Raw genomic sequence first — 72089 nt, 5'->3', positions numbered from 1 at the left:
TCACAAGGTTCCCTACTGATTGAATCAAAGAGTCTCAGTGCCTTGTACCTTTATGCCCATTCAGTATCAGTCTCAGCTAAATAGCCTCTGGTCACTTATGTGAATGTGCTGGATTCAATGAAATGGCTCGCTGTTAAGGACCAAGGTTCAAATTTCAGCCTTTAGACCTTCAATCTCAATATGTAGAAGCCATTATCTTGAAAATGGTCTTAGGATATGGTGTTTCATTGAGCTGGTAATGTATGTATAAAGCTTTAGAGAATTATAATTAAAAATAGTTCTAGACGTCTGCTTAAGACAGAAAAAATAGGTAAAAAAATGTGTTATAAAAGTTCTATAAAAGAGTATAGCCCTTTTTGAAGAGTAGGAGATTGTTCTAGGAGTAAACCGTATATGCGTTTATAAGTACAACAACAACAACAAAATCTCCAAAAAATACATAGATTTATAAAAACTATCAGCAAGGTCATGCAGGGGGTAGAATTGCTTCCTCACAGTTTCATTAGAGTCCCCGGTTCTATCCTGAAGTCGGGTTCCAGAGTCTGCGGTTCCATTCTGTAGTCGGGATCCAGAGTCCCCGGTTCTATCATGAAGTCGGGTTCCAGAGTCCCCGGTTCTATCATGAAGTCGGGTTCCAGAGTCCCCGGTTCTATCATGAAGTCGGGTTCCAGAGTCCCCGGTTCCATTCTGTAGTTGGGTTCCAGAGTCTGCGGTTCCATTCTGTAGTCGGGTTCCAGAGTCCCCGGTTCCATTCTGTAGTCGGGTTCCCATGTCCCCGGTTCTATCATGAAGTCGGGTTCCAGAGTCCCCGGTTCCATTCTGTAGTCGGGTTCCCGCGTCCCCGGTTCTATCCTGAAGTCAAGTTCTTACTTCTTGAATCCCTTTGAGTCTAAAATTAATAAAAGTTCAAACAGCTCATGACTGATGCCAATGACCTGGGACCTGGCTGCAAATCTGAACATTAAAATTTCAATTTTATTTCCCATTAATTTAATCAAATTTCATATGCTGATTTAAATTGGCCACACTCTTTCTTTATGAGTTGACTTTAATCCCAGCCTAATTACTAATTATACGGTCGGAGGATGATTGAACCAATCCTTTCAGCTCAGGGCCAATTTGCCATCTCTGATGTCGAGGACATTTTTATGCTTGATGTCTTCCATGCTTTGTGGACGACTGGATTTTTATCAAAGAAGCTATGCATGCTGGCTTCTGTTTTCACTAATAACAAACCCTATCCTGCATCTTATATCATGCTGAAATAAACCCAAAGTTTTAGGTTCAGAAATAGGGAGTAAAATGGAAAAGGTACACATGTAGAAAAAAAATCATTTCAATACTATTCCTTTCAAGGTTGGAATAAAAGAACTTTTGGATGTTTACATTTTATACAATAATAACTCTCCCAGTTATCAAAAGATTTAATTAATGCAGCGGTTGTGTATGTGTCCTTCCTTCTATTTCTCCACATTAATTAATGATAGTATGTGCGCACTTGTAAATGTCAACTTAATTATTTCCTGTGCCTGGATCGTGCTATGTCTGCTGCTGCTGAATAGAAAACTAAACTATTCAAAGATGAGCAAACCTTGATCAGAGCAAAACAACTTTTATTATTTGTTATCTTGAATTTCAAAGTTGAAAAATAAAATATCTTAATTATTTAATGTAAAGCCACGACATTCACGGTTTGATCCGGCATATTTTTTTAGCTAGGACTTTCTGCTTAACCTGTAACCTGATGTATATCATGTGTAGCTGTGCTTGTAAAGGATGAGCATTAACGTAATTCAATGTAATTTATTGTTAGTTTAGTCGCCATGTTTAAGGCAGCAGCTTTGTTCCGGAAGTGTGCAGGTTTTTCTCTGTCTGATCGTGCCCGGGTGGCATTTGACCAGAATGTTATTTTACTTAAATTTACATTAACTGATATGTTTTTCATATATTCATTCATTTACCTTCTATACTACTTATTCTATACAAGGTTGCAGGAAGCCTACGGGTGATTTGTTAACACCAATTAGCCTCATCTGCATGCCTGTGGACTGTGGGAAGTAACTGGTATACCCAGAGCAAATCCACCTATGTGCAAACTTTATTTGGCAATAAAATGAAGCTGATGACCTGAATGTACTGAATGACCAGGTTAAATAGAGTTTTCTTCCCTGATGGCCATATTCCAGGAGTTGGAACTTGTTCTGTAGTTGGGTTCCAGAGTCCCTGGTTCTATCCTAAAGTTGGGTTCCAGGGTCCCCTGTTCTATTCTAAAGTCGGGTTCCAGAGTCCTCGGTTCTATCCCAAAGTCAAGTTCCAGAGTCCCTGGTCTTATTGTTAAGTCGGGTTCCAGAGTTCCCGGTTCTATCCTAAAGTCGGGTTCCAGAGTTCCTGGTTCTATCCTAAAGTCAGGTTCCAGAGTCCCCTGTTCTATTCTAAAGCCGGGTTTCAGAGTCCCCTGTTCTATTCTAAAGTCGGGTTCCAGAGTCCTCGGTTCTATCCCAAAGTCAAGTTCCAGAGTCCCTGGTCTTATTGTTAAGTCGGGTTCCAGAGTTCCCGGTTCTATCCTAAAGTCGGGTTTCAGAGTCCCTGGTTCTATTCTAAAGTCGGGTTCCAGAGTCCCTGGTTCTATCCTAAAGTCAGGTTCCAGAGTCCCTGGTTCTATCCTAAAGTCGGGTTCCAGAGTCCCTAGTTCTATTCTAAAGTCGGGTTCCAGAGTCCCTGGTTCTATTCCAAATTTGGGTTTAAGAGTTCCTGGTTCTATTCCAAATTTGGGTTCCAGAATCCCCGGTTCTATTCTAAAGTTGGGTTCCAGAGTTCCTGGTTCTATCCTAAAGTCAGGTTCCAGAGTCCCCTGTTCTATACTAAAGCCGGGTTTCAGAGTCCCTTGTCCTATTCTAAAGTCAGGTTCCAGAGTTCCCGGTTCCATCCTAAAGTCGGGTTCCAGAGTTCCCGGTTCTATCCTAAAGTCGGGTTTCAGAGTCCCTGGTTCTATTCTAAAGTCGGGTTCCAGAGTTCCTGGTTCTATCCTAAAGTCAGGTTCCAGAGTCCCTGGTTCTATTCTAAAGTCGGGTTCCAGAGTCCCTAGTTCTATTCTAAAGTCGGGTTCCAGAGTCCCTGGTTCTATTCCAAATTTGGGTTTCAGAGTTCCCGGTTCTATCCTAAGGTCGGGTTCCAGAGTCCCTGGCTCTATTCTAAAGTTGGGTTCCAGAGTTTCTGGTTCTATTCTGAAGTCATGTTCAAGAGTTCCCGGTTCTATTCTGTAGTCGAGTTCCAGAGTCCTCGGTTCTATCATAAAGTCAAGTTCCAGAGTCCCTGGTCCTATTGTTAAGTTGTATTCCAGAGTTCCCGGTTCTGTTGTAAAATCGGGTTCCAAAGACCCCGGTTCTATTTTCAAGTCGGGTTTCAGAGTTCTCAGTTCTATCCTGAGGTCGGGTTGCAGAGTCCTTGGTTTTATTCTGAAGTCGCGTTCCAAAGTCCCCAGTTCTATCCTGAAGTTGGTTACTGTCTGTGTAGAGTTGCCCATATTCTCCCTGTGCCTGTTTGGGTTGCCTCTGGGTTCTCTGGTTTGTTCCCACTGGCCAAAAAACATGTGAATTGGACCTTTGTGTGAATGAGCATAATTCCCTGCAATCCTCACACTCAGTCGTTAATGTTTACATGCACATTTAAACTAAGTTATATTCGATTTCTGTCAGACTAACATGTTTACATATTTAATTTTAGTCGGACTAACACAATGTCATGTAAACGTGTTTCTATGATGGGTTTTATATATTATATATACAATACACTGTATATAGTTTTAGAGCAATTCAGTAGTCATGCATCAGGTGTAAGATTGTTTTATGCATTACATTTATACCAGTGAATTAAAAATCATTAAAAATTAGATCCTGGCATTTTGGCCAGAGTAAGAGAGAAATACAGGCAGAAAGAGACAGACAGCAAAAGAGAGAAAGAGAGAGGGAGAATCAAATGAAATGTCAGGGGATCAATGCGCCTTTCCTCTTGAATTCCTTTGAGTCTATAATTAATAAAAGTTCAAACAGCTCATGACTGATGCCAATGACCTGGGACCTGGCTGCAAATCTGAACATTAATATTTCAATTTTTTTTCCATTAATTTAATCAAATTTCATATGCTGATTTAAATTGGCCACAATCTTCCTTCATGAGTTGACTTTAATCCCAGCCTAATTACTAATTATACGGTCGGAGGATGATTGAACCAATCCTTTCAGCTCAGGGCCAATTTGCCATCTCTGATGTCGAGGACATTTTTATGCTTGATGTCTCCCATGTTTTGTGGACGACTGGATTTTTATCAAAGAGGCTGTGCATGCTGGCTTCTGTTTTCACTAATAACAAACCCTATCCTGCATCTTATATCATGCTGAAATAAACCCAAAGTTTTAGGTTCAGAAATAGGGAGTAAAATGGAAAAGGTACACATGTAGAAAAAAATCATTTCAATACTATTCCTTTCAAGGTTGGAATAAAAGAACTTTTGGATGTTTACATTTTATACAATAATAACTCTCCCAGTTATCAAAAGATTTAATTAATGCAGCGGTTGTGTATGTGTCCTTCCTTCTATTTCTCCACATTAATTAATGATAGTATGTGCGCACTTGTAAATGTCAGCTTAATTATTTCCTGTGCCTGGATCGTGCTATGTCTGCTGCTGGAATAATAACAAAACTATTTAAAGATGAGAGAACCTTGATAACAGCAAAACAACTTTTATCATTCGGTATCTTGAAGTTAAAAAATAAAATATCTTAATTATTTCATGTAAAGCCACAACATTCACGGTTTGATCCGGCATATTTTTCAGCTATGCTCAGCCTGTATATATCATGTGTAGCTGTGCTTGTAAAGGATGAGCATTAACGTAATTCAATGTAATTTATTGTTAGTTTAGTCGCCATGTTTAAGGCTTTATTCCGGAAGTGTGCAGGTTTTGTCGTGCCCGGATGGCATTTGACCAGAACGTTATTTTATTTCAATTTACATTAATTTTTATGTTTTTTCATATATTTATTCATTTATCTTCTATACTATGTATTATATACAAGGTTGCAGGAAGCCTACGGGTGATTTGGGAACATCAGTTAGCCTCATCTGCATGCCTGTGGACTGTGGGAAGTCACCGGTATACCCAGAGCAAATCCACCTATGTGCAAACTCCACCCACACAGACCCAAGGCAGGTACAGAACCCTTGACTCTGGAACGCCACAGCATTAACCATCACGCCCCCATGCCGCCTAATTCATAACTTTTTCCATAAAGATTCCTCACGATGTTAAATGCCGCCTCTTCCAACATCATTTATCTGGAAAAATTAAACGCTTTAAACAGTAATCTTTTTTTTTTTTTTTTTTTTTTTTTTAAGATGAGGGAAAAAACAGGCAATGTTTGCCCAACCCTTAAGAGAAAAAAAATATGGCAATATATTGTAAAATATAATTCAATAGATTGAATTATATGTATATTATACATTTCCATTTATAGAAAACTAGAGCTTATATTTATTAATATATTGCAATATATAAATAGAGCATGTATGGATGTGTACAGTACAATATATTCTGTATATTGCAATTCTAATAAAAATAATACACACACTTTTACGTTTACTTGTTGGTGTGCTCTGATTAATGCTTATAAAATCCATTTTGTTTGAACTACATCAACATATAAGCATATTGTAAAACAAAATATAAATAAAGAAGATTTCTCAATATATGAAAATAATATTTATATTATATAGTATTATAGTAATATAGTATTATACTATAATATTTATAATATATATATATATATATATATATATATATATATACTGTATATATATATTAATACAATAGATTATTCTGTATATTGTGACTATATTGTTGAATATGAATATCTTTTTTCTGTTAATTATTAGTTAGTATCAAGTAATGTAGCAATAATGTAGTAATGGGAATATTAACATTATAAAATCTTTTCAATTTAACCGTAGATCAGAATACTAAATCATTTATTACATTGACAGTTAATACTGTATATAGAGAAATATATTTATCATAAGGATATAATGTAGTTCTCTGCTGCTTTTCTGTTCATCAGTCTTGATCTACGTTCCTGGGGGCTTCCTGCCAGCTCGAAACCAGTCTGACCATTCCCTTCTGACCTCCTTCCCATCAACTACTCATTTCATGCTCACAGAACTGCTGCTCCCTGCATGGCTTTGCACCATCCTCTATTGACTGTCGTGTGTGAAAATCCCAGCAACCATGAGAACCACATTCGTATGTTTGATGTGAACACTAACTGACCTTCATCTGCATGATTTTATGCATTGCTCTGCTTCTGCCACAAATTGGATAATTGCATGAAAAAGCAGGTGTTCTTTTAAAGTGAGTGTAAAATGCTAGCTGATGAAAAACAACACAGTAATTTAGCTCCCGTAAAAGAGTTCCGTGAACAAGGCACCACCTTGGATGGATTTGAATGTGTTTTGCTGTCTGAGACAGCCTTGTGAGAAATGGGTAAAATATCCGAATGTTCTGTTCCAAAGCCGTTTTCATTTTTTTCAGTGTGTTATGACATGGTTTATTCTTAACACACATACAGTGGAGCATGCAGTAGCTATTAAATTAGAACAATTATTTCTCAACTTAATTGTAAAGCAGGCACTGTTATGAAATCCCTTCCACACTAATGCACTTATCCCAGTGTTTCACTAGAGCTTGAATACCATCAAGGAAAAAACTTTTCTTAGTACACCAGAGCCATGATCAAACTGCCTGCTTTACGTTTGAAACCCTGGCCTCCCAGGAACTCCTTTATTGGCCTAAACATGTGGAAATGGCTTAGCGTGACATCAGGACTGTATATGGGAATGTGGCAGCTCACAGTTCCTGTAATGTGCAAGTGGTGCAGTGGGAAGTGTGAGGTCATGCCTTAAAATGGTAAAGTTTTTTTTATAGTTTTTTTTATTATTTTTTTTAGAGTGATTCACTTATGTCAGTTCTTTTAAGTTGATGTTGTTTCTCGTTCTCGGCTTCTGGCCTTCCTCATTGGAGCTTTTATTAATGTCCATGCTGAGTTACTCTTTGACGCACATCTGTCTTGTTTTGTTTATCATTGTTGTTTAACTACTGTATAGTTTACTATTAATCTTTTCTGGACGCCTTCTGTTTTTTTTTACCCTGACCCTGTTCTGGTTAATGTTTAAGTTTTGGATCTGGTTTTTGTTATGGAGCAGGGGAAGCTATAAGTGGTTAAGTTATTGGACTACTGATGGGAAGGCCCCAGGTTCAAACCCCAATGCCACCAAGTTGCTGCTGTTGGGCCCTTAAGGAAGGCCCTTAAATCTCAGAGGTATAATAAGATTAAAAAAAAGGTACGTTGCACTGGATAGGCATGTCTACCAAATTTCATAAATATAAATAATTGAAATAAATGTATTCAAATCTGCATTTATTTAGCCACCTTGGCCATGATCGTCAGTCTCGGGCATACTCTTACTGTACATGGCTACTTACTGCGGATAAAAAGCCTCATCACCGTACGGTACTTGAATGCAATCAAAAAGCAACATAATGCAAAAACAGGTCAATTGAAACCTATTGCTTTCTACACAGGTTGTTTTTCCGGAGCATCTAATTGGACTTTGGCCAGTCTTTCCACTAGGGGAAGCGATCATGGCTTTCTTCAGCATGGCATCAAAGCTGAAGGCAGATAAACTGCCATTTAATTAAAATGTCTTAATATGTATATTATGCCCATTATGGATGCTGCCTTCCAGGCCGACTATGTGCATTTAAGTCCCATTAAACTTTAATTGAATGCTTTTGTTAGACCATGATTGGTGAATAGAGTAAACAAATAAATTATGGTTCTAGGCATTTTTTTTTCCAGGAGAGAAATTAAGACCACGATGGGTCCATTTTAAGTGGTAAGTGATGTGATTATGCCGATTCGTGCGAATAGTAATTTGCAAAGCAATAATATTGTTTATTTAACATAAAAATGTTTACAATAAGACCAGCATTAACTAGAGGCTGACAAATTAATGTTTAATGTGAGCAAATATAATGCGCAATATTTCACATGTAGCATTAGAAAGAAATAAATCCAGTAAATTGGAATAAGAATCTTGTCCAAAAACTAAACTTCGACATCTCACATCTAAAATCTCAATGTGAAGAAAATGTGTGATTACTCTCATGTGAATATTTGTGAGCCATGAATGGAAAAGAGAGAATAAGAATGACTGACTAAAGAGAGTTTTCTGCAAATAGTTAGTGCTACTCTGATTGCTTCGTTCTAAGTGCATGTGTGTGTGTGTTTGAGATTTACAATATCTTCAAGACTGCAGGTGATGACAGACTTCATAACTATGTAGAGGCATTGCATCCGGAGATGCGTCCAAAGATTATAAGGGTTCTGATGAAACTATCTACCGCTCAGGATTTTATGATACAACTGACAGCTCGTGTGTGTGTGTGTGTGTGTGAGAGAGAGAGAGAATGTGTGTGTGTGCATGCAATGGTTCTATTCATTCGGATGGACTTCCACATTTCAAATGTGCTTTTTTGTAATTTTTTGCAAGACACAACATGTGTTGCATAACCCAGAGCTTAAAGTCAACTTCATCTGCTCGCCTGCTGGAACAGAGTCTCAGCTCGCAGTGTGTCTCAGGCTTCCTACAGTCAGTTCAAACAGTAACAGTACAAAAAAAAAAATGCACTTAACATTTAATTTCACATGCAAAACATGCGTTCTAAATATTTAGTCTTACCCTGATTCAGTGGAATATTCAGTCACTTTAACAGATGATATTTACTGAAGGGAATGTTATACAGTAAACTGGATGCATGCAGTACTCTGCAAAAGTCATGTAAGGAAGGGAAAGCACGCACTGTGCGAAGCCAAGATGGAAAGAATGAAAAGCTGTTTTTCCTCCAACTTACTTTACAGTACATTCAACACCATCTAACACCTTCAATAACATAAGCATTGTGAAACCAACATCTGCCTTTTAAACTCTCATAGATTAGCTTAGTAATTGAATTTGTATATGCATAAAAATAAAATTTTCTATAATATTTCTGCAAATGCTGCTTATCTCACATGATTTTGATTCTGAAGATGTTTTTAGCATCACTGTGTATGTTCACTTTTTTTTTAAATGATGTACAGTACAAACATTTATTTGTCAAATTTTCACATTTTTCTAAGGTGTCATACTTTTGAAATTTCACATTTTTCTATTGACCTGCAAAAGATGTATAACAAATTTAAACAAATATGTATAAAAATTACGAAAAAAAATAAATAAATTGGAAGGAAAAGGGAAAAATGGCAGTTTCAGTGGTGGCAGATCATCCAATTAATTGAAAAATGTTGGTGATGGTGTTTATAATAATAATAATAATAATAATAATAATAATATAGATAGTGAAACTGTAAATATTGGTATTGTGATATAGTTACTGCACATATTTATTGCATATACATTGTATATAATATTTATTGCATTATATATATATATATATATATATATATATATATATGTGTGTGTTACACAATGCCAATATTTATGTTTATATTTTATAAATATAAATTTATATTTATATTTATATTTATATATATAATGCAATAAATATTATATACAATGTATATGCAATAAATATGTGCAGTAACTACAATAGGTATAAGCAGAAATATAAATATCAATGTTTATTGAATATACAGAACAATATACACAAGTTCATATTATAATATTATTATCCATATATACCTGTAGGTTTGTATATTTTGTGTACAAATTGTATGTGTATAATGGTATAATGAAAAATAATGTGTTGTAAAATATGTATTTAATCATTCATTATTTCAAGGCGGGTTTGATGCTGTGTTATTGGACATATTTGACATATCTTTAGGACAAAACCCTTCAACAGAAAGCACTGTGATCTGATGCACTTACTTAAACTCCCTCCACACTCTCATCACCTGGTATTTACTTTAGTGTATGTTAGTTTTTATGAGCTATATAAAGTTTCAGGCGATGTGATGACGGCGTGTCAGTGTTTAAAACCGTATCGAGACAAATGATATGCTTTTAGCAAATGACTAGTAGAAAGTACAAATTAGCTGAAGGACAGACAGAGAGCGAAACAAAATGGAACGCCGCGCTCAGCAGCGGTGATGGCTGCAGTGTATAATCTGTAACAGAACTGTCACCCAGTCATCTCTGGGAAGCTGTGCAAATGAAGCGTGCTTCTCTTTCTGAACCGTCTGCAGGATTGCAGTGGGTCGACCCTGGCAAAGTCGTTTTGACATCTCAAATTGAACAGCGATGAAACAATCTCACAGTTGCGGATTTCAATTTGAGGCCCCGAGGGAATATTGTTTTAAGCCATTACTCCTCATCATGGCTGAAATGGCTCTCCTCATTGCGCTGTCTGCAGAAATGAGGCGCCACTGTCCTTGGATTTAAGAAATGAACTGCTATTTAGGCATTCACAATGCTCTTGACACTAGACTAATCCTCCCCACTGACTCTGTTGAATATTCTCGACGGTAAACCCGGAGCACTGATGAGCCTGGTGCGTCGATTCATCTCAGGCCGAGCCAGACAGCGCAGAACTTTTTTTGAATTAAAGGAGTGACGGGATCATGCGGCTTTAATCTCCTCCCGCCGCGTTGGCATGTGTGGGGAGTCACGCATGCTGCTGTGGGAGGCCAATGATCTCGGCTCTATCCCCTGCTAGCCTTCGTGCGTTGCTCCTCAATAGGAAATGATCTATCTGTGCTTATTATTCTCGTGCCCTCCGGTAGCGCGAGATGAATCATACCTGTCAATCGCGGCTCGTGCGGGGGCGACCGTGTTTGTTTCTATAGATCGAGCATATGTGACGCAGCTGCTGATGCTCACCCACTTGCCTTTGCCAACCCAACAGTTGGCACAACGTGCAGTTGATATAAAAGTGATTTAAAAAAAAAATGGCACAAAAAAACAGATTGGGAGTGATGCGCGTGTCAGAACAATTAAGCTAAGTAGAAACCTCTTTGTTAAGCCTCATGCAAAATCCCACTGTAACAGGACACAGAGTTGTATTTTATTGCGTCTATATTTAGGAAAACCTGCGGTTTGCAAAAGGTTGTTTGTCGTAGTGGAAAACTCACACCACAGCATCTGGCTATGATTACAGCCCTGGGGTTGGTGCTAATTTGTGTTACTACTGTTTATAGACTTGAAGAAGAAGAAAAAAAAAGTCAGGCGTCCCAAATTAGTGCGTCAAGGACATTCTTTAGTCTGACTTACACACTGCTGCATTGTCACAGTCTCCTTACTATTGGGGACTGAGCGTGTCAGTGGACACACAGTAAGTCATGTGTCAACTCATAGAATGTGCAACTCAGGCTCTTTGGCTAAGGCTATCGCTATCCTGGTGCACATCACAAGTGTCCGTGTTGGCTCGTTGCAGGATAACTGGGTTTGCCAGCATAAACAGTGGTCTTGATCGAAGGCCAGCAGCTGCACCTGGATAAATACACTCGGAGAAACAGTCTTACACAGATGTTAGCACATACCCTTCGCTTGCTTTACAAAAAAAATAATAAAGCAAAATATTCAACAAGTCCAACATACGAGCATAGTTTATATAAAAAAAAGTACTGCTACTACACTCAGATCACTTATTTTAAAGCTAATAATTCAGTGATAAATTATATCATAATCAACATAATAAAGCATAGTAATACTGTAACATTAGACATTCCCATGGTAGGCACCTAGTGCTTTTCACAGTATCAGGGTAGGTAATGTGGTGCTTTAGTGGGTACTGTACCATGATACTGTACTTTGGTAAATAGCATATACAGTATGTCCCCTACATACGAACAAGTTCTGTTCCGAGAGCTCATTCGTACATCCAATTTGTTCATAAGTCCAACACAATTGACTATACACAGTATATTACAGTACAGTGTTGTTTAGAATCGTGCCAACGGTTGAACGATCCATGTTAAAAGAACAAGCAATCTTTTCCTCTTGCTCCATTGTCTCAATTATTTTCACTTTTGTCTCCATCGTTATTGCTTGGCGCTTCTTGGCAGTACCAGCTTCATCACCACTGCTTTTATGCTTGATTCCGGACATCCTGGGCAATACATGTGACAATATACAGTACACTGGACATGTGATCTAACTTCTGAGACTGAACATGCGAATGCATGTTTGTATCGTTAAAAGTTCATAATTGAATGTTCTTATGTAGGGGACTTAGCAAGAAGTTTAGCAGGTATATTTTATAGCTTAACTGACTCACTTATCCTCTATACCGCTTTATCCTGTATTCAGGGCCGTGAGGGGCCTATCACCAGACGGGGTATATATGTGTATGTGTGCCAATTCATCACAGGGCACACATACACATAGACACATTCACACACTCATTTACACACTATGGGGAATTTGGGAACGCCAATTAGCCTAACCTACATGTCTTTGGACTGTGGGAGAAAACCGGAGTACCTGGAGGAAACCCACCAAGCACGGGGAGAATCTTATATAGTACTGTATGTTGGTATATAGTATACTGGTATGGTGTAGTACAGGCACTACCATACTAGATACCTGCTTAACTTCGGTGATACCTAATAAATACCATGGTATTCATTAAGTATTGTGTTTCAACCTTTGGAAGGTATCAAAACAGATAAATTATTGTAACACGGCAGAGATCCCTATATACATATTACTATCATGGTACATAATTATATATAACATATTTTTGACAGTATTATGGTACATGTTCCATAGTACCCTATTACACTTCATATACTATTGTACCAAAGTATGTACCATGGTAGACCCATGAACAATATCAGCAAATACGTGTCAAACCTACCATGGTACTGGTACCATCAGATGACCATTGTACCTATACCATGGGACAATTTCTTGTGTGGAGTGTGTCGAATTATCACTTAACGTAAAGGGCAGCAGATAATAAAAGCTTAAAGGTTTTTAGCCAATCCATCTTCCACACAAGGTAACAGGGAGCTGTTATGGATCCTCCACTGATAAAGTGCCACGGAACTGATTTAAGTTTTACACTGACAGCTGGAGTAAGTGCTAGTGTGCACAACACTTATCACAAAAAGAAGTCAGGCAAGTAATAGACAATAATAACAATAATTGAGTAATGGCCATAACCTCGGGGAAGATGGGCCATCTATTACATTACCTCAGCAGTTAACAGCAGAGCCAAACACACACTCACACACACACTATCATCACCAATGTTGATGTGCCTTCAGAAGAGCTGAGACGTTTCTTAAAAGCTACGGTGGAAACTGCTAACTGTTAATTCTACTATTGCTCCACCACAAGTGGAAATAATTGTTTGGTTTGAACGCAGGGCTCTTAAAATGCCAGAATGATAACGGACTGAATGTAGGCTTCATATGCAATGAATTAGCTACGCGACTGGTTTATGCTACAGGAGCACTCAAAGCCATGCATTTCAACCACCGTGAGCTGACAATAAGTGAAATGGACAAATTTTATGCTCAGATAAGCGTTTATCAGCGGAAAGGCAGTTTATAAATCCAGGCATCTCACAGGCCCAAATTCATTTTTACAGCTATCGCTGCTTACACGGTTTTGTCAGCGTGGGACCTCTGTGGCGCAACGATAGAGCAGAGAAATTCACTACAGGCTTAAGGCATGCCGTGGAGGGAAGATAAGAATATTAAACAGTTGAATGTGTTAGTACATCGCTCCCTAAACCAATAACTTTGGGCTGGGAATAAGAGTGAAACACGCATTAGTGTGATGGAGTGTTGAATTCCCCAGACAGATGAGAGGCATACAGTATAAAATCACTCAAGTAATAAATATGGTGGGAATATCAGGATTGTAATGTTCGCATGTAATGCATGTTTGATATACTGACTGAATTAAACAGAAAAAAATACATTTACTTCTGGCTTTTTTTTACATATACATTTTAAAAGGACTAGTAAAGCTGGAACACTTGTACAGCTGTTTGTTCATGTAATTATGCAATCAACCATTCAAAATGCGCAGGATCAGTCAGATACAAGTCAAGTTACTGCTTAAATCAAACATTAGAATGGAGAAAAAAAAACATGATTTATGTGATTTTGACCATAGCATGGTTGTTGGTTTCTTCACACACAACAATAACAAACTAAATTAAAAAATCAGTGAGCAGCAGTTCTATGGGTGGAAACATCCTGTTGGTGAGAAAGTGCAGAATGATCATACTGGTTTAAGCTCTAATAACAACTCTTTACAACCATGGCTGGATCGATCTACACTGCACAATTTTGTTCATCCATCCATCCATCCATCCATCCACCCATCCATCCGTCCACCCATCCATCCTCTCATCCACCCATCCATCCTCTCATTCATCCATCCGTCCACCCATCCATCCACCCACCCACCCATCCATCCGTCCACCCATTCATACTTCCATCCATCCATCCATCCGTCCACCCATCCATCCTCTCATCCATCCATCCGCCACCCATCCATCCATCCATCCGTCCACCCATTCATCCTTCCATCCATCCATCCGTCCACCCACCCATCCACTCACCCATCCATCCATCCATCCATCAATCCATCAATCCGTCCACCCATCCATCCTCCCATCCATTCATTCATCCACCCTCCCATCCAGCCATCCATCTACCCATCCATCCACCCACTCATCCATCCATCCATCCATCCATCCATCCATTCATCTATGAACTAGGGACCGTAGAGGCCAATAATGACCATTGTATTTATTTCCATTTTTATGACTGTTGTAGGACCTCCGGTCAACATTCACACACTCATTCACACACCACAGGCAATTTGGAAACCCCAATTTGGATGTCTTTGGATTGTCTGAGGTAACCGGAGTACCCTTTGGAAACCCACTGAGCACTGAGAAAACATTCAAACTCCATGCAAACAGACCCCAAGACCCTAGAGGTGCAAGGCGACAGTTCTAACCACTAAGCCACTGTGCCGCCTATATTGGATATAGGATACATATGAACATAATAAATGAAATGTACTTTGTAAAGCCAAAAGACGGTTGTTGCTCTTTTAATTATTATTTAAGGAGGATGGGAAATAACCAAGTATTTATGTTCCTAAGACACAGGCTTACCCAAAAACTGGAAGATAAAATAGACTAAAATACAATTACCTACAAAAATATTGGAAAAATTGTATTATGTACAATGAGATCAAAAACTGGGCATTGGTGGCTCAGCGCTATAGTAGGTTTCTGGACTGCCATGCAGAAGGCCCAGGTTCGATTCCTACCCAATGCCCAAATTTCAGCCACTGGATTCAGTGCCGGTCCCATGTCTGAATAAAGTGGAAGGGTTGAATTAGGAAGGACATCCGGTGACCCCCAATCGGGAGCAGCTGAACAACAACGGTGAGGTCAAGACCCAAAATCTCAGCATTTTATTCGTACTGAATAAAAGTCACTTTATTTCTCCTCCTCCGTATAAATTCTCCTTAATAATTCATATCCATTTTTACCAATAAAAAAATGTGTGTGAAACACACACTCTTTGTAAAAGATGTTTACATTTTCTCATATACTAATGTGACACGATGGCACATCATCATAAATGTTGATGAGAATTCATTTTTCACTTGCCATTCAGTTTTTTCATTTACTAATTATGGTCTAGTGGGAGGTATTTTGTTTTGAATTACCTGCCTCTGCCTTGGTATAGTGTATTCAAATACTGCATTACTGATTTCAAAGCACCGGCGAATGATTTTTCTCCCCATCAAATGAACGTATTGAGCCTTAAGCGCTCTGCATTTATCAGTTTGACAGTGCATTTGGATGCGGCATGTAAATGAGAGAAAATTAATTATGCAAAGCAAATGATAAGATTGCGTTGCAAGTCGTAATTTTATACACACGCCATGATTTATCTGAACTTGTAAAATAGGTTGCCCAGAGACCTTGTACATGTACAGAAATTTAACACTCATTTGTGTCTTTATGAAAAAAAAAAAAAAAAAAAAACTTATGTTACAAATAAACCCTTTGGCTACATTTATTGTTGTGTACTGTATAATAAAACACAGTTGTTGCTGTGTCTTTGCCTGCAAAGCATATAGGGATCATTATCCATTGTCCATAGGTGCATTAGCTATTCTATTTTCTAATAAATAAAAAAATAATTTTGTAATACATGTTTTTTTTTTCATTTGCAAAATTTAAACAGCACACGTCCTCCTTGAAAGACTCATTTTTTAAAAGCTTTTTATTTAATTATTCATTTTAAGGTATTGCTTAACTTGCTTAACTATATATATATAATATTTTTATATTTATAAGTGACAACTAATTATTGTTAGATATTTGGGTTAGTTGCGAATATTTATATATATAATAAAAATATTTAAATATTTTTTAAATAGAAATAAATAGAAAGACATAGGGCAGCATGCTGTTTGTTTGCATGTTTTAGCCATGCTTGGTGGGTTTCCTCAGGGTCCTCTGGTTTCCTTCCACAGTCCATAGACATTAGTGATGCGCGGTTTAGTGATATTTTTCCAACCCGCACCCGCGACCATAAAATAGACATACTAGGCATTGTAATTTAAATAAAAACAGCCTTTATTTCAGCCTGAAAGTGCTTGGAAACATCGCCCTGTAAACTGGCAACAACATATGATTATGAATATGAACGATAAATCAGGTCATATTAATAACAAGATAATGATATACATTTTAAACATTTACAAAGCAGCGTTTGTAATCTAGGCTAAACTATTTTTTATTTTAGATTTGTATAGGGCAGGCCTACAGTTTACAGCCTACGCTAAATAACTACTGACATTTTTTTTTTATTTATCACACGGAAATGTTCATTTAGCATTTTTACGTTTGCTGTGCAAAAAAAGAATGCTAAAACATTAGATTTAGCAGCCTGACCTTTGTTTCTTTTAATTATGAAAATTCCCGCACCTCGTCTTTCATCGTCACTTTTATTTCTTTGTTTTTGTTGTGACTGGCAGCGGTAGCTGCTTGGCGCTTTCGTGACTTGTCATGTGACGTAACTTTATCTAAGAACTTAATAAAATATGAAAATAGATATTCCCAAATATTTAATATAGGCTATAGGGAATTGCCCGCAATATATATGGATTTTTTATTAAATTTTGCTTTTAATGACCCGCCCCGCAAATAAAGTGACAATTTTGTGACTCGCCCCAACCCGACACGCGGGTTTCCAGACGACCCGCGCATCACTAATAGACATGCAGATTAGGTTACTTGGTGTTCCCAAATTGTCCATAACATGTATGTGTATTTGTGTGTGCCCAAGAGATTGGCACCCTTTCCAGGGTGTATGTACCCTGCCTCGTCCCCTAAGTCTCCTGGGATACCCTGCGACTGGATATGTGGTATAGAAAATGAATAAAAGAATAGAATAGAAAGACATATAAAGACTATTAGCCCATATAGACAAAATAAAGGTAATCCTGAATCTCACACTGATATGACATCACTCGTGTATAGAACATCAACATTCAAGATTTGATGTCCATCTTTTTATTAGACCCGCCGACAAGGAAGTGGTAGCAGCGCTAACGGAGGTCCGGGATAGAAGACATGGAGACTAATACTGTAGCCCATATACACCTTAGTCTGTCTTATCAGGTCAGTCTTTTTGTCCCTTGGTCAGTGTGCGTGTAAGTGTGAGTCTTTTTGTAAGTCAAAGGTGGCAACCGTAGGCACTGCTACAGGCATTGTATAAATAGATTAATAGTTGCTGCTGCACTGTTTGCAAATTAGCTGCCCATTGAAAGGTTAAAAACGATATTTTTTTTATGTAAACAGCACAAAACAGTGGCAGTCACTTTGCCCGCCATGTCGCCTCGGGCATAATAAGGCAATACGCTTGCATGTACGTATGCAGCCAGAAAGTTAAAATTTAAATGGCTGTTAAATGACAAGGGCAAAGAGACAGGAATAAAGTATTGGTCTCTTTGTCTTGGTGGCACAGATGGGTTGTGACTGAAGGCCTCTTATGTAGTTGCTGGTATCTGGTCGCTTTCGCTGTATGTCCTTCCTCAGACACTTTAAAACCTGGCAATAGGATTCACTGTGATGTTCTTCCATCTTTGTCCTACTCAACACTTAACTACTCACTGCAGCATTGCCACACACACGAGGCAGATTTGGCCAGCATTTTACTGTAGTGTACTGTCAAAATAAATTTTATTTAGAGTCCTGTCGCTTTAAGAACGAACTGGGTGGAGAGACGGCGCTGATTGGCTGCAGTAGCATTCCCGCTGAGGTTGCGTAGACTGAAACAGGAACTGGATGTAGAAAAGATTTCTCTTATATCTGGTAAGGACAAAATCCTAATCCTTAATCTCGCACTGATATGGCATGACTCGTGTATACAACATCACATTCAATTTATCAATTATTTTATTTTGTTTGGGCTGTGCACATGCAGCGCTCAGTAGAGCGCTTTCCAACTGTTTTCGCTGCTGAACGTCTCTTTTGCCTCATTTCATTGGTCGATTTTGTAACAGCGATGCTGTGATTGGTCAGATTTTATGCCTATCTTTTTTTATTAGATCCGCCTACAGGGACTTGGTAGCAGCGCGGACGAAGGTCCGGGATAGAACAGGCTGAATCCCAATCGAGCTTATTATTGGTCGAATTCTACACTACACAGGCCACAGCAGCCAGTACGTTCTACACTCTGTAGTGCACAGGGCTAGGGAGGAGGGGTCAGTTTGGGATTTAACCTCAGTCGGTTGTAGACGTAGTGTTGTGTACGTGGCGCTGTGTGTTTGTGTGGTAGAAAAAAGTAGTGAACCCCTTTTAAATAAAGCAGTATTTACATCCTTAATATATAATAATGTTAATTAACATTTTGCTGTTAAACAAAGAAGATGTAAAATGGAATACATTTGGTACCTATTTGTCTTTCTCTACTCTATCTATCTATCTATCTATCTATCTATCTATCTATCTATCTATCTATCTCTGTCTGTCTGTCTATTAAGTTTGTCAATCTCTATCTATCTATCTATCTATCTATCTATCTATCTATCTATCTATCTATCTACTTCCTCAATCTTTGACATGCAGCGTGCCTATGTACACCAGGTCCTATATATTCATTCATTCATTTATTCATTCATTCATTTATGCAGCCCCTTTGTTGTTCATCCATATATTCAATTGCAATATCCTTAAATCAAAATGGAGGTTTGCTCTACGCTATGCTTACATACTCATTAATCATCCATCCATTTATTTAGTCGGTTAAAGGATAAAGTGCATCAAATATCTAGAAAAATACCATAAAACAAGTCCTTTCTTCCCTCATTTGTTTATTTATTCCTTTATTCGTTTCTACACTGGTTCATTCATTTATAGTAACCTTTAAATTCAGGAGGCCAGTTGAGGACAAACTGTATTTTTTTTCCACTTTCTCTTTTTCTCTCTTTCTTTCAGATTTTTTTTTCCAGCTATTCAGTTATTCACTGCCTTCCCTTCTCTATTCACTGTTATTTGCTTATATTTGCTTAATTTGTTTGCTTATTTATTTAAACAAATTATACAAAAAAAAATGGAAATAATACAATTTTGTTTGCACTGACGTAATTTTTTTCTGTATACTCACAAGGTCTCAGTATAAAAAGATACGCTCACCTCATCTCACCTTCCCAGCATTCCGTAGAACGCTTACTTTCTATCTGTTACTGCGGGTAGAATATCTGCTCATCATGTTTGTTTGAGAAACTGCCTGAGGCGATCCTGTTAACCTCTGGTCTCGTTCACTTCAAAATCTCTGTAGTGAGAACGGTTGAAAGAGATCCTGCGCTTAATTAAAGTCTCCTGAGCAGGAGTGCACACAGCCAGGGGCTACCTTCAGCCTTATTTACGCATAGCTCACAGCTTCTCACAACGTGCAAACCAAAAATATTATTAGCAGTGTTAGCAAATGGGTCATGCTTATGGCTAAACTCTATTAGACTATTTAGTTTTGTGCAGCCACGCATGGTGATTTGGGAAGCTATTATGTAGCGTTCATGACCTGTGACCCGCATCACCTCCTGACCTCTTGCTGAGTGCCTGAAAGTGTAGGGAAACCCCTCACAACCCCCTTGTTTACTTCCTGCTGTGGTCGCGCTCACTTGTTCAGAAGATTTGAGAGCCCTAGGGGGTTGGCACGTTTGTTGTGTAAACTTTATAATTCCCGTCTTCCTCTATTGTCATCAGGAAAACCATTCATGTCATTTCCACGTATGTGTCTACGTAGCTGGGATTACACCTCTCCTGCTTCAGCTGACTTCCTCTTAAAGACTTCATCATTATATCCCAGTTATCTGTCTGTCTTTAGGTTGGATCTCAACAGTTACTGTTTGTAAACTGCAAAAAAAAAGGCTAAAGTTGTTGTTATGTAACAAAGTAGAATATATGGTGCAGCTTTTTGTAATTTAGCTTAAAACATATGGCAGGCGCATGGGGTGTAGAAGAAACAAAGAGACATAACTGAGACACAAAGCGAGACATACTTTTGAGAAACATTTGAGAAATCTGAGATGTACATGAGAAACAGAACTGCATTTGAAGGAGAAGCAAATGAGCCATATATAAGATCATAATGAGATTAAAGTCAGATATAAATGAGATGCATGAAACAAATTAGAAATATTATAGTTTTACATATCAAAGAACATATCAAAAATCCTCAGCTGACAGCATACAGTGTAATAAATTTACAATTCACACAATAAAACAGACACCAGCAAAATCTGGCAAATCAAGACACTAAATGATACAAAATGTCATAAAACCTAACCAAGTGTCACACTGTTCAACTCAAAGCATGAATTATAAGGTAGTTACACAAAGTCCACAGCATTGTGACAATCTTCCAGTAAAAAGAATCAGTTAAAAAGAAGATGAACATTTTTAAAGCAGAATTGGTTGCTTGCTGTATGGAAAAGTTCTCTCTCACCGGCTACATCAGACTTCTCTTGTGGTGGATGTCCAACAAGTTTGTCCAAAGTCTGCAACTCCTGGAGTTGCTTAGTATCTAATAAAACAAAAAATATATATTAAAACACTTGAGGTTTACCTAAACACCATTCAGCTACTCTATTCCCAACCTTCTGAAGGTTAAGAGAGGGGCTTGAGCTTGTTCATGAGCTGGTGCTCACCTTACTGATGATGTGGTGCTGATGGAGACTCTGGACCATTCCGGAGCCAAGTTAAAGTGTATATGTAATCATAATTGTATACAGAAATCACTGAACACAAACATTATCTCGTTGCTTCACTTCTCGATAAAAAATATTCTGTATCTTGTATTTTAGTTCTTTATTGGTAATGACATTTGTACAGAATGTAAAGTAAGTTTGCCATTTGCCAGTTTAATTTCAACAAATTAATGAGGGTGTACACATTTGTAAAAGGTTAGCCATGTTGATCAACTAGGGACACCTTAGTGTACTGTATAATAATATAACAGTATTATCTAGTATTGTGTAATAATAATATAACACAAAAATATATAATGTATAATGGTTGGATTTTTAAAAAAATAAACAAGCTAGATTTTGAAATAAAACATTTATCTATTACAAAGCAATTTTGTAATTGACTTTAGTTGTTACCAAGCTACATATCTACTTCTTCATTTCAGAGATCCAACCTACTATCCCTCCCCTCTATCCACTCGTATGTGAAGAGTAAGTTGAAGTATATAAAAAAGTACTTTAGTGTAAATGGCACCGTTTGTCAGAGAACCCTAGCTCTTAAACCCCAAAGCATTTTTTAGCCATTCTCTGCATTATGTTTTAATAAATATACTGTATATGAGTCAGGATTGTGCAATATAGAGTGACATTTTTTTAGCAGAATATAATTCATAATTCATAATAGCAGAATTTATATTCTTCAATATAAAGAACCTAAAAAGGATCATATCAGAACATATCAGAAAACCCAAATGCACAATTTACAATTACTGTATACTGTATGTGCGGGAAACACTGCTTTGAGGAAACAATAAATATGTGAGCCGCAGACAAGACAAATATGAACGGATCTCTGAGGTTAAGAGGTAATGAATCATATTTGAGACATTTGAGAAGATGCAGAAAATGGCTAAATCTCATTCAAGTCTCAAAGATGGCTCATTTCTGTCTAGGAGACAAAGAAGAGAGTAACATGAGATCTCATCTTGGAGATTCTTTGCTATGGGAGAGCTGCATCTTTTATTTTATATTTTTTTCATTTTTAACTTAAAGGGGAAAAAAACAGAGGGGCTGGCAAGCGAGCTGCTAAAACGATATAGCACAATAACTGTAATATAACCGGAGTGCGGATAATTTTTGACCCACCCTTGTATGTGTGTATATACATATGTACAATGTAAATACAGAGTCAGACAAAAAAAGTGTATACAGTACATGCTTCAGGAGCGGAAAAATAGTATGATGTAGATTATATCAATACAGTATAATATTTATGATATGATCATATACTGTATATCAATACATAACTTACAGCAATAAATTTACAAAAAAAATATTTATAGAAGTGCATTTACACTTCTGGTGACTCCATTTCAACTGCATTTTATCACTTCAAATGCAAACATAAGTCAGTGTAACAAGTTTTCTCTCATGTCTATTTCATACAATTTACATCATTAATATCGTCAGTAAATATAAATGGATGCATGCAGTATTAAGATTTGTTGTTCATTAGGAATTAGCACTTTTCATTGAAAAAGCATAAACATTAACTCCAGTTTGGGTCATGTCACATCACACTGATTAGTTTTCTAACAGCAGTAGTTATAGTTCCCTGTGTAGGGCTCGCCGGTTAAGGGAACTTCCCCGGCCAAAATTCCTCCTTTTGAAACACTGTCGCCTCGCACCTCCAGGGTTGAGGGTTCGATTCCTGCCTCAGGGCTGTTGAATGTTCTTGGTGCGTTTCCTCTGGGTACTCTGGTTTCCTCCCACAGTCCAAAAACATACAGATTAGGCTATTTGTCCATAGTGTTTGTGTGTTTGTGTGAACCCTTTCCAGGGTGTACCCCGCCTTGAATCCCCTGGGATTGGCTCTAGACCCTCAATGACCCTGGATAAAGCGGTAAAGATGTGAGTGAGATTCGTAGCCTGGTATGCAGATTAAAAGTCACAAATTGCTAAAAAAAATGTTGATTACTTGCAAATTATTATTATTATTATTAGGGTATAGTAGTAATATGTCATTGTTAATAATAATAAATGTGGCATGAAATTAATCCCAGGTCTCATGCAAGATCCTTGTTTTTGTCCTAAAACAAAGATCAATGACTGATGGGTGAAAAATTGACGGACCCTTGTTCACATATTCTCTACACCGCTCACAGTTCTCTTTGATCCGAAACAGTTTCGGCTTGGAATCTTACTTAAGATGGCAGTCCACATTCACAGGGAGCTACTTGCTGATCAGGGCCCAGCATAGGTCATGTTTTATTCCCTACAGACAGTATTGCATCTCAGCGAAGGTTGTTGGTAGGAAAGAAAACCGTGAGCCTGCTTAGTAGTTTGGTAGTTAAAGTATTCCTTTGTGCTTTAAAGCGTTTCTGTTCTGGGTATGTGGAGGGAAATTCGTGGTTATCGAGTCGATGCTCTAAATAAGTCAACACGCTCAGCTAAAGACTGACAAAGAGGCACAGATCTGACCTCTAACATGTTATTATGTTACACAATGATTTAAATGTCACATCTCACAGCCATTTCTCAGTAATATACAGCAGCTGAGACATGCTTGCAATGCATTATGGGTAGTACAAAGGGTCCCTGGGTTTTCAAGCATACGCACGGTGGAACAATAGGAAAGGTTTGGCGGTCAATTGTAGGTTGGGTTTTAACGCAAAATGAATGATCACAAAGAAATATTAGGAAGCACAGCTCAACTATTACTCATAAAATGTCAACTGACTCATCGTAATGGATTTTTTAAATTAGAATTATTTTACACAGTATTGCATACTGTAATCCCCCCCCCCCCATGTGACTCTTATGACGTCAATCACAACAGACGTCATAAGAGAGACGTCTCGCTAACCTACATCGGGCTGCTCCTGTACTACTGCGTTTCGATGATAATTATGTTTGACCCATAAAAAAAAACATAAGTATTACCTGATGATCACCTGATCTAGTAAAAAAAGAGTGAAGAACTCGGATATCAGCTAACTATTTAACTGCTTTAGGGTTGAATCCAAAATAGCGTTAAATGGAAAGTTAGTGCGGTACAGTACGTAAGGTGTACAATTCCTTGTTCCACATACCAAGTAGTGCCCTTGATCAGGGGTTATAGAGGGATTTGGGATTCAGCCTTGTGTTCAAAGCTAGTTTAGATCTTTAGAGTGTTAAAGCTTCGTAGAGACAATGTATTTTCTCACTGAAAGTGCTTCCAAGACTGGTTTTAAATGTGGGTTTTGGCACAGGTATCTGGCAAGTAATGGAGCAAAGGGTCTATACATACTGTACACAGACAGTATATTCATTATAATAAACCTGATCTTAATTATTAGCCAAACCATGGTGGTTAGAATCGTGGTATTATATCTGTCTATCTATAGACAACCTCTTGTCGCTATTGCCAGAGCCGTGCCGTTTAAGAAAACTCATCAAGCCTTTCAGTCCAATCAGATTTGAGCGCTTTTGCCATAAAAAATTCTCCCAAATGTTTTTAGTATGTACTTAACCCATCGAAAAATCCAACCGCAGCAAGGTAAATAAATATGGTAGGCTATTTTGTTCTCTCCTCAGTTGCCATGGGAATAAATCAAAGGGCTATGTGGTGTAAACTGAATGCTAAAAATACCCGTGAGTCTTTCAGGATAGCACTCAAGCAGGCTGTCTAAAGCAGAGTACCTGGAATTAAAGCTTCAGTACCGACCATTAGGGCTAATGCCAGTTCGCCGGATGCGATTCTGCAGTAATAAGCAGAACTTGGCGAGTTCAGGTCCCAGGATCGCAGGCACACTGTCACAACAAGGTTCTTGATGAATTGATGTTCTTGATTTAATTTCAGCTGCTAAAATAATAATAATAATAATAATAATAATAATAATAATAATACAAATATAGTATGCTTATTGTTATAGAGTGTGATTGCAAATTTAAGATAAAAGACAAAGAAGTTTGACGATAATGCGCATGTGTGAAACTGACCGCTAAGTTCAATGCTTTCCGCTCTTAACGTACACATTAATGCGCTCGTGGAACTCAAGGTTTTTTACTTACAGTTTATACCAAAAAGGTTTTTTTTTTGTCTCCACATTATTGATTTTCTTTTCCTCTGTCAACTGAGATGTTTTAATGTTCGCTTGTACGTTTTAATGTTCGCTCAAGTAAATGTGCTCGCTTCCTCAATATTGATTGGATGTCTGAAAGACTTTGAAATGTGGAGAGACGGTCTACAGTCTTCCAATAGATTCTGTTCTTTTTTTTTTTTGTTGCAGGGACACAAAATGGCAAAGAAGGATGCAAACACTGCAAAGTTACCAGTCGATCAGTACCGCAAACAGATCGGTGAGTTTTTACCGTTATCAGATACAGTACTGTACAAAAGTCTTGAACCACCTGTCATTTCATCATATTTTGCTTTCAGACTTTTTTGTATTATCATTATTATTTTTTTCTGTAGTTTTGAAGAAAATTTCTCCAGTTGTAAAATTAGTGGACGGACATACAAATTGAAAGATAATAATTGAAATTATGTACTAAAATAGTACCAAGTAACACCAACAGTGAATAGTGCTGGTATAAATGGTTGTTATGTTACAGTAAGTCATGTCTCTTTGTAATGCAACAGTATACTGTACACTACATGATGTACTACATTTGTGTTAATATGGTATACAGTGGTGTGAAAAACTATTTGCCCCCTTCCTGATTTCTTATTCTTTTGCATGTTTGTCACACTTAAATGTTTCTGATCATCAAACACATTTAAATATTAGTCAAAGATAACACAATTAAACACAAAATTAAGTTTTTAAATGAAGGTTTTAAGTTATTAAGGGAGAAAAAAAAACTCCAAATCTACTGGGCCTGTGTGAAAAAGTGATTGCCCCTCTTGTTAAAAAATAACTTAACTGTGGTTTATCACACCTGAGTTCAATTTCTGTAGTCACCCCCAGGCCTGATTACTGCCACACCTGAAATCACTTAAATAGGAGCTACCTGCCACAGAGAAGTAGACCAAAAGCACCTCAAAAGCTAGACATCATGCCAAGATCCAAAGAAATTCAGGAACAAATGAGAACAAAAGTAATTGAGATCTATCAGTCTGGTAAAGGTTATAAAGCCATTTCTAAAGCTTTGGGACTCCAGCGAACCACAGTGAGAGCCATTATCCACAAATGGCAAAAACATGGAACAGTGGTGAACCTTCCCAGGAGTGGCCGGCCGACCAAAATTACCCCAAGAGCGCAGAGACAACTCATCCGAGACCACAAAAGACCCCAGGACAACATCTAAAGAACTGCAGGCCTCACTTGCCTCAATTAAGGTCAGTGATCACGACTCCACCATAAGAAAGAGACTGGGCAAAAACGGCCTGGATGGCAGATTTCCAAGGCGCTAACCACTTTTAAGCAAAAAGAACATCAAGGCTCGTCTCAATTTTGCTAAAAAACATCTCAATGATTGCCAAGACTTTTGGGAAAATACCTTGTGGACCGACAAGACAAAAGTTGAACTTTTTGGAAGGTGCGTGTCCCGTTACATCTGGCCTAAAAGTAACACAGCATTTCAGAAAAAGAACATCATACCAACAGTAAAATATGGTGGTGGTAGTGTGATGGTCTGGGGTTGTTTTGCTACTTCAGGACCTGGAAGGCTTGCTGTGATAGATGGAACCATGAATTCTACTGTCTACCAAAAAATCCTGAAGGAGAATGTCCGGCCATCTGTTCGTCAACTCAAGCTGAAGCGATCTTGGGTGCTGCAGCAGGACAATGACCCAAAACACACCAGCAAATCCACCTCTGAATGGCTGAAGAAAAACAAAATGAAGACTTTGGAGTGGCCTAGTCAAAGTCCTGACCTGAATCCTATTGAGATGTTGTGGCATGACCTTAAAAAGGCGGTTTATGCTAGAAAACCCTCAAATAAAGCTGAATTACAACAATTCTGCAAAGATGAGTGGGCCAAAATTCCTCCAGAGCGCTGTAAAAGACTGGTTGCAAGTTATCGCAAACGCTTGATCGCAGTTATTGCTGCTAAGGGTGGCCCAACCAGTTATTAGGTTCAGGGGGCAATTACTTTTTCACACAGGGCCATGTAGGTTTGGATTTCTTTTCTCCCTAAATAATAAAAACCATCATTTAAAAACTGCATTTTGTGTTTACTTGTGTTATCTTTGACTAATAGTTAAATGTGTTTGATGATCAGAAACATTTTGTGTGACAAACATGCAAAAGAATAAGAAATCAGGAAGGGGGCAAATAGTTTTTTACACCACTGTATGTATTTAAAACTTTGCATGAACTTTAATTGCATACTCATAAGCGGGTTTTTAAAAATGTACAAAAACTGTTGAATGATGAACTAATGGTTGAAAAAAGGTTGATTTCTTTCTTCTTTTTTTAATGATACAAGTTTTCCATTTATATTTCAAAGTAGCATATCTTCTAATCCAGTGGGCCGATTGCGATGAAACAAAGCCTATATGTTACCTCAAGCTCAGCCAAATACGCCTGTGAAAAACCCATTAAAATTCGTTTAGCAGTTTTTCCGTGATGCGTGCACAAACAAACAGACAGACACAAATTCCAAAAACCTTCTTGATGTGTTTTATTACTCATCCACATTTTTTTCACAAATATCCTCAATGTACAGACAAGACAACTTTACAGGTTTTTTTTATATGTATAGGTAGTATTGTGTAATTATAAGAGGCCATAAAATATTCCTTTATAATAATGTTAATAATTTTTTTTTTTGAAAAGTCAACTTGGTTATACTGTAAGTAATAGATTATTAGTTGTTAGTGCTGTAAAAGTATATAAATTAGGCCAAAAAGAATAGAATAGGAAAATTGTGGTGTTCAAATCAAACTGGGACTTTTGATGATGACGTTTCCCATGAATGAAGACATAATAAAACTGATTGACATTTTCAAGCACAGTTCAATGATGAGACTCTTAGCTGTGGGAACTGTACACACAACTATTCACCATACACACACACCACTTGCACATTACAGAAACTCGGCATATCCCCCATACAGTCCTGACCTTGCTCTAGAGTTCCTGGGAGGCCAGCGTTTCAGTCTGGTGTACCAAGAAAACTTTTCACCTTGATGTGTATCCAAGCACCAATGAAACGCTGGGATCAGTGCATTAGTGTATTAGGGTATATATAGAGAAAAACAGTGGTTCGGCTCTGTTGCTCGTATGCCAAAATGCTTCACATGCTAAGGCAATTTTCTTGCAAAATTTCAGTTCTTAAGGCAAAAATGCATAAGGTTGGGCATTCTGTGCCGAGGTACCACACTGTAAAGGCTGTTTTCACTCTCATAACTGTGTTCTGTTATTCTTCACAATGAGAAGTCCCGGTTTGACTTGAACACCCCATGTCGATTTTAGGGATTAGGGATTGTCGACCGTATACGTCACTGCAATTAAACCGTTACTATAGAAACAGTAATGTACATGAATATATACGTAAACCAGCGGTTCCAATTACAGCTGGCACCGGTGCGAGAGCTGCCGTCATGGACAATTAATCAGATTTGCACGTGTCACGAATGGTGATATAATATCGCTTACATAACGCGAGTTCTGAATTATAAACCCAAGCTTTGTTCTAACTGTGAAAATGTAACTGGGTGATGTTTCTTTCACCAGGCGCAGCCAGTTTGCTTTGTGTTGACACAGCCTCGAGATTGTGTACACAGTAACACGGTCTGTCATCTCCACCATTACCCGTGTTTTTATTTTATGTGAGCTCATTTCAAACCCCTTAGTGGGGTTATTTAGCTTGTTGTGCGCCATCACCCCGTCGCATCGCACCTCTGTTTCATGTCTAGGAAGAAACATAACAAGCTGAACCCCTGCTGAAACCTCTGCATTTCAGCCAGATTCGATTTTGTTTCATTTTTTTTTTTTCATCTCGTCTGTTCAGGGACATAACAGCAGGTAATGGACAATAAGAATCCCTCCTTCCGTCTCGGTTTTCTTTGAAATGAGCCTCCATCGGCCAATTTCAACTAATCTCTGTTTAACGGAAAGAAAAAACGTGTCACCTGAAACGGCACAATGGAACACAAAAGAAAGAATACACAACGCAATTTGAAATCATAATGAGAAGGTAATTTATATCCTGTCAGGTTTAGTTTTTTTTTTTTTTTTTTTTTTTCGGCCAGTGAGCTTTTGTGATGTTGAGTGTTTCAGGATTGATACATCATCCTTAAATGCTGCTATTACTTCTCATAATGTAGTGCGAGTTTTCATGATAATGTGTGTGTGTGTGTGTGTGTGTATGGGGTGTTTTTCTTAAATCTTGGATTCTGTCTTTGTCTTTGCTAAGTCAGTGCTGGCACGCCAGGCTTGCGTTGAAAGCTACAGCCGCGGCATCACATGTACACGTTTCCTATTTTTTTTTTTCACATGACCATGATTAATCTTCATCATGCTAGTGTACACACTCGTGACAACTTCCCGTTTTTTTATGTCCCCTGTCACAATCATTCCCACAACTTTATTAAGCCTGAATACAACCATAATCGTAAGCAGAATGCATTGCGAAATGCCACAGTAAAACACAACATATTTCGGCAGTTTCAGAGTTTTAGGGTTGTTTTTCGGTGAGGTATTCTTCTACAGTTCAAAGACATGAAGATTACTCCAATTGAAATTCCCGGAATTACCCATAATGTTGATTTGTGTGTGCCCTGCGATGGATTGGCACCCTGCCCAGGGTGTACCCCGCCTTTTGCCCAAAGTCTCCTGGGATAGACTCCAGTCCCCCGCAACCCTGTATGGAATAGGTGGTATAAGAAGATGAACGAATGAACCATATTGATGGGACAATCATCGATTTTAGTCAAAGATCGAATGATGATAAAAGATTTTCATAAAAAAATTCCTAAAGCATGCCGAGTAGTTTTTTCTGCATATCCTGGCAACTATGCATAACTGCACAAAATGCGCATAACTGCACATGCACTGAGAACTATCAAAAAAGCATTGTACCAACTATATCATATTCAGAAACTTACCCTGATTAAACCATCTCTACCACTTGGTTGAGGCATGCTATGCTAAAAAAGCTTCTCTAGATGATGCTCTTTTTAAATATTGTGCTGTTTTTTCACATAAAAAGAGAATCTAATATCTAAAAACAAATCAAACAATAATTTTATTTGTCACATACAGTTATACACATCCATAACAAACTATATGCAGTGATAAACAATGAAATGCTTATACGACTGCCTGTGACCTTAAAAAATATGATTAATATTTAATTAAATAAATATGGAATAATATAAGGAAAAATATAGAAAAAACTTTAGCTAAGGAAAATATATCTGTAGAAGATAAAACAAAATATAAAATATAAGAAAAACTTAGATATACAAAAATTCTGTACAAAAATAGAAAACTTTATTGTGGATATAATATAAAATTAAATGGTAATGCCAAAACTTTTGTGCTCTTACATCATCACACAAAGATTTTGCATTTTATGTGACTTTTAAATTTTTTTTTTTTTACATTTTTAAAATTTTTTCATTATTTGTATGTCTAGCCTTACTTTTACCATAGAGTGACAACTCAACCGTTTGAAAGAGGTCAAACATGAACGATTCTTCTTCTCCATACAGGGCAGTCTCTGTGCTTAGTGTAATCATTATTTCTATTTCATTCATAAATTGCCATTTTTTCCCCTCTGCATATGCAACCACTTGCTTTCACTCTTTCTCGAGTGCTGTTCTCAGTGCTTCTCTCTGCTTTGTCCACCTTTTGTCATATCTGACCGGTTCTTTATTTGTGTGCGTATGTGTTTTACTTGAGACAGCTTGGTTTGTGTGTGTGTAGTATTTTATTTTTTTATCTTCTCTGCCTTTGTGATGTGATGTGAGAGACAAGGGCCAAATGGCTCTCATGTGGTGGGAGTCAGCCTGTAGCGCTGCTTCCTGCTGATGAACGATGGCAGTGCTTTGCCTCTCCCCCTCTCTCTCTTTCTCTCGCTGGAAAACAGAGACCTGTCACCAGGCTGTCACTGTTCCTTGCCCTCTAGCTAGGATTCGAGACTGTCTTCTCCAATCAGGCATCACACTGCCTTTAACTTTAATTCCGGACAACATTGCCGATAGCCTTGTCACAAAAGCTCTCACTGCTTTCTTTTCTTTCCTTTTCAGAGCAGTGTGCGCCACAGCAGCTTCCTGATTTATGCACCTGCCCTTTCTCCCCCCTTCAAAGCCTGTCACTTTTTTGATTGTGTGATCGCTTGTTTTTTTGTTCCAGTCCTTCGCTCTTGTCGGGTCCATAATTGTCCAGACAGACACTATACCCGAAGTGTTATGTATAAACACGTGAAAGTGACTCTGTCTCCAAGAATTGAGTAATAATTGATGAATTCCAGTAATCATCTTCTGCTTTTAGAAGTGTTAGACGTGGAATCGATTCATTCGTTACATACTGTATACATTTACAGTTATTATTCTGGTTGATGTGTTTATCCAAGTGAGCAATAAGCACCTGGGTGGTAAAGGAACTGGAATTGATTACACTTAAAAAAAAAAAAAAAAAAAAGACAACGCTTTCACTGCCAAATTAATCAACAATATTTTAAATCAGCATAATAACAGATGGGAGGTTTATTGTACAGTAATTAGGAACGAGCATAGTTAGCACTAGGGCCTAGTGAATGATGAGAAGTTTGAATTGTTTTAGTGACTCGGTTTTTTAAATCTCATTCATCAAAATGAACAAATCTTTATTTAAGCCATTTATTTCATTTTGTTCTTTTGATACATTTTCAATAAACAGACCCCCAGCATGTCTACATACACATATTTTGTCTAGAGTTCCTGTAATGAAAATATTACAATGCAGTTAAGGACATATTATAATACACAAAATGAGCAGTTCACCTCTCATATCTTCTGGTCCGAATTGTTCGTTTTTTTAAATCTATTGCACTGCATAGCGTCTATGGAAGTCACATGACAAAAGAACGAACCATTTGGACCAAAGACTCAAAAGGTAAATACTCAATTCTGTTTTCTGTACATGACTGATTTGCCATGCTTTGCGCATGCGCGCCCGGTAGAAAACGAACAAATCACTCTCTGAGACTACTCATTCTTCTGAATCACGTTAAAGACTCGTTCAAAAAGAGCAAATCGTTTATGACCGACCCATTACTACTAGGGCCTTGCACCTCCAGAGTCAAGGGTTTGATTCCTGTATCTCCTAGTTCTATCTCCCTGTGCTTTTTGGGTTTCCCTCGCATACTCTGGTTTCCTCCCACAAACCAAAGACATGCAGATTAGTATAATTGGCGTTCCAAATTTCCTCGTAGTGTGTATGTCTGCCTTTTAATGGATTGGCACCTTTTCCAGGGTGTACCACCCTTCGTGCCCATTGTTTCCCAGCATAGGCTCCAGGCCAATGCGACCCTGTACGGGGTAACTGGAATAAAAGATGAAGACACAGACGTTGGTTATAAAGTATCTTAATCAGCTGTAGCATCCTTTAACATAATTGCTTATGACGCCTCGAATTTTCAGTAACACCCTGAAATACTGCATGTTATAGAGTTACGCTCTATAATTACCAAACGTTAGACTTCATGCTGCAGCATTTTTTTCAATTTCTCGAATATTTTGAGAAATCAAAGCCAGCTGCACCAAACGTTCTTAAACATCCCAATCTGCTCTTTACCAGGTGAGACGAATGATAAATCCCACTCGATCCCACATTGGAGGAACGTAAGATTAGCGCAGGATTTGTGTGCCGTGTACAGCACAAATTGGACACAAGAAAAAAGATGAAGTACAGCAATGGTACTTATAAACTTAAACAAAGTAAGCATGTGATCATCCAGAGAGTGAGCAATGGTAAATCAGAAACACAATAATGAGTCTACAGTAGCCCTTTAAAAGCTTGCATGTGGTGTTGATTGGCCCCCATTAAATTGCCGGTTGTAAGTGTAACACAGTGCAGCCTGCGGCACTGAACGCAGCGAAATTCATCACGCCACCATGCAAGGAATTTCTGGATGGCTTTTAAATTGGTGGCATAGCAACGCCCAGGCTATTCTGACAGACCACGTTCAGGTCAGGCCACAGGCACCATGCCTGCTTTCGTTTTCGCCATTGCATCACTAAGTGGGTTTCCGCGAATCCTAATGTTCAGCTAATAATGGGAATAATGGTCCACTTGAAATAAAAATGCATTATGTAAACAACTCAATTCTGACCTGATCAGAATGAATTTCCAATCTGAAAGTGAGGGGACGTGTAAAGCTCCCACCTGTCTTCTGTCTATTTTTATTGACTTAGGAGAAGGCACTTATTGGCTCACATTTCACTTGTAGTAAAGCATCCAACCAATCATAGATTTCTTCTATCCAGTCATAACGCATAAGTTAGGATTTATTAAGATTGGACGCCTAACAAACATTAAAAAAATGAGAGAAAAATACTTCTTCCGTTACATTTCCAGCAAATTAAATACTTCACAGCAGGCTGAACTGCTTTGCACATGTCAAAAAGTTATATTTTGATTAAACGCTCCGAGCACGTAAACGCCCATCTTATCGGATCAGCGTCCATGTAAACAGTCATGCTGGAATCTGCGGACGGAATGATTTCACAAGATTGAAGAAATATTGTCCATGTAAACGTAGCTAGGATTAAAGGGAAAAAGCTGTACGCCCAACTGTGCACTCCCAGAGCGCTGAATGCTTATGATGTTTTATTATGTATGGCATGCACCGGCAATACGTTAGCCGTTCTCTTGTTAGTGTTGGATTTATCTTAACTCGGAAACCAGTTGCTTGACCTCGCAGTGTTAGTTCGCGTATTGTGCACTCTCTTGTGCTACTTAGATTAAAGGACAGCGGTCTGATCCTTGTCATTGATGCAGGACATCATGGCCTCCTTTTTTAAATAGAGACCGCCTTACTGGCATATAGGTGGGCAGGATGCCCAGGTGTTACTGATGCCCCTTCTCATGGCATTTGACTAGAGGCTTGCTGTTTCAAGAAGCGTGCCTAGACATCACTGTGTCTCGTTTCTATGTTCTACAAGGTTAACATCACTGTTCTTTTACAGTACGTAACATACTGTGCGAATGTTTTGAGTTCTGTTCTTTTTTAATTCAACTTAATAATTTAGATTAAATGAAGGAAATGGGACCAAATGTTTTACTACAACAGGCTGCAAAATGCACAAAGATCCATATAGCAAATTAGTTATGTAACAACCTGAGCAGCAACCTCATTTCCCCTTTCATCTGTTCCAACCACTCAGCATTCAGCATCACTAGTATAGCAATCACCTGTTTCTCACTGGTTCATATCTTAAATTAGATGCTTGTTTTATGATTGAATAATCATAGGTCACTGTGTGGCTTAACAAAGAAAAAGCATTCCTCAGAAACTGCTCATCTGGAGGAAAATTTTTGAGAGACAAAAACTTGCCCCAAAAAATAAGAGCCAAATAGCTTTTCAAAACGGTTGGGAGGGGTTTAAAACGTTTGCCCAGTTCTGTATATTACCCAGATTATTCCAGTCTATAAAGTGCTTTGGTTATTTATGTAAATGTGGTTCTGTGGATCTCAGATACAATAAGCATAGATGTCATTTGGATAGACATAGCCCAAACAGTGGCCGGAAAGGTTTTCCTTTGAAAATCCTATATATCACTTGATGACTTTGTTGGAAGGTTTTGGCCTATAGTACTGTACATCAAAAGCAGTTTCCTGGTAGTTTTCACTGCCTTTGGTGGTTGTTAAGGGTTCAAAAAGCCAACGTTGCAAAATAATCAAGATTATTCTATTGTAATTTTTCAACTAGTTTTTGCAATACTATTATTTTAGTATTTAAGGCCAGTCAACATCTGGATTTGGATTTAAATATAGGTAGTCCTCGACTTACAAACATTCGAGTTACGAATTTCTGCATTTACAAATGCGAACAAATCACAGAAGTAGCTCACATGTATTGTACAAAAAGAAACTGCAGTGCACCAGATATCAATATTTAGAATTATATACACTATATTTTCAGTGTATAAATGTATAAAATGTCTAATGTCCAGTGTAAGCGTATGAGGGTGCGGCGAAATCATTCAGTCTCACGGGTTTCAAAGAATCAGTCTGTGAGCATGATGATGGAAATGAAAATGTCTGTCCTTTAAAGCTGTCCTGATGGTGATGTAGGGTTTCAGCTCTGGTTTAAAGGTGAATTGAATCATAATAAGGATTTGGGTTAATTTTATCAAATTGAATAAAAATTTATAATGTACACTTTATCGACTACCCGTCCAGCGTTTAGTACAATTTAGTCTTACCTGTTCTGCTTATCACGTGGCCACCGATAATAACAAAATCTAGTATTTAGCAATTAAGGTAATTTAAGATCTGGGCAAATAAATTTAGACTTTAAAATACACAACCAAAACAACAGTTCTTTATAAAGAAACAAGAATTTATTCGACTAATCGACGAACTGCGGACTTCCTCGGTAATTCACCTTCAGTGGTAGGGAATCCCGGCGTTGCTGATTGGCTGGCCCTCTGATGCTGCGTTGGTTGCTTGGTTACTGACGGCGGAGCTCTGGCACTTCTTCTATGAATTTTTCGTTGCGGGACTTTAAAAGTTTTGGCACGAAGTTTCTTGAAGGTCTCGGAGAGCAGATGAGCAGTTCGCTGGCTGGTCAGATGCAGGGCGAAATTTGACAGTGGAAGAGCGATGAAGGAGCTTGCTTTAACCTGTAAGCAACTTTCAGTCATTGGATGACTTTCAACCTTAGATGACGGTCAGCCCTTAGATGTTTTGATGATGTGCTCGGACCCTGGGGTTTTAACCCTTTTACGGGTGATTGATCCAATCGGATCTGGTTGCGGGCTTAGCCATGCCTCACGTGGGTTCCCCTTTTGTGCATACATTAGCCTGCCATTTCGGCTGTCACATGGGGCTCATCCGGTTGGAGGTTTTTAATACCTTTTATAAAGTAATTTTGCATGAGCTCTGTTCATCCTACTAATTATTCACGTACATGTACAAAATGTTCTTTGAATAAAACAAGCTTTTGATCGATATCACTCATCCCATATCTTGCACACTCATTCATACCTTTATCTAATAAAAAGTGTAAATAAATGCTAATTACACCTTTTAGGTTATGCAGAATAACCAAACATAAACACAGGAATAAAACATGCTAAGTTTTGCCCCACTGGCATGCTTTTAAGATGGTCCGAAATAGTGTCTTTTGCCATATGAGTCTTTGATCGTTCAGCCATCCCCTTTGTTCGGGGTTTTGGAAGGTAATACATTGATTGCCTGCTCTGGAGGCCCTGTTCATCCCTACAGTAAATAATACTAATTTTAGAAGATTTTAAACAAAGCAAAGTTCGCAGTCCAATACAGTGGAAAACAGCTCTGAGACAAAATGCCTTCAGGGATTCCCCTCGTGATTTAAAGACACATAGACAACACTATTACATTTCACATTTTACTGTGAGATTCATTTCTTTAGGAGCGGTTACAAATCATTTTTGGTGCCCGGAAAGGGGACAGAGATTAACACAAGTGGTTTGGTATGCTTTACATTGTATATTCGTGTGAAAAGCAAATAAGACTCACTTTGTCAGACTTAAGAATGAATCCGATTTATGAACATGCTCCTGGAACGGAACTTGCTTGTAAGTCGAGGACTACCTGTAGGTCCTTTTTGACTTGATCTTGTGATTGGAACAATTGTGTGGCAATAATCTTGTTTTTTTTAACAATACTAATTTTCACGTTTATCTCTCTCTCTCTCATTTTAGCACTTTAGTTTTGTCATTTCCTCCCAAAGCTGTGCCTAAACACGTGAATAGTCATGTCTGTGCAACCCTGAAGCAGACTGGTATTCCATACAGAATCTACTCTTACCTCATCCCTGGATCTACCACACCTAAAAGAGAAAAAAAACCTTTTTCATTTAAGTGTTTGTCTCTTTTCGACATGCAGTAGGTGGGGGAAGAAGGATTGAAGCATGACCAATCAGTGTTGGCGGCATAAGCTAGTAGTCAGCTTAATAGATTCAATTAACGACTATTTGTCAAAGTAAAGTGTTTAATTAAACACATTTAATGAATTAGATCAGATGCCTCTATAATAATTAAAACTATCTAATTCACATTAGTTTGTAAACAATCAGTTGTATCTGGTCACGCTATACAGTATATATACTGAGTTTATTATAATTTACACACACAGATCTTTGTTACATAAAGTTGCAGGTGGCCTACAACACTTGATGCAACCCTGCTGAATCCGAGTCAATGCAACCAAGCTGTGGGAGAGCATCATGATGTAGAAGTTACTCTGTACACCGTTTGTCCAATAAAACACTATTTGAGACTCGGATTTAAAAAATTGTGACTCGTAGTGTAAAATGTATTTTTGTTGTATAAGTATAAGGCTGGGATTTCATTTGTGTTTCCCCTTTGATGAAAAATATATATTTGCATAATCTTGGACAGGTAGACTACTAGAAATACAAATCATGTATGAGTGATTCTTGATTAGTTAACAGCTCATGTAACTACTTTTCATGGAAATGTAAGCTGCATTATGTATCTTGCATAATACAGTATACTGAATCACAATTTCATACTATATGTCCATGGTGTCAATCTGGGATTTTTGATCGCACAGAATAACAGAACACATAAATGTTATGAGAGTAAAATCGTCCTTTATTTCTCAACTAGATGTGCTTGTGACTTCTTTCACGTGGAATTTTAATTGTACACTCATAAGTGCATTTTAAAAAAAATGTTCAGCGCCATCTGTTAAATTTAGGAATTAGCTTAAATTTTTACGTGCGCGGAATGAAAGTTGAAAGTTGAAAATGTAAGATCGCGTTTATTAAGTAGATTTTAATCGCACACCCATAAGCGCGTAATAAAAATTTATATTAATTTTATTCAAGGTTTATTTTTTTAATGGTATAAGGACGTTTTCCATTTCAATTTTAAAGTAGGTTCTCTTCCCATGAGCCGCTTGTGATGAAACAAAGCCTATATGTTACCTCAAGCTCAGCTAAATACGCCTGTGAAAACTCCATTAAAATTCGTTCAGTAATTTTTACGTAATGGGTGCACAAATAAACAAACAGACAAAAATTCCAAAAAACATCTTGATGTGTTCTATTACTTATCTTATCAAAAACAAAGTGCACTAAGTGCATGTATACAAGTTTTACTAGTGCTTGAATACCATCAAGGCAGAAAGCTATCTCAGTGAACAGACTGTCTGTTTCACGTCTGAAGCGCTGGCCTCCCAGGAGCTCCTTTAATGGCCCAAACATGTGGAAATCGGCAGAATTAAAGTATATGGTGAATGTTCAGGGGAACGCCTGCAGTCTTCACTTTTGTAAATTAGCGGTTGGTGCATCATCAAATTTCTGTGTCCAAACTCTTTGAAGATTTGATGTTACATGGCTACTATTACTGTATGTTCCAATAAGGTTTGTAAACAATGGTGTAATATAACTAAAACCTGCTAAAAGATTTGTAAAAGTTCTCAATACTAGAGCTGCATAAATATGTCGACATGCATGGAGTGTGCAGATGTGTTCATGTTCGTGACCGAATTTGGCAGCACATTGTTGAAAATGGGAACTCAGACCTCTAAACCCGATCATTGGACATTGTGGTATTCCTTAAACAGAGACCTAGCAAGACGGTCCAGCGTCGACCTGAAGTGGCTCACCACAGCCGCGCAACTGCTATGCACAAACATCTGAAAATAAAAAAAGAAACACCCATGTGCTCTCTGTCCTCGAAGCGACGCGACAGCAGTCTAAGTACATGTTGCAGCGAGTTTCGTCTGATTGTTGAGATGAGTGGCTGTGCTCTGGTCTGTTATGTCTCAGACAAAAACTCAACAGGAGACTCTTTAGAGCAGAAGCTGACATCTAATCTGGCCTCACCGCTTTCCAGAGTTTTGCAAGTTGTAAGCAGCTTGTTTATGTGGGTAAAGACTTTTGAAGCTAAACGAGGTAGACTGTCAGTAACGTCACGCTGTGTGTGTATATAAACACACAGTCATGTTCAGAAGTTAGCACCCCCTTTTTTAATTCTATGTGTTTTGCAACCTCAGACGAACTACATAACTTTTTTTTACTGTGCTGGTATTTATTTAACAAAAATGTAGCCAAAAAAAAAAAAAAAAAACCTCAACTTGTGGGAAATACTAAATACCCCTTACTGCTCCCATAGGACTAAAGAGGGTAAGTTGCTGCAGGTGCTGCTAATCATCAGCCCTTGATAAACTCATCATCAGAAGGTGTGCAGACCTGTATAAAAGCAGAAGGTTTGGCAGTGTGTTGTTCTGGAGCATCCTGGTGTGTGTTAACATAATGCAAAGTGGGGAAGACATAAGCAATGATCTTAAAGAAGCAATTCTCTAAGAAAAAGATGCTGCAAATTATATTGGAAAATGTTATCAAACCATTTCCAAGCTATTTGGAGTTCAGGATTTTACATCGAGAATGATTGTTTCCAAGTGGAAAGACAGCACGTTCAGCCCAATGTCAGACCATGCTCAGAGAAATGAACGAACACTAATAACTCAGACCATACAGGACGCACTTGATGTTTAACATGTTAAATGTTAAACTCCCTGACAGCACAATTAGAAGAAGACTGAACAAGTATGGTTTGCTTGGAAGGGTTGTCAGGAGAAAGCCTCTTCTGTCCGAAAAGAAAAAGGGAGCATGACTGAGGTTCCGCACAAACCTTCTGGAACAATGTCCTATGGACACTGAAATGATTTTCAACAATCTTTAAACGTTTCTTTAAATAAAATATATCCATCCATCCATTTAACCAGCCAGTGGGCGAACTAACTAACTCCATCCATCCATCCATCCATCCATATATCTTTCTATCTATCTAATTGCCCCTAATTATTTGCAATAATTGCCATTAAGTCTTTTTACATCGCTGTGGAGAGATTCTGGCCCACTCCTTTTACAGAACTGTTTTAAATTAGAAACAATATTAAAGGGTTTTCAAGTACGAACGATGGGATCTCGACTTTTTCCTGATTTTGTGGTGGTAACATTTCCCCATTCTGGTATAATCCTATATGTGGTATGTTTTAAACTATTCACATTATCTGTGGTAGGAATAAACTGTTTGCTCGGAGTACCCAGAGGAAACCCACCAAGCACAGGAAGAACATGCAAACTCTATGCACACAGAGATGGGAATCGAACCAGAACCCTAGAGGTGCAAGGCGATAGTGCTGACCACTAAGCCACCGTGCTGCCTCTGGTGATTTACTTCCCTTATATATACTGTATATATACTGTACATATATAGTACATATACATGTATATATTAGCATGCATTTAAGCTTTGTTTCTATCATTAGTGTGCAAGTCGTGCAGTGTGCACCATTAAGGCTTCTCACTGTATACATAAATTATTCGCTTTTTAAAGAGCAATTATTTAGATTTGATCACAATTAACTATTCATTTGGAACAGACGGTCGAGTCTGTTTGCCGCGAGCGTTTTTGCCCCACAACAGGAGTTTTCTCCCAAAAAAATAAAATAAAAATAAGACACATAATATCTCCCTTTTGCTTTTAAACGAAAACGCGGTTCGCTTTACACAAGGAGTAGAATCAGTTTCGACGCCGGAGTAAAACGCCTGCGTGACAGCATCTCACAGAAGGCGTAGTCTAAGTGCTCTGAACATGGAGTAATTGCTTTTTGATGGATCTGTAGAATGAGCCACTGGATAGATGGATGTGTTCAGTTTGCTAGTGCGCAGTATTTCAAATGTCACACGTGAAACGCTGCGTTAGGAGTAATCCAGGTTGTGTTAGAGCAACACACGATGTTATCTTCTATTTCTTCATTTTGGCTAACCGTAATTGAAGGATAAATGTTTTCTGCCAGCAGGATTCTGCCAAACGAGGTAAAGCACGAGCTCTGTTTTCCTGACACCAACCTTGGAAATACATTTAATGTGACTGTTTTTTTTTTTAGCTGAACTTAGAAACTAAATGACAGCTAATATGCTGTATTCTTTTGGTATGTATAAAAATGTAAAAAATATTTATAATCCAAGTGTCGAGTTACTTACTCAGGTTTCTATATAATATATTATACGGTATAATCAGGGAGTAATGGTAGTAAAAGTCACAATTTGGTACATAATTCGGTTTTTGAATTCACAGTTAGGTTACGTTTTCAGTACAGTGAAGTGGAAAAATGGCATGGAATTAATCTTGATAAAGTAATATAAATTTAACTTGGGAATAATTGCTAAACTGCCTATAATTTCCTAAACACATGAAGAACACACAAAAAAGCACATATCTATCTTTCCTTAAAAAAAAAAAAAAATAATTAGTTGCAAGCAACGTTGAACGGGTCCAAGCACCTATGCCATATGCCAAGCACCTACTGTATGGAACTCTAAAAGTGTGTCTGGGTGCAAAATTGTTTAAAAATAGTAATGGCATTATCTACACCACCAGTCAAAAGTTTGGACACCTCTTCTAATTCAATATTTTTTTTTAACCCATGACCACTCTAATGCTCCCCATGTGCATCAGTGAGACTTGGCTACTCATGACCCTGTCGCCAGTTCACTGTTTTTTCTTTCTTGAATTACTTTTGGTACGTCCTGACCACTACAGACCAGGAACATCTCACAAGAGCTGCAGTTTTGGAGGTGCTCTGACCCAGTCCCCCAGCCATCACAATCTGGCCCCTTATCAAAGTGACTAAAATCCTTATGCTTGTCCATTTTTTCTGCTTCCAGCACATCGACTTCAGGAAAAAAGGGTCACTTACTGTAGTGTGAGAAGGGGCAAGGCTGGCCTGTGTAGTCTGATCCAAAAGTAGTGCTAGTGTAGATCGAATTAAGGAACAGGTTAATGCTGGGTGTGATAGAAAGGTGTCAGAACACACAGTGCATCACTGTTATGGTGAGAAAAAGGGGAACCTACTCAGTATTAGGCAGGTGGTATAATTTTATTGCCCATCAATGTACAGTATGTTGTCGTTGGTCTTTCGGCTGCTCCCAGCAAGGGGTCGCCACAGCGGGACTATCCGGTCCACACATACAAGCTTGGCACAGGTTTTACGCCAGATACCCTTCCTGACTTAACCCTCCCGTTTTATCCGGGCTGCGAGAACAGACGAACCTCTGCGCAGACATTAATTTGTTTTTAGGACCAAACCAGCCATACTTGTTATTTATTGTTGGTATTCTGGCCATTTTCCCAGACCAATTGGACAAGTTCATTAATTCCCATGAGTTGTTTATGGCTTTCTAAAGCATGATGTGTTTGCTCCATTGATAAAACTGGGGAAAGTCTTTGGCTGTTTTTTTTAAGAAAGAAAAATTCTTGCATCTTTGTGCAAGGTGATCGAGTGCTGAAAAGAAGCTAAAAGCACACATTACGAGCAGTTTAAATTGTGGGAGGAAACCGGCGTACCCAGAGGAAACCCACCAAGCACAGGAAGAACATGCAAACTTCATGCACACAGAGACGGGAATTGAACCCGGACCCTGGAGGTGCAAGGCAACAGTGCCACTTCAACACTGTGCCAGCTTGGTAGAAGCTTTTACACCTTATTCGATATCGATGCCACGGTGGCTTTGTGGTTCGATTCCCTCATCTGGTCTGTGTGCAGGCCTCCGTGCTTGGTGGGTTTCCTCCGGGTTCCCTGGTTTCCTCCATCAGTCTTCAAAGACATGCAGATAAGGCTAATACACGTTTCCTAATTGCACGTAGTGTGTTAATGTGCGTGTTAATGTTGACCAGAGGTCGTACAAATGGGAATAAATACAGTGGTCACCTCCACGACCCCTAGTTGGATTACAGAGGTTCCTAAATGGTTAAATGGATATAATTGCGATTTTTGAATGAAAGATGAAAAGCACAACAATATGGGAATAATTGAATGACAGATGAGTCAGTGTGTGTAAGATGAAATAGTTACATTAAATAGTTAACACATTATGGCTCGAGTTTTAATTAACGCTTTATGCTTATCAAATTTGCTGGATTTTCTTTTAAACACGATAGAATGCACAACTGATTGAACTTGACGTTTGTTTCATTTGCTCAATTTTCATTCCCAAGGTTCCTACATAAACAAGCATGGCTTCTCTGGTTTATCTGCTAAATTTAAAATAACAAAGTGTGATCTAAAACATTTCACTAAATTGCTTGAATAATTGAGATTGAGCAAAATACTCATGATTATCGTATTTAGCCGTCATTAGGCAACCCTGAACTGGTCTTGATAAATGAGATCCAGATTCTCTGTCTCTGTGTGTGTTGCATACATTGGATTAGGATACCTTGATGAACGTACACAGTATATTCTCTCTATCATTTTCCCCTGAAAGCCAGGATGGAAAAATATCGCCAGACACCAAAGTATTTCCTTTGTAAGAATATATGAGTCAATCTGGGAAATTTCTCACGGATGAAGGCGTAAAAACGGTACACTACAAGCAGGGTACGTCGATGAGACTCTAAAACATTTGAATGGCGCAGATGTTTTGAAGAAGCATCTATATGACGATCCCAGCTGATGTGGCTTGGAGTCCGCTGAAGTCATTCAGAGAGTGGGAGACAAGTGTGGTTTGATCAGGGTTTGATTATCGCCACATCAATGAAACATCAGTTGATGGAATATCGTTTTGGTGCCAACACTGGCACCACATTCCAGGAAACATGCCGGCATATTTCAGATCCCCGATCTGAGATAATCTGACAGGGAACTTGAATGATCTGGCTGTATCTGTGGTTGTGCAGCAGATTCCTGATTTCAGACTTGCTTGTCTTGGCCTGCAAGAGCTAAAGTACTTTAGATAGTTCTCATGCAACGTCACACGTAGTGGCATTTATAGTGACTCCACCATATTCGTTAGAAAGCAGGGAAAAGCTTTGTTCATCAACATCCTGCCATTTGCTCATCAGATCCTGTCCTTATAGAATTCTCTTCATATGTACGTGCATGCATGTGTGCACTTATTACCTGCATGTCGTTTTGCACATACTGTATGTTACAAAATGCTCATCTGAGCTGTACTCTTTATTTAAATTAACCACCCGTACTAAGCTCAGAGATTAAGCTAAATTATTGCTTATCTTAACCTTTTATAGAACTTAAACTGCTGCTAAATCCCATTTCATCCTCACAGGAATCTCGTAGAGAGGGATTTTGGCCAACACCTGGAAATTTTCCTGGAACACTGTTACGCATTCTTGTAATGGCTCTCTTCGTACTCCCTGAGCCACTCTCCAATTTCACTCAGCCAAAAGCTCGAAGGATTGGACGTGTCGAAAAACAAAACAAAAAAAAACAGTAGACTATTCACAAGGAAAAAAATTGATACATTTGTCTCAGTGCTCTCCTGAAGCTCTCCTGAGGCACTCCTGGGGCACTCGGCGAAGTCACGGTGTTCTCCTGATTCCTCAGTGGATGCAGGTCGAGGACGGTGAGGACATCAAGGAGTAATCGAGGAGCGATTACTGTGAACGCGTTCTCTAATTAGCGAGATTTAGGAGAACGAGGCGAGAACGATCTACATAATTCAGGAGAGAGTTGGTGAGATCGTGGAGAGCCTATGGGAGGTTTCCGGCTAGGGGCAAATGCGATGCTAGCATTGATCGCCTCGCTTGATCGCCTCGCCAAGCTCTCTATATATTCGTTGTTCTGTTGTTGAGCGCTCTTCGATTCCCAACCACAAGATCAGAGGATATTCCTCATTCTCGCTGTGCACTCACCGTATACTTGCACCGAACACTTTGTTCTCATCAAAGCTCTCCTTAAATCTGTATGGCCACGATGCAACACCTTTCACGGTCACGGAACGGCCGTTTTCTCGCCAAAAAATTCGAAACGGGCTTTATAAATCCAAGGCACAGAAACATAAATCAGGCTTAATGTGGACAAAATGAACGATTACAAGGTTTTTTAAGTCATGCTTATGGCTTACCTTTACACTTCATGTGTCTTTTTGTTCCTTGTTGGATCTCAAAGTCCCTCATCAATCTGCTTCGGATGCTTTAAGTTCCCTCGTTCATTTTGTATCTTCTTCCAGTTCATGTAAATAAGCCTCAATTGATTGTACTTTAACCGGCCCCGGTGTGGATCGGCTTCAGCACACACGTCCAAACTCGCTGTCCGTCCTTTTCACTTTTTCTTTTTGCTTTATTTATTCCTCCGTCATCTTCCTGTTTCCAACATGCAGTACACGCACACAGAGCCAGGTGGTTTATGCGCTTTATGGGTTGACTGCATAAACCGTTCATGCATAAACCCACTGTGCATGCAGCAGAAACTGTCAGAACACTTACAGTATGGATTCGTTGTTAATATTATGAGCTTGTAGCGAATAATGGAAGTTATTTAATATATTCCAGGAATAATAATAATAACAACAACAACAACAAAAAAAAACAAAACACACACATACCTACATCACTGGAATGGAACCGATTTATGAATGCATTTATTAATAAGTAAACGTGGACGTGCACTTAGTGCATCGGGCCGTGCATTAACCAAATCCATTAGTCTAATGTTTCCTAATGAAGACAATAGGAAATGTATGTTGTTTCGTTTAAGTCTTAATAAGGGCGTGGAACATACATTAAGTAAAAAGTAATTGGGATTTAAAATAGCACTTAAAATAAAAAAGAAATGCATGATTAGTTGCTTTTATTTGGACGTCCAGAAGTAACACAACTGTGTGTGTGTGTGTGTGTGTGTGTGTGTGTGTGTGTTCTTTTTCAGGAAAGCAGGACTATAAGAAAACCAAGCCGGCACTGCGAGCCACACGACTGAAGGCCGAGGCAAAGAGGAGCGCTCCAGGAATCAGGGTTAGACTTTCTTTCTTCGGCAGATTGGTGTTTCTTTGCACCCTTTTTTCTCCACTCTTTCACTTCAATACATGACTGAGCCTTGCAGCTTTAGTCAGTTAGTTAGACTTGACGCAGAATAACAGAACACAGTTATGAGAGTAACTGCTAAACTGATCATTAGTGCTTGGATACCATCAAGATAAAACATTTTCAGAGTCATGATCGGAATGCCTGCTTCACGTCCACGGCCTCCCAGGAACTCCTTTAATGGCTCGACCATGTGAAAATGGCTTGGAGCAGCCAGGAAAAGTCTTGGAGAAGTTTGTTTCGTTAAAAAAAAACCCAACTTCTTTACGGCGATAGAGAACATGAGATTCAGATGCTCCGTGAATGTTCCTGTAGCGCTTGTTTAGCTTGGGTTGAAAGTTTCTGAGGAACAGGCTCTGCAGCTTGGCGTGGAATTTGTCTCAGTGGTGAGTAATGAACCCCTCAGCTCCTCAGCTCTGTCTACATTTTTTTTTTTTTTCTCAGCCTGCTTGGCAGTATGTCTGCCTTGTGTTCACTCTTTCAGCGAGTTGACTCAGAATTCTTTACTCGGCTCGTATTTCCATTGCTTGCTCCCTGCCCTGTGGTGGTAAGTGCTTGGCACATGGCTCGGAGTCTGTGACCATTGCTTACTTAAGAGGTGGTACTTTAATAATGACTGACATGTGTAGAGTTCTCTCTCTCTCTCTCTCTCTCTCTCTCTCTCTCTATCTCTCTTCTTTCCTGTGATCTGCTCTGCTCTGAGCTGTGGTTGAAGCAGGTTGGCAGCTTTCGTGAGCTGCTGTGCACCATGCACTGACCAGTTGGCATGCTGGCACAGGTAGCTTCAGGCGCCAGGCCAGTTGGCGTGGGAATTACTTCGCCCCCAAACGACAGACGCAGTGGATGGCACAGCCTGGCCCCGAGGAAAGGAGCTGGCTGCATCCTCGCTGTAGACTCAGTGGCCTGAAAATATGCCATCCTAATGCACTGCCTGCTGGCACCGAATACTAAACAACCACTAAACAGCCACATGACGTTTAACCCTGTTCCCTTTTACATTCCGTTACATATATTCCTGTTGTGTTTTATTTTGGCCAAAAAGCAAGCAAAGACAGTTTTTTTCCCTTAATAAAGTTTTCCAACAAACACACTATGATCTTCATTTTACATCATATTTCAATTATAGAGATGTCAAAACATCGACGTGTTGAAATGCTTCTCATCACAGCTGTAAAAAGCAGCTATTTGAATTATTACAGCCTTCCCGTCACCTTGAAACAGTCTAGCCGTTCTCCTCTGATGTCTCTCTCTCTCTCTTTTCATGACACACTACGTCGCTCGTCATTGTTTTTCCACTGTTCTGCGTAAACTTTCTAAACTGATGTGTGTGAAAATCCCAGGTGCAGCTTCTGAAATCATTAATCATCAAGGTTATCATTTTTTTGCTACTTTCTATATGACTTAACATAGCTCTCAGATGTTCCCAATGTGTATATAATAATAATAATAATAATAATAATAATAATAATAAAAAATAATAATTATTATTATATTTATTATATATATATTGTCTAAAATAAAAGTCTTATTATAAACAGTATATATATATATATATATATATATATATATATATATATATATATATATATAATTATCCGAAGGGCATTTTAGGTGACGGACTAGCACACACATTGGGGAACGTATAAAAAAATAATAATAATAATAATAATTATAATAATTATATATATATATATATATATATATATATATATATATATATATATATATATATAATATAATAACTATATAATATAATATAAAAAAATATATATATATATGAACAAATTGTTTTTTAAATATATATAAGACTATATATTATATTATTTTAGTCTTGGATAGAGTTTAAAAACAAAGCCGATTAGATTTTTCCCCTATTGTGACCTTATATAAGAAGATTCCCTTTGCCGCCTTGTTCCTCAGTTCTGCTGTTCTCTGGTGGGCGTGGCTCTGCAGACTTATTTACATAGACTCCGAAATGGCACATTCGAAGGTGGGATAAACTAAAGGGAGTTTAAGTTTTATATAAACTGTGTGTGAGTGTATATATATATATATATATATATATATATATATATATATATATATATATAAAGGAATATAGGAAGCGAATCTTCTTATAGCGGTCACTTTACGGGGAAAATCTAACCTGCTTTGTTTTTAAATTCTATCCAAGACTAAAGTAGACTAAAATGAAAAAAAAAAAAAAAAAAACAGCAAGCAATGTAGTTTTTTTTTTCTTTTACTCGTTTTTTTGTTTGTACACATACACACACACACACACACACACACACTACACACCCATCTACTGTAGATGTCTAAAAATGCTTAAAAAGGTAATTTTGATAATCAGATTCCCTTTAAAGTACTTATAGAAAACAAAACTTAAAAAAAAAACTTTATATGAGACAAAAAAAAAAAAAATTTTTTTAGTCACTGTGATATCAAATCCATCTGTTATTTAGACTTTCACACACTCACATTGACACTTGTACTCACACACCTGCTAACATTGTTAACAAGATTAGGTATTTTAAAACTTATAAGTAATTAAATAAAAAAAAAATCTAGATCTAACAGATGGCTCTTGTTAAGTAGTGCACTGATTTTTATTTGGAGTTTTTTTCTTGTCAGCCGGTACGTGAATACCACCAGTCCGCAGACGATAATACCCTGAAGCACCTGTTGGATGATGTAACCTCTTGCCATTACCTCATTACGCCCCTCGGGGTATTTACAGGATCCGAGCCGCAGCAGTCGATCGGCACCTCAGACAACCCGGCGTAACATCTCCGCTAGAGTTGCAGCTCGTATCTGAGCCGTGTTTATGAGGCTTGTTCACACCTCTGTGCTTTATGAGTGCTGAAACTCACTGTTCTGCTTCACACACACACACACACACACACACACACACATACGCCAACTGGCCGACCGACCCGTCAGTGGGGAACGTATACAGCACACCTGGGCCTGATGAACATCTACGCAGCCAGTTAACGTGAAATCCAAGCCCAGAACCTTTGTTGCTGTTGGCACGTGATGTTGGCAGCCTAAACTTACCTGCTTGAGCCTCTGGAGCTGAATGATTGTAAATAAAAATTAAGACACATGAAAACTGTCAAGGGGTTATTCTTTATGCAGGAGCAAATGTACAGAGTATCCATCTGTAAAAGAGATCTGTAATTAGTTTTATGGTTTTTTTATTTTATATATAATACTGACACTGATAGCCATAATTTCAGGAAATATTACTATGATTATGGTGAATATTAAACTCTGAACTCTAATTTGATCTTACATATTTATCAATGCAGTATGTTCATGTATCTCAGGTTCTCCGTTCATAACCTTATAAAAAAATTTTAACCAAAAACATATATATATATATATATATATATATATATATATATATATATATATATATATACAAAAAATTAATAAAGAATCCTCCATAAAGGTATTAAGATGTGCACCAAAAATAAGCACTTAATATTTATTAATAACAATATTTTCCAGTAAACATCTGTCACAGTTTACAGTTTCATCTTGCAGAACTGCTTTGAACCTATTTAAGTCTCACATACTGTAAAAAAATTTTTTGTCAAAAATCCTGGTTTTTCACGGGGAAGGATGACTTGTAGTTTTTCTTAAAATATGTGTTTTTTCTAGTAAAGACTTTTATTACAAGCATTTGAGACACAGGCTAGATTTCCTACGTGCTATTTAATTTAAAATATGACTAAACTACACTTGCCAAAGGTGTCGAAAATATTGCTGAAACATCTCATAAGAGGCAAATACAAAACAATCCAAACACTCCATGCGATAGCAATTATGCCGGCGCACAAGGCAGTTTACTTGACAGCTAAATCAACATGGGTCCAATAAATGAAACTAAAGGGCATGAAATGTAAAAGTTTTCCAATTACCTATGACTAAAGCTATCCGAGTCCCGGGTGGATGAGATGGAAATGCAGGAGCCGCTGAGCGCTAATGAGGATGAGGATGCCAATGATTACCGCCGCGGTTCGAAGGCGGATATTCAGGTCCGTTATATGAGCGAGTGTTCATGTGTGTGATGTGCCTTATACGTTTGTTTTACAAGTGTCAAGCTGTAAACTTTCTTCTTCTCCCTTTTTTAACTTTTTAGTTAGAGAGCTGAGATTGTTGTTTGTGATCTAGAACAATGTCTCTGATTTTAGTATTGTTCCGAAGTCAAGTTTCAGATTCAAGCATCAATCGAACCGTGTGACACTCAGGACAAAGCAAGAAGCCCGAAGGTTCAAAAAGAAAGCCGGAGAATTTCTCCACTTAAAGAACATCGTTTGATATATTAGTGCAGTTTTCTTCCCATTGTGCGGTGTATCTGTGCAATTTGCACACATTGTGCACAGAGAAAGACTCCTAAAGTACCCAAATTTGATTAGAAGTTTGATAATAAGTTGTCAAGATGAAGAACAATGGCTTTGCTAATTCGCTTTACTACACGATTGCACTTAATGAAACTGAGGTTGATGGGAATTGTAATTGTAATGACTAACTTTCAAAAAAAAAAAAAACTCAATTCATGCTTGAACACCAGTCCTGCAGCTATCATTAGTTTAACTTTGCCATTAAACCCAGGAAAAGTCTTAATTAGAGTCGCCTTTTTGTGTGAGATTAGCTGTTTCTCTCAGCTTTTCCCCCCTCGATTAGAAAACGCTTTTCTGCGAAATTAGCTTTTTTTTTGTTGGCTTATTTCAGCATTTGAGCCGAAGAAGTCTGAGTTTCCTCCCAAAAGAATATCACACTTTTAAATTATAAAAAGGAAATAATATCTTTATAGTCTATCGATGTTTCTGTCTGTCCATCTGTCTGCCCATCTGTCTGTTCATCCATCCATCCGTCCATCTGTCCGTCCATCTTTCCCTCTGTCTGTCTGCCTTTCCGTCCATCTGTCCATCAGCCTGATCATCCCTCTTTCCGTCTGTCTGTCCGTTAATTTGCCCGTCCATCCATCTATCTGCCTGTCCGTCCATCTGTCTTTCCGTCTGTCTGCTTGTCCATTCGTCTGTCTGTCTGTCTTTCTGCTCATTCGTTAATTTCTCCATCTATTTATATTTTGATTGGATGAGTGTTGTAATAACATTATTGTATTTGAAGGTTTGATTGATTTTGATAAAATGACATTGTGGTAACATTAAGTGACCAACCCAAACACAACGTTGCGAATACAACCTCAAAACTACGAAATCGTAACCTGCATTTGGACAATTCATGCCGATTAACATCCTCCTGCACGAAGTCCGACCAACCACATCCATGCTCCCTTAAGTCTCTAACAGGGTTTAGAGTTCCGGTCGGAGATCAGGACGGACACAACAGCTTCCCACACACAGCGTGTGTGTTTCTCATGTAACACATCTCTTAGTGTTGTGACATTACAGTACCTATCGTTTTTTTGTTTCCTTTTAGAAATATTACCGTGAGGTGCATCATTGCTCCCAAATTACTCTACTGTAATAGGTTGTTTGTAGAGCGTCCAGACTGCATCACATCTGCTTGCACAGAATAGATCTCATAAGTCTTTTTAGCTCCTGTCCAGGCCATCGATTTTGCTAATAATGCTGTTTTGAAATTGTGTTTGCAGCATTCATTTAACAGCAACAATCTGATTGTCATTTCATCATTCTTACTTAAACATACAAAAACAGCCTAATACCAACATCGTCCCAATGTCTCTAACGTTGCCAAATGAACATCACTACAACATTTGTAAAAAAAAGTTCCTGATTTGTATAATAAATGAGAATATATTTAAATTTACTAAAATTAACACACATAATGTCTTTTGACTTTGTAATTACTGTAATAAATAAACAAACAAATATTCTCTATCCACTTTATTACATATACACTACCTGTACACCTGCTCATTTATGCATTTTGCCCAGGTGGCTTTTCATGTAGCAGTGGTATAATGCATTAAATCATGAATCACTCATCATGCAATCATGCAGATCAGGATCTTCACATAATGACCATGTCAAATCAGAATGAAGGGGAACCTTCCAAATACGATTTTTTTCCCTGAGATTTTTTCATGCAACTGTCTCTAGGCAGTTTATGCAGAATTGTGGGGGAAAAAAAGTGAGTGAGTGTGGAAGCCTGCAGACCCTCTGCATACAGGATGTTTTTTGGATAACTGCATAAATGAGCAGGTGTGTAGGTTATAAATATAAATGCTGCACAAAATGTTCTTTTGCAAATTGAACCAGGTGTCACGTGTCATTATAAAACACGTTGCAATAGTTTGAAAAGACGTTACATTTCTGAAGAACACGCCAATGTTCCTGAAAAAATGCTACACAGCCATAGCAAAGACTTTAAATATCACCGTCGGTATAGTCATTTGATAATACACAAATGGAAAGGTCATGGAACCGTAAATAATGTCCCTGAAAAGGTTTAGGACACTCCGAGACTAATGATGAAGGAGGTAACAGTCAGTCATGCTGTCGTTCAGAAGAATAACAGGACATCCTGAGCGCAGCATGACAAACAGTGTGGTTTAAAGAGTAAGTAATGCTCCAGAATCATCTCAACTCGAAACCCTAGATCCACATACAGTATATCTCTCATATTTCAAGTACCAGCGCAATGTACCAGGACATAATTAAGCAGTATTATACAAGAGGGACTGCTGATATACTGTATATCTGTATATTGGCTGTGATGCACCATTTATAAGTAACATATTATAATTTTTTAATTTTTTTATTTAACCAGTTATTTTGCTCCGCTACTTTTTTACAAACCAATTTTTTTAGCCAGTACTTTGTAGCCAATAGGTAAGGGAAAAAAAACATGGACACGTTGGACAGTTCTGAGAAACTTTATATTTCCAGTTATTTTGCTTTAGGATATCAACGAACTTCCTAAGAGTTAAATCCCAAATTAAATGGAAAACTAGTGCTTAGTCCTTGTTTCACACTCCAAGTAGTGCGCTTGAACAGGGGTTAGAAAAAGATTAGGGATTTAATCTTTTATTAGAAGCCAGTTAACTTTATAGAACAGCACGGACAGTTCAGGGGCAAATCTTGACTTAAAAGCACTTACTAAAGGGACAAAATGTTGCTTTAGATGACAGAACGTTATTAGATATGTTTTCTTGCTGAAAGTGCTTCTGTGACTGTGGTTTTGAATGTAGGTTTTGGCAGGCAGCTGCTCTCTTCTCTTTCCAGTACCACGGACAGTACCAACCTACTTTCATCCATGGTGTAATTAAAGATTTTTAGAACACCTTTGACACAAAGTGCTACATATAGGCTAGTTAAACATCCTAGTGGTGTTACCATCTATTATCAGCACTAATCCAGTCGGATTACATGGTCGGAACTAAACAAATCCTCTAAATAATAGAGGATAATTAAATCATGTTCTGAATCCTATTGAAGATCCATGGAAGATTTTGGAAAGTCTGCATTCATCATTTAGACACTATAATCATATGGAGTTAAAGATTGTTCGCAAAAGGGAATGAGCGCAGTAGTAAAGTGCTCGCCTGATCCTGAGATTGCTAGTGTGATTCCTGGCTGATGTTGTAGCCACCCGCAGACGGGGGCCTGGAGAGAGAGCTGATTGGCTGAAATATCTCAGCAGGGTGAAATGGGAAGCACTTAGCGCTCTTACATTAATCGCTCCTAACAGTGCGTGAGCGAGCAGTTTGAAAAGATGCCGCTGGCTGGCATCACGTGGTTTGGAGGAAATGCGTGATAGCCTTCTGCCCTTCCTGACTGATAGTAGTGTTCATAGACGTGTTCATAGACGTATTGACACTGTAATTCTTAATGGCTTTGAAAAGAACTACTAATGTTGGTAATTACTGGTCTCCGAATCTGTTTTGTTTCGAAATATACCTTTGTTTATACTTACGAATACCTACTTTTTTATTGATCTGTATGTCATGTGCAAATTTTAAGTAAAATTCAGTGTTTTAATGACATTCCTAAATTTTTAAATAATGTCAAGATAGTAAGGATAATTTGTTATACATATCGCCTTCTTTTATATATGAACTGACATTCTTATATATTAAATTATATTTGCACTTACAACCCGTTGCCTGTAACATGAAAATCCATCCATCCATTTATTCATTCATCGTTTATCCCGCTTATCCTGTGTAGCAGGAGGCTTAGAGCTAATCCCAGGAGTTTAGGGCACCAAGCAAAGCTACACCCTGGACTGAGTGCCAATCTGTTGCAGGGGGCGAAACCACACACACACATTTACATTTAATCAAAGTCTATGGCCAATTTGGAAATATTCCTGTCTGTATACACTGTATGTTTTTGGATTATGGGGGTAAAAACGGTAAACCCACCAGGCACGGGGAGAAAATGCAAACTCAATGCACACACAGGGATAAGATTTCAACCATTAAGTAAGGCTCTAACAGTTATGACTCTCTGAAAGGTCAGGGTTTCAAACCCCAGCACTTCCAATCCGCTCCTCTTGGTTGAGCGAGGTACTTAACCCTATCCGCCCCAGGGGTGCTGTATCATGGCTGACCCTGCGCTCTGACCCCAGCTTCCTACCTGGGATGTGTGCAAACAATATTTCACTGTGCTATGAGGTGTATGCGACGAATGATCATATTTCTGTAAGCCGCTGTGCCGGCCATGTTTCATAAGGATAATTTTCCATGCCATTTTTGCTTTTAGGGCCGCCTGTATAAACAGTAAAGTATACACAAGTTTTAGTGACGAGAGCATTGCGGGTTCAATTCTCCTGCACTTTGCCTCATCAGAAATAGTTTTATTTGTTTGAAAAGCTTGGCGAACCTGGTCTGGAAAGTGTTTCATGTCTCATGCACACTGTCACTGCCGTGGTGTTTTGAGGGCTGGAAGTTGATAGAGCTCTTTGCACAAAAGCATTTATTTTCGGCGCATGACGCACACCTGCACATTTTAAAGCACATTAAGTGCACTTACGGTCTCTGGGGCCGGGGTTGTAGAATGTGTGTAGGTATATATATATATATATAAAAGAATATGTGATGACGGGCTGCAGTTCAATTCGGCTATCAGTGGTTCATCATAGTGATTCGATTACGCTTAAATTCCATGTATTCATCTGCTTTAAAAGAATGTTTTGGGATGGATTTTGATTTGTACCTTGTTTTAGGACACCATCTTGGTGATCATGGCCGTGCTGGTCTTCCTGCTGGGGGTTTACGCCTTCTTCTACCTCAACCTAAGCACCGAACTGAACCTGGACACGGACATGGACTAAAGAACTCGACAAATCACTAAGGACTCTGTGAGGTTCGTTGACGTGTTTTCAGAACCTCAATGACTTTCTTTCTTGCTAGGAATCCAGTAAGTGGGGCCGTTATGTCTTAAAAGATGCTCACCATCTTCTTTTGCAGATCCATATGATTTTATGGATCATAATTATTTCCATATGGGATTAAAGAAACATTTAGTGAAATTAAGTTTTAAAATCTTGAAAATCTTCTGGCATTTATAGAAATCTTTCACTGATTTTGCTTTCTTTTCTCCACAGCTCAGCTCAGGATATTACAGACATAAAGCCGACTAAGTGTGTATGAAGAATACCGAGTGTGTGCGGAGTCATTGCCCGTCTTATTGGACCTTTAAATAATCAGTGTCTGTAAATCACTAGCAATAAAAGACATAATTATGTCATGAAGATCTTCCTGCTTATAGTATTCTGTAAGCCTCCTATAACTTGTATGCATGTGGGAAATATAAAGCTTGACATTCGAGATGAATTTGGATTTTTTTTAAATATTGGAGCCCATGTAAACATTCGGAAAGGACTCGTTTCTTGTCAGTCCGCATTATTACGGTGTTATTACCTGTGGGAAACTTCTTTTGCTCAGGATTAAGTGCCCAGCACATTTTGCTAGGAAGGATTGCTGTTTTCATCAGTGGATGTTCAAAGAAATCTTTTTTTGTACTCCATTTGTTTCGAAGGATAATTATGGACCAAAATAAAACATGAATTGTTTACAGATATATCATAATGCGCTTTCTTTTCTATTTGCTTCTTATGAAAATCTTAATTTGTCTAATATACCAGTCAGAAGTTTACACAGAACTTTTAATTGAAAGTTTTTATATTCTAGAACGATTTTGGTGATTTCAGAACTATGAAGTAAAATCAAGTAAATGCGTCAACAGTCAATTGTTATTTTAAGACATAAAGGTCAGCTTTTTTGAAATAGTTCTTGTAAGAACAGTATTGTGTCAAATGTGTTTGCAAAACCCATCAAGCACCATGATGAAACTGTCTCTCATGAAGACCTTCCCAGGAAAGCAAGACCAAAACGTTACCCCTGCTGCAGAGGAGAAGTTCATTTAGAGTTACTAGTTACATCAGAAATCACTGATTAATCATTAAGCACCTCAGATTAGAGGCGTTCTGAAGGATTTACAGATCATAAAGAGCAGATACATCGCAGGATCAACTGTTCAAAGGAGATTACTGCATATTTTGGACACATTGTTTTACAGTGTACAAAGTTTTAAGTGGTATCGTAAAATCTAATATATTTGTCTTAAGCAACAGGTGAATGTTCATTTTTACAAGATGTGTACCTCATGGAACATCGATATTAGTCACAAAGCAGGTGTGCAACATGTAACTTTTGTTTATAAACCATTTTTATATCTTCAAATGTGACCCAACATATAACTCAGTTTTGCTAATTATAGATAAAATATAATTATCACCATCTATTCAGTTCATGAGATATGGCCAGTACTCTTTTTTTTTTTTTAGGTAAGGCTTAGAAACCTTTTAGCGAAATTCTTTTTTTTGAATATTTAATTGAGGAATCTGTGATGTAGTAAGAAAGTGGGAATCTCAGCCTCATTTTGGCACCGGAATTCCCTGCTATCCCTAAGCATAACTTCTCAAACAGCACAAATTAATATATTTTTATTTTTTTATTTATTTTTTTTACTATCCTAGCTGGTTCCTTAAGTGGTTTAAAAACGATGATTAGTTCTGTTTTAAAAATCTGATATGATCGCATAACCTTTTTTACATTGCACTTCAGTGTAAAAATATTTATATTGTAAAGACCTCATAGATACTTGAGCATACTGTATACAGTAAACAGCGATGGGTCGGTTAGTTGTCAAGCACATTGGGAATAGGCTTGCCAACTATCTGAAATGGAAGTAACGACAAGGAGATGGAGGCAGGATGGGGTGGGGTGCTATTTTTTATTTTGTTTAAATGATATGATATACCATAAGTAATCCGATGAAGGAAAACTGGTGAACTGGCGACAGGCTCATGGTTGGCCAAGGCTCTCTGATGCACATGGAGAGTGAAGGGTGGCTTGTGTAGTCCAATCCAGTAGAAGTGCTTGTGTAGACAAATTGATGAAAAGTTTAATGCAACTTGTGATAGAAAGGTGTCAGAACCCACAGTGCCTCACTGTTATGGTGACAATAAAGGGGACCTACTCAATATTGGGCAGGTCTTCATAATATTATGGCTGATCAGTGTATATTTGTAACGGTTACTACAAAAGAGCAAGAAACGGTGGCTTTCTTCATCCTAATCACGTAGTGCATAATGCAGACTTACTTTTTTTTTAAACCGAATAATTGTTTGTTGTCACATTTTTATAGAAAATAAACAACCTGTCGGAAAATTGTGTTAATTGCCTAACGAGGTAGTGACATTAGTTTTCGTCTTACAGTACACTAATTAAGTCAAAGCAGTGTGTGAACTGTATATTTACTGTAGCAACAGCTATATATTTATTTTGTTCCCATTTAAAGTTAAATATTATCAAAAACAGTATTCAAGTGGTGTGCAAGACATGTTAGAATGGAAAACGGGTAATTACTCAAATCACGAGCATCGTTCACATGAGTCTCATTCGCTTTAGTCGTGTTACTTGATGTCAATATCAATCATATGATAGTAAGAGGAACTTTAGCTCGACACATGACACCGGTTTACTCTTACATCAGTAATGAAATTGTCACTGATTAATAACATATTAATTCAAACATTGCACCGTTGTCCGCTGCCACATCTACAGCCTCAGTGTGAAGCAGCATCAATTAAAACACTCGTTTTGAAGCTGTTTTTAAAACTGGCTCTTATTTACCTTAATATCTTTTCTTGCAGATAGCTTAGGCAAGGTTCAAATGTAAATACAGATATTTTTATGTCATTGTTGGGAAATACACTGATCAGCCATAACATTCCCCTTTTGCTGCAACACACCCCTGACCTGTCGAAGCTTGGACTCCACTAGAACTCTGAAGGTGTGCTGTGGCACTGTATCTGGCATCCAGCACATCCCGAAGAAGCTTAATTTGATTGAGATCTGGAGAACTTGGAGGCCAAGTGAACACCTTGATCCACATGAATGGCAGCACCCAAGATTTCCCAGCAGAACATTGTCCAGAGCATCACACTGACTCCACTGGCTCAATGTCTTCCCATAGTGCACTCTGGTTTTGTCTCTTCCCCAGATAAGTGATGCGCACACCCAGGCTTCCGCACTATAAAAAAAAAACATAAGTAATATGAGTTGGCCATCAAGACAGCTTTTAATCAGACCCAACATTAATCTTCTCCGCTAGTTGAGCTACAGTCGCTCCTTTATTGGATCAACATGGGCAACCTTCGCTCCCCACGTACATCAATGAGTCCTGCCTGCCCATCACCCTTTGCTTGGTTTATCATTTTCCTTCCTTGGACAAGAAGAGCTCACAAAAGCTGCAATTTTGAAATTGCTCTGTCTCAGTCGTCTAGATTTGGCTCTTTTCAAAGTTGCGCAAATCCTTACACTCTCCCATTTTTTCTGCTGCCAACAAATGAACTTCAGAGACAGAATATTCGCTTGCTGCCTGATATATCGCTCCTACTTCTAGGTGCCATTGTAACAAGATAATCATTATTATTCACTTCACCAGTCAATGATTATAATGCTATGGCTGATCAGTATATATTTAATGGTAATTCAAGTATAAGTGTCAAAGAATGTAATGGGCATTAAATTGATTGATTGATTGATTGATTGATTGGTTGGGTGATTGATTGATTGATTGATTGATTGATTGATTGATTGATTGATTGATTGATTGATTGATTGATTGATTGGGTGATTGATTGTCAAATTCATGAGCAGATTTAAATTACAATACGTTGAAGTAGGAACATTTTTTTTAAATTAGTTTTCTGATGACATCATAGAAGGTGTCCATAGAGGTTTGGACACCTTTATGAAGCTTGCCTTTATAACGAGTTTGTTTGTGTGCATGGTGTTTGTGTGTTTATAAAGAGAGCCTCAGCTGCTACCATAGCAACTCACATTGTTAGCTCCCCCGGGTTGCCACCTTTGCCCGTGTTGGCTGCTCGAGGAGCCTGTCTGTGCTGGAAGGGTGTTAATGCCGCTGGCATCTAAAGCGCAGGAGCGTGCCCTGCCTGCGCCCAGTGCCACTGATGTCGCTTCAAGCCAGCGGGGCCGTGTTAGTTCACGAACCCTGCACTGCAGCTGGGCACGATTCAAATTCACACACTCATTAGGAGCAACAGGTGGCAAATAGAGAGCAGCGGCAGGAGCCCGACTTAGTGGAGGAAAGCAACGCGCCATTCATGATCACTTCTATAGCCGAGCCCATGCATTTATGAATGTGACGGCATTGTCACAGGGTCACTGGAGTTCTACAGTATGTTCTCTACGGACTCGTGTTCCGCCATGAATATTAATGCGCTGTTGACTTGTTGAGTGTTTTTAAATGGCAAATGAGTTGACCAGGCTGGATGTGTGCCACATCTTAGATTCAGTGTAGAGCACTGTATAAATAATAATAATCATCATCATCATTTGGATTACCTAAAAGTTCTTCTACATTTATTACAAATTATTTAAAGCATAAAAAATTATTTGCAAATGCAATATTATAAAACACAAACATAATAGGTATGAGTAAGAATGCAGAACAGATGCATGTTTTTTTTAGACATTTTACAGGTGTAAGGGCCATATTTCATTCTTGTGATTCGTTGTTGTGTTTATTTTATTTTAATTTATTAGTTAAGCATTAAGTCTGTTAATTAAGCATTATACATTAAGTCCATTAAGTTTATTAATTTAAGCATTTTGTATTATACTCGTAAGATACAGTAAAATAAGTTGTTGTAACTGTGATCTACCGAAGCTACAGAACGCAGAAAACGACTTGTCGTGACTACAGTGGATTTATGCAAGAAACTGTAACAACCGTTCTACTTTGATGTTGAAAATAAAACAAGTGACAAAGAAATCAGCGCACGTCTGGAGTCGTGAGTAACACTGTGTAACAAGAAAGATGTTAACAAACCTCTGTAGTCCAACTTGGGACCGTAAATAATAATAATAATAATAATAATAATAATAATAATAATAATACGTTTATTTTATATAGCGCCTTTCAGGAGACTCAAGGCCACTTTACAATAACAAAAATATTTACACATAGAAAGAGACATCTGAAAGACAACAAAACAAAATACAGATAAACATGAAAACCAGTAGAATTGATCTAAACACATATTCAAAGATTTGGAAAAGAGGAGGAGAAAAGAGATGTTTTAAGGTGGGTTTTGAAATCCTGTAGTGAAGAAAGATCACGGATGTGTTTGGGAATCAAATTCCAGAGTGTAGGGGCTGAAATACTAAATGCTCGTCCTCCAAATGATGCTAGTCTTTAGCGAGAAATTAACAGTAGACCATCATCTGCAGATCGGAGTGTGCGAACAGGGGAGTAAGTATGAATAAGATCCGAAATATATGGGGGGGGGCAAGACCATGCAGTGCTTTGAAGGTGATATGGAGAATCTTGTATTGAATGCGGGAGCCAACAGGTAGCCAATGTAGTTTGTGTAGGATGGGAGTGATGTGTGAGGAGTTCTTTGAATAAGTGAGGACCCTAGCAGCAGAGTTCTGAATGTTTTGGAGCTTATTTAATGTTGTATTTGGTAGACCATAAAAAAGAGAATTACAGTAAAGTCGAAAAGTAATGAAAGCGTCAACCAGTGTCTCAGCATCCTTGATGTCTAGGAAAGGGCCGTAGACGAGCTTTATTACAGTGGTGATGTAGAAGGCAGATTTAGTAAGTGAAGAAATGTGAGGTAGAAGGAAAAATTATACCCAGATTTTTAACGGTGGTGGAAGGTTTAACCAAGGTCCCGGAAATGTTAATAGTATCAGTACTGAGTGAAACAACGTTTTTAGGTGAACCAACAAGTAAAAAATCAGTTTAATCAGTATTGAGCTTGAGAAGGTTACTGGTCATCCAGGCATTTATGTCATCAACACAAGCAGAAACAGAGTTAGTTGAAAAGGGATGGTAGTGTCGAAAACTGATATAGAGTTGAGTGTCGTCTGCATAACAGTGGAAATTAAAGATAAAGGACGAAAGTGATTACTGTTATATTAAATATATATTTATTTCCATTTAACGACCGCTTATTGGACCTGATTTGGGAACGCCAACTAGCCTGATTTGTGGGACAAACCCGGAAAACCCGTAGGAAACCCTGGAAACACCAAGCATGGGGAGAACATGCAAACTCCATGCACACAGCCCCTGAGGCGGGAATCGAACCCGGACCCTGGAGGTGCATGCGATAATGCTAACCACTAAACAGTGTAAAAAAATTACGGTGTAAGCATGTTGGTTCGGGACACGCCTTTGTAAATTGTTGTGGGTAAATTCTGGCAAAAGGGGAAAAAACGATTGAAAAAAACAAAGAGATGTTTTTCTATGAATTATACTTTGAAATATATTTTTCCCAACAACAGTATTAATTTATCAATTAATTTTTATGTAATTTTCCAATTAAAAAGCTTTCAAGCCAAGTGTGATGTCTTCATATAGTGATGTTCCTGCTCGGGCCAAGTTGTTGAATATGTAGTTATGTGAAACTGTGATAAAGCTAGATATTAATTAGTGTAATTATTTAAAGTGTTAATCAGAACCTGTCAAAATATGTTACATTGCTGCTCTTCAGTATCTTTAAATGCAACTTTCTACTATAGAAAATATAAATATTTCACTGTGTTAAAGTTTCTCCCAGGCCGTCATACAAATGAGTATATGAAAATGTCACATACTATAAATGCATTCTTTTCTTTTTTTTCATTGAATCAACTTTCCTTAATCAGCGCCACTCCATCTATCTCTCTTTTTTTTTCCCATCACAAGCCTCATTACCTGTTTGTATACAGAGCCTTTAATGCAGATCAGGACATTCCCATGCACAGTAATCACACGTTGTCTATACCGTGGACATCAATTAACACAGAAGCTGCTGTGATTTTGGCAGCCGTAGATCCCGGCTAATTAGAAATGATCTATTAGATTTTATCCCTGCGTCTTTACATTGGAATTAATCAGGCGCTACTGAGGCGCTGTTTAACTTGACCTTAGCTGCACTGGTAAGAGATGTGTTCTGAGGCAACATAGCTCCGGGTTGACAAATGGACTGGTTGTGGTGGCCTGCGATTGTCTCATTTGTCATGTGAAGTATGTCAGGCGGAGTAATTACAGCTGGTTGGAGCTACCTCCTTCCCATAAACATCTACAGAACTGGGTTTCCCACCAAGCAGAAATTCTGCATTTGTCTTCCGTGGGACCGCACAACAGCATGCAGACTTTGGAACCATCGCACATAATCCACAGAAGGTTCGGTTTTATTTTATCACTTTCCAGGTTTAAACAGATTTTTGGAAGAAACATCACATTCATTTGAAAATATATGCTCTCTGACCACTTTATTTGGAAAACCGGTCTTAATTCTGGGTGTAACCTGGTTTTCCCTCTTAGAGCAGCCTCAGTTCATGGCATGGACTTCGCAAAGTGTTAGAAATATCCCTTTGAGATTGCATGACCTAAAGTAATTGCTGCAGATTTTTCACGTGCACGTTGCATGCTGCGAATCTCACGTTCTACCACATTACGATGGTGCGATGACAGCAGAGGCCATTGAAGTGCATTCACCTTATAGTCATGCTAATGGAACCAATTGAGCAAATAAAATGTGGCACGGTGGCTCTGCAGTTAGCATTGTTGCCCTCACTTTCACTCCATGATTGAGGGTTTGAATCTTGCCTGTTCTCCTCATGCTTGGCGGACTTCCTCCAGGTACTCTGGTTTCCCCCCGCAGTTTTAATGGCTTGTAGGTTGATTGACATTTTTAGGTTGTTAGTAATGTATGAGTGTGGGTACACTGGTGGGTTGCCACAGGATTATGAGGTCCACAGCAATGTAACAACCTTCGGAGTGAAGTTGTACATCATCGAGACCAAACATGGCTTGGCAATGCTGGCTTGCATGGCCAAATGGAGTAGCCTTCAGAATGGTTAGATTGTGGTCATAAATGTCTTTGTGTGGTCCGGGAGGATACTTAGATGCTCCCAGAACCAATCTTTCACAATTTGAGTCCTGGGGTATGTGTCATGAGGGAAGGAACAGCACACAGCTGTCTAGTCCCAATCCTTTTTGTGAGAGTTTTCATCCCTCTATACTGTATGTGTGGAAATGCTCTTAGTTTCACTATTTAACACAGTTCTGATTTCTACCATCAGGTTTTTACCATGCTCATTTACTAAGCATTAAAGTGATCTCTATTCATGTTTTTTTTTCTCCCTTCCATGAAGTTGAAGGTTCAGCACAGTCATTACAGGTTTTAATAATGTGTTGGACACTTCTTAACACAATTCCATTCATTTCAAATCTCCTTTATTTTTTCGGTACTTCATGCAGCCTGATAACCTTTAATGCAGCCTAATAACCCTTCCGAAGTGGTGACTTTCTTTTTTTTTTCGTTGGGCCTATTTACACTCCATTGTAATACGATGTTTACATTAACCACAGAAGTGAATGCTTCCTTACACACCGTGTTAATTGCCCAATAATGAGAAACCCCAGGTGCTAACTCAATCAGTAATTAGTGAGATACTCTATATGTTGCTCTAGTTGTTTATAATGATGATGATGATGATGATGACAATAATGGTGTAATAATTAAGAGGTCTTTTTTTCTAATTTGAGGGAGTATCATTTTTGTTATATATATGTTTATTATTGTTGATATGAAAACAAGACCTTGGGACCAGATCATAATCATAAACAATGCTCAAATTCCCAAGTGACAGCTTGATTGTTTGTGTGTGTGTGTGTGCTTTAATAATGCAAAACTGTTCTATACAGTATGTCTGATACCACATTTGTTCCTCATGACTCCCCTTCAAAAATCTATGTTTTTATAAAAATTATAATAAAAAAAGCAATGACTAGGGCCGCTCCCGTAAACATTCACCGTGTCGAACACCTGATCGCTGAAAAATTAGGGATAACTTTTTACCAACAAGTGTAAGAAATGTATATGTCTGTGGGAACTGACACATTACAGACACTAGCATTTCCACATGTATAGGCCATTAAAGGAGTTCCTGGGAGGCCAGTGTTTCAGATGTGAAGTTGGATAGTCTGATCACGGCATCTTGATGGCATCCATGCACAAGTCAAACACTGGGATAAGTGCATTAGTGTAGCAGGGGATTATATAATGGAATAAAGGGAGATTTTACTTTCGTAACTGTGTTCTGTTATTCGGCACATTAAAAAGTCCTGCTTTGATTTGAATATTAGAAAATTGTCGTTTCTGTATTGTTTAAAGCAACCTATAATAAAAGAAAATGTTCCAAGTTGCTATTAATAATAATAATAATAATAATAATGATGATGATGATGATGATGATGATGATGATTATTATTATTAATAAGAATATTATTATTATTATTATTATTTCGGTTTTATAAAAAAAACTTAAAAATGATTGAGCAGCTATGTTTGAGACAGGAAATATTATTACAAAAAAAATTTAATCGTTTGTACTATTTTAATTCATTTACATGTACTGTTTTTATTTTTAAAACGTTGAACTCTAAGCCGTGCGCATAAACCGCCCCCCACCCATGCGTCAGATTATATCACATCATGGATATTATATGAAATTACTGGCAGTTAAAAAATCCTGAATAATTGCTCTTTTGTTCCTCATTTGCATTGGTGCTGGAGCAGCATTTTTACTTGGCCAGTCATTGATTGAAAGGCAGCAAACTACAGTATTGCTGCAGGTTAAGTACTGAATATCACAAGAGCATTAGTGATACTATTCTACCCACTATGATCGAGAGTTTCAAAAACGGATTTAAAAATGATTATTATTATTACTGTTATTAGGCTTTGTACTTTGTTCAGTTTAGTCATGTGTATTTATTCTTTTTACAGTTTGACTTTAAAGCTCTGTGTCCACTCCCGCCTAGTTAATATTAAATTATGCAGTATTTAATCTATAAAAGCTCATACCCCTTTATTTTTTTTTATTTAATAATCTTCTATACAACATATTCTGTATACATTGTCACCAGGGCCTGGAGCATATTCTGGGTGACTTAGGGCACAAAGCAGGGTACACCCTGGGCATTACTGGGCACACACACAATTAGGGAACAATAATTAGCCTAATTTGCATGACTATGGACTAGGGTAAGGGTTAACTCACCAAGCACGAAGAGAACATGCAAACGCAAATCTCATCTGGATTCAAATTTTTATTTAATATTTTTATTAGATTTATTATTATTTTTTTGTGAACCTTCTATAATTAAGGAATTATTATTGATCGTTATTTATTATAGGACTATGATTGCTGTTGCATGCTGAGAGTAATCAGTATTAGGTTATTTAATATTTTGCCAGGTCTCTTGGCAGCCTGGCTGGTAAGTATTTGTCTTGTCCTCCTGTAAACTTTGGAGGGACGTCCTGTCCTTGGTAATGTCCACAGTCTCTCCACTCGCTCATAATGGCCTTCACTGTGTTTCATTGTACAGTTAATGTTTCAGAAATGATTTTCAGAAATCTCTCTCATGATTGATATCTATTGACAGGTTTGATACTGTACATGCTTGGCCAGCGCTTTTCGAACCATGGCTTCACGAGTCAAATGAAACTGAGAACTTAAAGAAACGACAGAAACATGTGGTCTTTATTTGCGGTTAATCAGAATATTTCCACTGGTGAGAGCTGTATGATAATTAACTTTGACTGAAAAAAACTTTGTTGCATTTTGAACACAGCCAAATTTTAATAATACGGAATATGTTTTTTTTCTAAAATGTTTCTGACAAGCGTTATCCCAGTTTCAAGAGGTTTCCCAGATTCCAAATTCATAAATTAATAAATAAATAAATAAATAAGCATACTACCAAGTCGACTATATAGCCATGTGTATGTCCACTATACACATAAACACCTTTAAACACCCCTTACCTCACCATACTGCAGTCGTCTTTTTACACTAAGGTCTCTAATCTGATCTGTCTGATCTAGAATGACGAGCTTCTTGACATTTATTCCAATGCATTTCTTATAGTTGTATCAAAGCCTCGTTGAATTCTCGACTCCGAATGTACAGATGGTGTTCATTCATTTTATATAACAAGCACGGCTCTTACAATATTGATGGATGCAATTCGAATGATTTATACGAGTTAATATGCTGGTACACACCAGGGGCGTTCGAGTCAAACCGGGACTTTTGATATCATCCCCTGCTACACTAATGCACTTACAGTATAAAGTTTCTCTAATGCTTGGATACCGTCAAGGTTTGTCAGTACGCTGGGAAACGCAGTGATCAGACTGCCTGCTTCATGTCTGAAACGCTGGCCTTCTAGGAACTCCTTTAATGACCCAACATGTGGAAATGGCTTGGAGCGAGGGCAGGACTGTACGGGGGATGTGACAATAACTCCCAGCCGAGTTACCCTAGTGTGCATGTGGTGTTTGTGAATGATCGTGTGTACAGTTCCCATAGACCGTTGCATCTCTTCCGCAAGTTATCCATCGAGCAGTGGGCTCTGAGCCACTTCGACCAGGATCATCATTCACGGATGCACGGCCTATTTTAAAATTTCATGTGTTTTACTGAGGCTGAGAGTCAGATCAACCTAATGCGCTGGAAGTCTTCTGTAACTGCCAATCACTTTTATGCCTTCATTCACAAATCCCGGTTTGACTTGAACAACCCTTGCATTAATATGATTGTCCGTTTATGTTTCTTTAGTAGCGGACACTTCGTATTTAATCTAAGGGGGAAAGAAAATTAATTGTATTTTCCTCAAGAGAATCTCTAACATTTATGGAAGGAGTCTCCAGTTTCAGTGCTTTGCAATGCAGTAGTCTGGATTTGGTCTGGATTTCTGAGCTTTTTATTTAATTCATTTTCTTTATTAATTTTTCGGCAATTTGTGGGAATGAAGGTCTATACAGTAGCTGTTATAACATAAGTGAACATTCCTCAACATCAAACCTAACCACAGTATAAACACCAGACTAAAAACCATTCAAATAAAAAAACCCTATAAATTTGGTAATAAATGTAAATTTATAAGCAGATTGATGTTGTGCAGGAGGGATTAGACACTTCGAGACTCCTTGATTGCTTTCCGGTAACAGCGCTGAACAGCTACGGAGAGAAAAGGAGATTTATTAGATGTTCGAAATCAATGAAACCATGATTCTGCCGCGGGTTAATGAGGTGTCCATGGCAGAGTATTGAACAGAACGTGTGCGTAAACGGATAAAGGAGAAGAGAATGAAATATAAAATGTGATATCGGATTTGTTCTCATCGACATGTGAGATAGCGGTGAGGATTTATATGGAATATTAAGACCCGGCTCATGGCAGGAATCAAAATGCAAACTGCTAGAAGCACTGAATGTATTAGTGAGATTGTGTGTGTGTGTGTGTGTGTGTGTGTGTGTGTGTGTGTGTCCTGTCTGTGTGTGGATTAGAGCACCTCTGTGCTCTGTGAGGTGTGTTGTAATGGCTGACTTAAAGGATTTCGCTCTATACACTTTGATTGCCTCCTTAATCCAATCCGTGTTGTTTCTTTCTGCTTCTTCTTCTTCTTCTTTTTTTTCTCTCTCTTTCCTTTTTTTATTGGCCGAAGGTGAAACAGACACTGAATGCGTAATGCAAAGGACGGATAGAGACGTGATGAATAAGAAATCGTCCTTCAATGCAAATCGGGATGTAAACAGGGTCGGGAAAAGAACAAAGAGCTCGGCGTCCTTAAAATGTGCTAAGTGGCTGTGCAACGTGCTTTTGTGCCGCACTGAATATTGCAGGTGTTCAACAGGTGAGCCGTGACACCCGGGCTCTGTGCATTTGCATTTGTTCCCATACACACACTCTCTCTCTCTCTTTCTGTGTGTGTGTGTTTTTGCACTAGCTCATTTTGTTATTCATAGACACACACCTGGGCTCGGTGCACCTGGGCCTGCTGGCTGCCAGATAATGGCACAGCGCCAGTTCCTGTCCAGACCAGGAACCACACACACACACACACACACAGCGCTCTCTCTAACAGGCTACTGTCAACCATGCTTTATTTAGCAGTACCTCTGCACCATAATTTTAGCACATAATCCTTTTTTTTTTTTTTTTTTTTTTTTTTTACTCCAAGCTTAGAAATATATGTATATCTAAACCTGAGTCTTTTTTATGTTTTAAAAACCTATATAGAGGCTGGACCCATATGTAAGATGTTTATACTGTAAAAGCATAAACTGACTTCATACTGACTTCAGATCAGATGAGCAAAACAAGTTTGATTGGCGTTTGATCTGATTCTGTTCTTTTTTTCTATTCTTAGTTTTGAAGCTGCGGAGCTTCTTAATGGACATCAAAGGAAAAAGAAGAAAAAAGAAACATTTGTACTAGAATATTAGGCTACATAGAAAGCAAAAAATCAAACAGTCCCAATAATGCAAGTTCTGCCAGGTCTTTTTTTAACTTGCACTTAAAAGTACAAGTTACAGTAAGTCCCACTTTTATCCACTAGGTTTTACCCCAATAACTGGCAAGACCGAATTCATTTGACCAATCATAACGCAGAAGGTGGGGTTTATTAGCCTCACACGTATGCACAGCTTTTTTTGCTTTTTTTTTTTTTCCTTATTTAAAAAAATTATAATTATGTAATTTGATTCACAAAGACATAAACCTCCATATATTGTCACCCATCTTGGCCAAAAGTTTTCCCTTCATGTATTTACTTCTTGTGCTTTTGTGTGTGTGTGTGTGTGTGTGTGTGTGTGTGTTGTTTTTTATTTATTTATTTTTTTCCTTAATTAAAAAGAAAAATATACAAGTGTATATATAAATATTAAATATAAATATAAATATAAAAATGTGGTTTTAGACATTAGGGCCATCATATGTTTCCTTTTTTTTCTCCTTTTTTGAATATATTTCTTTCTAGTCAAGCCTGTTTTTAAGACTAACATTAATTTAGTTTTAAATTAGATTAAATGCCCTTGTAAAAAGTTAATTCGGAATCAATTTAAAGAAGAAAACAAAAACACAAAAAATGGTTTTTACATGGTTACAAATAAAATTAATTTGAATTTCATTCAAGTGAAAACATCCACAAAATAAATTGATTCTTGCTTTTATTATAGCTGATCTCTCAAGTCTCTCTAGTCAGATACCAAGAGTATTTAAAGCTTCATTAGGACTAGTGCTAAACATGCAAACCATAAAGTGTTGTTTTTTTTATCAATGCAGAATTCCACAAGTGTTATTGCGGTATATATACTGTATGTATGTATATATATATATATATATATATATATATATATATATATATATATATATATATATATATATATAGTAAAGCAGTAGGAACATTAGAAAGAATGCTTCCGTGAGAAGGCACATCCAGATTTGTGACTAGCTGTGTCAGTTCTTTCGTAATGGACTGGGAATTTTTTTGCACTATGTAGTGTGTAAGATGTTCGCCAGAACACTACGGTCAACGCTGTACTGTCAAAACAGGAATGAATGCTATAGAAGAGAAGACACAGTCCTGCATTACACTCCACCCAAAGGTGATTAGGATAGGCAGGGAGTTCCCAGGGGGAGAAGTGTAACTGAGGGGAAATATACCTAGGATGGATAAGCTGGTCTGGGAATGTACTGATTCACCTTGTTTTATTTTTTACCCTTACTGTATCTGACCAGCACATTATGTAACAGCATGTCAAGTTGAGTTAAACTATTTTAAAATTGTGGCACATCATTTGATTTGTTAAAGGCTTTTTTTAATGCATTTTCCTCCGGCAATAAGGCATGCTCTAGAATTAAAAGAAAATAATTTATTTATTTATGCAGTCTAATTTATGGTTTGATGAGAGGAACTGGGATATTTTGTAACCGGGCACTACTTAAAAAGCACTGTGTTTAATAGCTTCCTGTCCACGCACTAAAAGACAAGCTGGAGACAGCAGTGATTGATGGGAAAAGGCGCATGAACAGAGGACTGCCCCCAATCATGCCTGCTCAACAAAACTTAATGGTTTATCTCTTTTAGATAGTGTTTTGATTGTTTACTAAGTGTAAAATTTATCTAAAAACTATTTTAAAACTTTTTTTTATTTTTTTTTTTATTTTTAAAAATAAAAAAAAAACAGCTACATGTTAATCCATTGGCAGCTGTACTGTTTTGGTGAAATAAATCAAAATAATGATATACTGTACTATATCATATGTACTATAAATATGAAAATATGAAACGTATCTTAAATTATGAGAAAACTTTAAAGAATGATATACCATGCTAACATTATTTCAACCCTGAAACAATAAGATACCGTGAGAAATGATGTCATGCCGGTTTAAATAATGAGAATTCAAAATAATGATGTGCAACTGTATATTGAAACAATGGGATAACCCAAATCATATTCCACAGCAATTTAAAAACAATATATATATATATATATACACACACACACTGTCACCTATCTGTGTGAACTGTACACACAATCACACACCAACATCACTTGCACGTAACAGGAACTCATCTGGAAGTTATTGCCACATCCACTGTACAGTCCTGACCTCAGTCCAAGCTCTTTCCACATGTTTTGGGCTTTTAAAGGACTTCCTGAGATGCTGGTGTATTGGATGTAAAGCCGGCAGTCCGATCAAAACTTTCTACCTTAATGGTGTCCAAGCACTAGTGATTCTATTCGTAGTGGTTCCGTTATTCTGCACAATCATAATCAAAAGTCCCGGTATGACTTGAACGCCCCTTGTATTTGTACATTATACATTTTAACCATTTATTGTTATTTATATTGTATTATATAGCATTGTATTTAGTTTCCCGTTATCACTTATGTTATAGCAACTGTAAGCTCACATTGTTTTTCTCCTTCCTTTTAAGTCCATAAAAAAGTGCAATTTTGTCGTATAAAGAAAGGGAAAAATGATGTGTAACTTGAATTATACAGTATATCAACAGTTAGTTCTGACCGAGTAATCTGATTGGACGAGAGGCTTTCTGCATATGGTGATAATAGACAGTAACAGCAATCAGATACTGTACATCATCTGCATGGGTGAAGGTAAATTAGTGCAGTCTTGTAGTACCGAGGGCGAGAACAGCTACCTGCCAAAACCAAAGTTAAAAATGGAAGCAAGGAAAACACATTTGATAATCACTTCTAAGTCATTCTGAATTGCCTGTAAACTTTATTTATGCCTAAGGTGAACTACAAATCTAACTAGCTTTTAACACAGGGCTGAATCCTAAATAATCCAGATCCAGTCCAAAAATACCAAAATACTCTATTAACACTAAACCTGAAATAACAAAATACTATATTAAAAATATATATTATCTTGGACAGCTAACTCAAAAT

At 37.9% G+C, this 72089-nt stretch overlaps 1 protein-coding gene across 1 annotated transcript; it reads left to right on the top strand.

The window, feature by feature from the left end:
- The first annotated feature begins 18329 nt into the window (after positions 1–18329).
- Positions 18330–56300, top strand: triqk (triple QxxK/R motif containing). The gene is made up of 5 exons (XM_053490531.1): positions 18330–18424; positions 25572–25641; positions 46128–46213; positions 55448–55587; positions 55829–56300. The coding sequence occupies exons 2-4, from the start codon at positions 25581–25583 to the stop codon at positions 55553–55555; spliced, it is 255 nt and encodes an 84-aa protein (XP_053346506.1). The 5' UTR covers positions 18330–18424; positions 25572–25580; the 3' UTR covers positions 55556–55587; positions 55829–56300.
- The last annotated feature ends 15789 nt before the right edge of the window (positions 56301–72089 follow it).

This window comes from Clarias gariepinus, chromosome 28, assembly GCF_024256425.1.
Source record: "Clarias gariepinus isolate MV-2021 ecotype Netherlands chromosome 28, CGAR_prim_01v2, whole genome shotgun sequence".
Classification (NCBI taxonomy): Eukaryota; Metazoa; Chordata; class Actinopteri; order Siluriformes; family Clariidae; genus Clarias; species Clarias gariepinus.
The sequence above is the reverse complement of the archived record's forward strand: the minus strand, read 5'-3'. Positions and strand labels throughout refer to the sequence as shown.

Excerpts from the sequence above, each read along its gene's own strand:
- triqk (XM_053490531.1), top strand. The coding sequence starts at position 25,581 with ATGGCAAAGAAGGATGCAAACACTGCAAAGTTACCAGTCGATCAGTAC. Across the intron at positions 25,642-46,127 it reads TCAGTACCGCAAACAGATCG|GAAAGCAGGACTATAAGAAA; the intron begins GTGAGTTTTTAC and ends GTTCTTTTTCAG. Across the intron at positions 46,214-55,447 it reads GGAGCGCTCCAGGAATCAGG|GACACCATCTTGGTGATCAT; the intron begins GTTAGACTTTCT and ends ACCTTGTTTTAG.